The 65,329-nt window shown below is 38.6% G+C and overlaps 1 protein-coding gene, 1 non-coding gene and 1 pseudogene across 2 annotated transcripts; all 3 read left to right on the top strand.

Moving 5' to 3' along the window:
* The first annotated feature begins 23,250 nt into the window (after positions 1-23,250).
* LOC136163580 (PHD finger protein 10 pseudogene) lies at positions 23,251-24,732 on the top strand (annotated as a pseudogene).
* A 644-nt stretch (positions 24,733-25,376) lies between these two features.
* Positions 25,377-55,493, top strand: LOC136163574 (calcium-activated chloride channel regulator 4-like). The gene is made up of 14 exons (XM_065927980.1): positions 25,377-25,535; positions 30,645-30,785; positions 30,926-31,073; positions 35,358-35,466; positions 37,518-37,698; positions 38,033-38,251; positions 40,778-41,005; positions 46,845-47,022; positions 48,281-48,387; positions 49,102-49,317; positions 50,237-50,504; positions 53,409-53,583; positions 54,479-54,711; positions 55,051-55,493. Exons 1-14 carry the CDS (start codon positions 25,377-25,379, stop codon positions 55,491-55,493), a joined length of 2,805 nt encoding a protein of 934 aa, XP_065784052.1.
* A 4,139-nt stretch (positions 55,494-59,632) lies between these two features.
* Positions 59,633-59,754, top strand: LOC136156431 (small nucleolar RNA SNORA24). Its single transcript, XR_010660985.1, has one exon. It is a non-coding gene; the product is annotated as a small nucleolar RNA SNORA24 (small nucleolar RNA).
* The last annotated feature ends 5,575 nt before the right edge of the window (positions 59,755-65,329 follow it).

Raw genomic sequence — 65,329 nt, 5'->3', positions numbered from 1 at the left:
TAATCAAACATTCCAGTGCCTCCAAGGGCAAGTATTCTTGTAAAGTTGTTTCAAATTCCCAGTTTATTAGCACAATGAGTTTAATATTCGAGTGACTCTCTGAAAACAAAACATCTAGAAGATTGTTTCTACATGGACTCTAGATTTATTTCTTTATTTATAGATATTCTAAAAGGAAGATTCAAAAATTTCAAAATAGGATTTGAGGCACCTTAGAGTTGGACACAACTGAGTGACTGAACTGAACTGAACTGAAAGATACATACAATAAGTATGTTTAAAAATTAAGAAAATAAAGAAATGGAAAAAAGTGAAAGTGTTAGTCGCTCAGTTGTGTCTGACTCTTTGAGACCCCACAGACTGTAGCCCACCAGGCTCCTCTGTCCATGGGATTCCCCAGGCAAGAATACTGGAGTGGGTTACCATTCACTTCTCTAGGGGATTTTCCTGATCCAGGGCTCAAACCCAAACCTCCTGCATTGTAGGTGGGATTCTCTATGATCTGAACCACCAGGGAAGCCCAAAAGAAAGTAAATATATGATAAAAACTAGAGGAAACCTGAGGCTAGAAAAACAGTGATGTTCTAAAATTCATTACTGTTCAGTACTAAAATTCATTACTGTTCAGTACTAAAATTCAGTCCTGTTTATTGAGTACACAGCCAGGTACTTTGCCAACCAACTAGACAGAAGATCAGATTGTAGTCTTTTTCTGAAAGTTATGAAACCAAACTAGGTTGCATCCATGTCCTAGCTATTATAAACTGTGCTAAAGATACACATGGGGGTACATGTGTATCTTTCAATTCTGGTTTCCCCAGTGTGTATGCCCAGCAGTGGGATTGCTGGACTGTATGTCAGTCTATTTCCAGTTTTTTAAGGAATCTCCACACGGCTCTCCATAGTGGCTATACTAGTTTGCATTCCCACCAACAGTGTAAGAGGGTTCCCTTTTCTCTACACCCTCTCCGGCATTTATTGTTTGTAGACTTTTTGATGGCAGCCATTCTGACCAACATGAGATTGTACCTCATTGTGGTTTTGATTTGCATTTCTCTGATCAGCAGATGAATGGGTAAGGAAGTTGTGTACATATATACAATGGAATATTACTCAGCTATAAAAAAGAACACATTTGAGTCAGTTCTAATGAGGCAGATGAAACTGGAGCCTATTATACAGAGTGAAGTAAGCCAGAAAGAGAAACACCAATACAGTATACTAACACATATATATGGAATTTGGAAAGATGGTAACAATGATCCTATATGCAAGACAGCAAAAGAGACACAGATACAAAGAACAGATTTTTGGACTATGCGGGAGAGGCGAGGGTGGGACGATATGAGAGAATAGCATTGAAACATGTATATTACCATAAGTAAACTAGACGACCAGTGCAAATTTGACGCATGAAGCAGAGCACCCAAAGCTGGTGCTCTGGGACAACCCAGAGGGATGGGGTGGGGAGGGAGATGGGAGGGGGGTTCAGGATGGTGGGACACATTTACACCCCTGGCTGATTCATGTTGATATATGGCAACACCCACCATAATATCATAAAGTAATTAGTAATTAGGCTATTTAATTAGCCTTAAATTAATTAATTTTAAAAAAAAACTAGGGCACATGCTTGGCTAGAAGACCATTCACCTGCCCCATATGGACAAATGGGTGGGTCTGAGGCCCCAGTTCATCCCCATAAAATATGGCTGCCATGGGTTTAGCCTGGAGAATTTCTAGGATGTCACTCATTGAGACTGCAATTTCCCATTTGGGTGAATTTAATGGGACCTTGGGATACAGTGAGGAACTGCATAGAAATGTATGATGTTACTTCAGGGAAAGGAGGTAAATATCAGCATGCAGATAAGACAAAGCAGAGAACAGCAGAGAAAAACATTCTTATGTACCCTGGATTATAAAGCAGATCATTGCAAAATGGATCTGGATTGTCATATGTGATTTAAAAAAAAAAACCAAAATCTTGCTTTATGCCATCATTACTGCACAATGATCTTAGTTTAGTTTTTAGTTTGTGATAGGTCAATTAAGTGGGTGGGTAAATCTGATAAATATATTCTAGGCATTGGTCACCTTGGATTTTCAAATAAAGGCTGTGTTCTACCTAGACTTTCTCATCTAGAACCACGGTTTTATCTCTCTTCCTCTTCCTCCTTCACTTAACTGAGCCTAAACTCTTATTGGAAGACTTTCTTTTTTCTAGAAGAGGCTGCAACTTCTCCCAATATCCAAGTACCAGGGTTTGGCCGAGAGAAGTGTTTTCTGAGCTCCCCTCTGCAACTTCCGAGCTAGGTCATTACTCCTATGGTATCATTTTTAAGTCTCCATCCTTCACCATTGACCTATGTCATCCTTTATCCTTTATTTTTGCTGTTATCTAACAATCTCACCCAAGACACTCTTGCCCCCTTACCTCTTAAAATCATTCTGCCTGGTATCAGAATCTGTATGAAAGAGTTGATCAATATCTTAGTTTCAAAATCCCTTGATTTTCACCCCACCTCCACTAATGTTACCAAACTATTGGATTAGATCATAAATAAAAATGGAAGAACATTGCAATTCCATATGGTTTGACCTAATACTTCCAAGGCCACAATCTAAACAATATTAAGTATATTATGTGCCTGAAGCATTCATTTATCCACTTGATATATATTTTAAAGAACCTACATTGTATCTTAATCACTTTGTTAGATGACAAGTATAAACGGGTAAACAACCCAGGTATGGTTTTTAGTCTCAAGAATTTTACAGCCAGTCAGCATGTGAACAAGTAAGTAGACAATTAACATACACAGTATGTAGGCACTACTTTAGGGAAAACATCTATTTTGAGAATCCATGGTTTGGTAACTATTCCACATATAGTCTCTGACAGAGGGAGCGATGCTTCCACTCTGGTAATGTCTGGTTATAAGCATAAAATAAAGAGGGAAAACCAACAAAAGAAAAGGAAAAAAAACCAATCCTAATCAAATTTCTGTTTCTGCAAATATTACTACATATTACATCTTGGGACCTAATTCTTTTCATTTGCTCATTGATAGTTTGGTAAGATCAATGCCAGCAATAGAATTAGAGAGAGGGAATATAAACACTATGTTTTTAAAAATTATACTTAAAAAAACTACCTGAAATATGGCTTCAATGGATTACACCTGCCCCAACAATTTTAGTTTAGACTTTTGAAGAAATGCCAAAATGTTTCCAAAGAACAAGCTTTCCAAAGAGTGTTTGTTAAAATGATTCATTAAAACAAATAAAGGCTAATTGACAAAACAGAGTTCAAGAAGGTTTATAGTAAAATGTCATAGAAACAAAGATGACAATCAAAGAAAGAACTAAATAATGAGAACAGAAAACTCATTGAATTAGAAAGCCTAAGCAATGCACAGTTATCATAATTGAGAAAAATCAAAATTTTACCTAGTTCCTGGCGTCCAGTGAGAAATGAGAAACGTTAAAAAGTTCTTCTTGGTGTATTTTAACTATCATAGAGATAAATATTGTCCTAAATTTTAAAGTAATTCCAAATTCATTAGGAATAAAGACAAAAGGCATTTGAGGAACTGCAGAATGGATAGCACAATTCAAACTGCAGAGGGCACACCAAGCTCATGCACAATCTGGCAGTCACCGAACCTCAGCTTATCTAACTCACCGGGCATGGCTGTGGGACCCAAGACAGCACTTTCGGGATCCAGGCAATCAGTCTATTTAGAGCAAGGCCTTAGTATCTGGGGATTGGAAAGCAGAATACCACCACTATCACTACCAGGGGGTTAAAGAAGAGGTAGAGGTGTAGGGCAGGCAGGGGTAAGCAGGGCCTTGTCCTAGAAGAGAACGATGCTACCTTAATGACATCATTGGCGGTGCTAGTGGTAAAGAACCTGCCTGCCAACACAGGAGACACAAGACAGGAGTTCGATTCCTGGAACCAGAAGATCCCCTGGAGAAGGGCACGGCAACCCACTCCAGTATTCTTGCCTGGAGAATCCCACGGACGGAGGAGCCTGGTGGGCTTCAGCCCACAGAGTTGTGAAGAGTCGGACATGATTAAAGCGGCTAAGCACACACTGGGCCTTTCCTATGTTTCAGGCACTAAGTGTTTACTTATTCACATCCAGAACCTCCCCTAATATTTAAGAGGCCTGAGGCAAAATTAAAAGTGGAGATCAACATACCGTGTCTCTAAATATGCAAATTTAAATCAGGCTAACAAGCTATTAAATGTGTTTATCTCCTGTCTAGACAAATAACACTTTCATAATGACTTGAAAGCCCAGATTCAAATCTGCAATTATTAGACCCCTCTCAGTGTCATGCTGGTACATGGCTGCTCAAGAACAGATGGGCCACGAGGCACCCATTTTTCTTCCTATTGTCCCCAACTCCAGTCCTCACTTGAGGGACCTCATGTACATGTGTGTGGCCCCCCTCAACCCACACAACACATCAATAGCTGTCTTTTGTACTCTCAAGCCTAGAAATGCACACACCCTTGATTTGATGCAACCTGTCTTGGGGAGACCTAATTCTGGCACCCCAGTTAGTTCTAGCCAACGCAGACTGTGGAAGGAAGATCAGTTACTTATCAGGAGATTTCAGGTCCAGGCATGTGTAATGTGTTCTAGAAGGAGAAGGGGAGGGGGCTACTCACTGGATGCGCACAACCTCCTGGCCTTGTGGACTCCTTACACCATAGAAAGGACCAGCTATATAATTTGGAGAACCAAGTACAAAATGAAAATGCAGGATCCCTTGTTAAAGCAGAAGTAAAAAGTATTATTATTAAAGCTACTAAAATATAAAGCTTTTTACTTTCTTCCATAGCCTTTCTTCAGTTGTCATAGTAATTTTATTTGTAATTTAAAGCTGTTCTAAATTTGAAAAATTACAATTATAAAGTATTCATGTGACTTTTACCAATCCTCTTTACATTGTGCAATGCTAGTTCTAAATGCACATGTAAGAATATTTAACTTGTATGTAGAATACACAATTCGTATTTTATAACTCATACATGCATATGTATTTCATTCTTGCCAAAATAGTAAAAACAGTGCACAAAACTAACTTTTAAGTGTTTTTACTTCACATCTTGCCTGACAGATGCTCTCCACCTCTGGTTCACTGGTGAGTAAGGAAGGACTGAAAGGAAAAGGAACTATAGGTTGTTCTATTTTTCCTTTTCCTTCTATATCATCATTATCAATATAAGTAGTTAACTAACAAAGGAAAATGGAGAAGAAAATGGCAATCCACTCCAGTATTCTTGCCTGGAGAATCCCATGGACAGAGGAGCCTGGTGGATATAGTCCATGGGGTCAAAAAGAGTTGGACACGACTTAGTGACTGAGAAGCAACAAAGGGAAATAACATGAATAAGAAAGGATAAGATAGTTTCTTGGTTTCTTGTGTTTCTTGGAATGTCATTGCCTTCTTTCTGCATTCAAAGTTCTGGATTAAATTGAAAGTACAGCCTTTCCAGGCTGTCAGGGCACTGTCTACTTAGATAAAATATGTTTATCCTGTATTCACTTTGAGTCTCACTGAAATCCAACACTTTGTGAGCTCACCTGAATTTGTGCTCATGAACCTCATGAATGTTATATGTAAAGAAAATGGCAAGAAATGGTGGGCACATATCCATCTTCCCATCAGACTCTACTTATAAAAAATAAATTCAAAGGAAAAAAAAAAACCCTAAGGATTTTAGGACAACTACAGCAGAGCACTGAGTCAAGTGTAGGGCTTTTCTGAATCCAGGGCCATATGTGATGACTACAAAAGTCTCAGACCCATAAAGCTAGCCTGGGGGAGGCACAGCCAGCAAAGCGCAAGTGCGGGGCCCTCTAACGAGAAATGATGTTATATCAAAGGCAGTACAGACAAGCAACTAGGGCCTAAGAGTTCAGCAATCTGCCTGTAGTCTCAGTTTGTAAGTGATTTAAGTAATATTTAAGCCATAGTTAGTCAAAATCTGGACAGTAATCTCTTAAATAAGTTTACTGCACTTCCTCCTGAAAAAGAAGACCAGCTGCATAAACTGGGTCAATAGTGTACAAGCCTCAGATTTTCAGGTATTCTTTTTCCCATAGCCAAGAAGCATTTCCGGCTGAATCCTTTGGCAGGCTGATAGAAACATAACTGCATTTGTAATAATACTATTCATAAAACATTAGCCTGATGAAAAGAGAAGATGCAAGCCATTTTTCTTAGTAGTAATAATTAGAATATATAGACTAATAAGCATAACAAGAAAAATTATTATTATATAATACTAACAAAAAGAATAGCTAACATATATTTGTGTGTGTGTGTTAAAGTCGCTCAGTGATGTCCAACTCTTTGTGACCCCTTGGACTGTAACCTGCCAGGCTCCTCAGTCTATGGAATTCTCCAGGCAAGAATACTGGAGTGGGTTGCCGTTTCGTTCTCCAGGGGATCTTCCCAACCCAGGGATCAAACCCAAGTCTCCTGCATTGTAGACAGATTCTTTACCAACTAGGATACCAGGGATAGCACTTACTAAGTGTCAGGCACTGCTCTCAGAGCTTCTGCTATATTTTCTCATTTTAATTTCACAGAAAACCTTTAAGTTTGGTAATATTATTATTCATATTTTACAAATGAGAAAACTGAGGTAAAGAGATTCCAACAAATTTAGTAAGGTCACGCAACTGATTAGAGATAAGAATCGGCAGTTTGAACCCAGAATTGTTTGTTTCCTGTGTTTTTTGACTATAAAATAGGGGAAATATAAAGTTTATTCATATTCAAATTGACTACATTAATATGGTGTGGCCTTTTATTGAAGCATGGCTAATTTACAATATTGTATTAGTTTTGGGTGTATAGCAAAGTGGTTCAATTATAAATATATAACTGAATATATATATATATAAAATGGGCTGGCTAAAAAGTTTGGTTTTAAATAAAAATAAGAGACACATTTTTCATTTTCACCAAGAACTGCATTGAACAACATATTCACTAACTGAAAAAACTTTTAAGCCAAAACAATATTTAAACATATATATATATATATATATATATATGTATACACACACACACACAAATATATTTGTATTCTTTTTCAGATTCTTTCCTCAGTTCAATTCAGTTCAGTTGCTCAGTCATGCCCAACTCTTTGTGACCCCATGAACTGCAGCACTCCAGGCCTCCCTGTCCATCCCCAACTCCTGGAGTTCACCCAAACTCATGTCCATTGAGTCAGTGCTGCCATCCAACCACCTCATCCTCCGTCGTCCCCTTCTCCTCCTGCCCTCAATCTTTCCCAGCATCAGGGTCTTTTCAAACAAGTGAGCTCTTCACATAAGGTGGCCAAAGTATTGGAGTTTCAGCTTCAACATCAGTCCTTCCAATGAACACTCCAGACTGATCCCCTTTAGGGTGGACCGGTTGGATCTCCTTGCAGCCCAAGGGACTGTCAAGAGTCTTCTCCAACACCACAGTTCAAAAGCATCAATTCTTCAGTGCTCAGCTTTCTTTAGAGTTCAACTCACATCTATACATGACCACTGGAAAAGCCACAGCCTTGACTAGATGGACCTTTGTTGACAAAGTAATGTCTCTGCTTTTTAATATGCTGTCTAGGTTGGTCATAACTTTCCTTCCAAGGAGTAAGCATCTTTTAAATTCATGGCTGCAATCACCATCTGCCGTGATTTTGGACCCCCCAAAAATAAAGTCAGCCACTGTTTCCACTGTTTCCCCATCTATTTTCCATGAAGTGATGGGACTGGATGCCATGATCTTAGTTTTCTGAATGTTGAGCTTTAAGCCAACTTTTTCTATTATAGGTTATTACAAGATATTGAATATAGCTCATTGTATTGAATACAGCAGGTTTATTGTTTCTATTTTTCATATATTAGTGTGTATATGTTAATTTGAAAATCCTAATTTACCTCCTCTCCTTTGGTAACCGTAAATTTGCTATGTCTGTGAGCCTATTTTAGATTTGTAAATAAGTTCTTTTAAATAATTTTTTTTAGATTCCACACAAATGTGATATCATATGATACTTATCTTTGTCTGATTTGCTTCACATAATATGATAATCTCTAGATCCATCCAGATGGCATTACTTTATTCTTTCTTATGGCTGAGTAATATTCCATTGTATACATATACTATATCTTCTTTATCCAGTCTTTTCTCAGTGGACATTTATGTGACTTCCATATCTTGGCTATTGTAAACAGTGCTGCCATGAGCATTGAGGTGCAAATATCTTTTTGAATTATGCTTTCCTCCAAATATATGCTCAGGAGTAGGACTGCAGGATCATGCTGCTGCTGCTGCTGCTGCTGCTAAGTCACTTTAGTTGTGTCTGACTCTGTGCGACCCCATAGACGGCAGCCCACCAGGCTCCTCCGTCCCTGGGTTTCTCCAGGCAAGAACACTGGAGTGGGTTGCCATTTCCTTCTCCAATGCATGAAAGTGAAAAGTGAAAGTGAAGTCACTCAGTCGTGTCTGACTCTTCACAACCCCATGGACTGTAGCCTACCAAGCTCCTCCATCCATGGGATTTTCCAGGCAAGAGTACTGGAGTGGGGTGCCATTGCCTCCTCCAAGCAGGATCATATGGTAAGACTATTTTTAGTTTCTTAAGGAACCTCCATACTGTTCTCCATAGTGACTGTACCAATTTACATTCCCATTAACAGTGTAAGAGGGTTCCTTTTTCTCCATACTTTCTCCAGTATTTACTATTTGTAGACTTGTTGATAGCCATTCTCTCTCTCTCTACACACACACACACACACACACACACACACACACACACACATCCATCCCTATATTAATGAAGTCTACTTGCAGACAGGTAGAACTAAGCCAACTGACCAAGACAAGGTGATCAATAAATATTTTTAGAATAACAGTACAGGGAATGTTAATAGCATTTTCATTTATCAGACATAAGTAAAATCCTACATTAACTAGTTTTCTTTTTTACTTTTCAGAAAGTTTTTTTTAAGTTTCCATTTTAGATCTAGTTTTTTTCATCATGTAGGCAAGATTTCATATGCAGGAAACATTTTGTATTTAATTCAATATCCTATATACCTTCCTTATCTACACTGACAGTAAGGCCAGGAACCAGGAAATAAGGAGAAAATCCTGATGACTAACAAAATTGTTAGACGGTACAGTTCTCAACATGGCTATTAACTTCAGAATTGAACGTCAATCAAATTTGCTATCAATGTACAGAGTTTATTGCTTAACTTCCTTGTTTGTTTTAGTTTTTTTTTGTTTTAATGATGGATAGTATGTGGATCAAGTTTGCTAATATAGCATGACCTAGTTGTCTAGTTAGCTTTCTGTTTTATTACCAGATAGTATAAGATCTATGTGGAAACAGGTATCAAATATGCATACCTGGTAGTGAATCAGTAATCCTGAATAATAAACAGTGACAACGGTAACCAAGAGTAGGGTTCACTCAATTTCCTCATATGAGAACGAGGTTAGAGAAGTGCTGTGAGCAACCCCATTGATCAGCAACAAAAAAAGAATAAAATAATTGTTACTAAATTAAATATACATATATATAGTATTTATATATACATATTATTTGTAAAGTGTAATGAGGTATATACACTTATATGCCATTTCATGAACTATAAATAGGCACTGACTTTCTAGAAAGCAATTGGCAATGTCAAAAGCCATAAAAACCTCCCCTTGACACATTAGTTCACAAACAGTATCTATCATATGGAAATAAATAAACTTGCCAACAAAGTTATTCATGGCAGCATTCTCTGAAAGATACCCAAATTGGGTATCTTTGTAACATCAGTACAATATAATAGTAAATCAATGTAATAGTAAATTTTATTGTATTCTTGTGATGAAATTTTACTCATTCATTTTGGTTTAGGAAATATTGATATAAAAATGCTTTAAAAATACATATCCTCCCACTAGTTATGAAACATTGGCCAAGTTATCTCTCTGTACTAAAGCTTATTTATATGTGGTATAAAATGAAAACATCATAGGACTGATGTGAAGATTAACTGGATGACTATAAGAAGGGTGGCTAGAACAGGGTCCAGTACAGAAGAATCACTAAGTCAATATTGGTTATCTCATCAGCTACATTATCATCTTCATTCTCATTCCAAAACAGTCTTTTGGTAGAATGCTCATAGTATATCTAATTTTTAAAGGTTTACAAAATTGAAAAATTGAGAACATATATACATATGAAATGAGGAAAATGGAGAATATACAGTTCTGCTGTATATGGACAACATCTCAGCAGTGCTTTCACTTCCGGCCACTGCACACAATTCTACAGAGATTTGCAAATTTCCAAGAACCTTGTACTGGCCTCCAGAGTGGTGGCCAAAGTTGATCTACAGAATGATGGTCCTGAGTGTGCAACTAAACTAATTCTGATATGACATAGATGTCACAGAAAGGCAAGCCCAAACACACTCAAAGAGGACAAGGAAATGAGCTTTCTTCTATCCCTGGTAGCTCAGACAGTAAAGAATCCACTTGCAATGTGGGATGGATTTGAACCCTGGGTTGGGAGGATCCCCTGGAGAAGGGCATGGCAACCCATTCCAGTATTCTTGCCTAAAGAATCCCCGTGGACAGAGGAGCCTGGCGGGCTACAGTCCATGGGGTTCCAAAGAGTTGGACATGACTGAGCGACGCACACACACACAGCAAATGAGCTTTCTTCTCTCTCTTTTCCCATAACAGATTACCATATTCAGTTCAGTTCAGTTCAGTTCAGTTCAGTCGCTCAGTCGTGTCCGACTCTTTGTGATCCCATGAATGGCAGCATGCCAGGCCTCACTGTCCATCACCAGCTCCTGGAGTTTACTCACACTCATGTCCATTGAGTTGGTGATGCCACCTAACCATCTCATCCTCTGTCATCCCCTTCTCCTCCTGCCTTCAATCTTTCCCAACATCAGGGTCTTTTCAAATGAGTCAGTTCTTCACATCAGGTGGCCAAAATATTGGAGTTTCAGCTTCAACATCAGTGCTTCCAATGAACACCCAGGACTGATCTCCTTTAGGATGGAATGGTTGGATCTCCTTGCAGTCCAAGGGATTACCATATTAATTTATCTGAAATTGAATTCTAAAAAAATTTTAAATCTGGCACTTCCCTTCTGTGAAAGTATTTGTGTGCCTCAATATAAATATGTCCTGTGGATAAAGACTGGAATATATGATCCTGGTGTCCAATGGAGGGCATTCATTAAAGACTCTTAACACCTTCACTCACTCTTGTGCCCCATTACATTACTCAAGTTATCTTCAATATATTCCATTCAATATATTCTCTTTTACAAAGAAAGGCCTGAAAAGAGTTAAAATTAAGTTTTCAAACTAAATGAATTAGGCTCCAGTTATCTGGGCAGTTCAATGGCAGTATGTATTCCTGATTGATGCCAGATAATCAAGGCTTCCAGATACCCATATCAAGTAGTATCAAAGAATATCACATGAACTGAGCCTAGTTCTTCCAGAACAGCCTATATAGCAGTCTAATGCTTCAGCCAACCAGGATTTTTTCACCTTGGGACCATCTCAGACTTTAGGAAATCATCCCCCAGATATTTTCAGAATCTGACCTAGGTATACAAAGTTGTCAGCAAAACTGATTTTGTGTTGGTTCCTGGATAATGCACAGTAGGGCTGGTTTTGAGTTCTCTTCAGGCTACTTCTTTGCAGTGCTATGTGAGATGTACCTAATATCCTTCAAATGAACAAACATATAAATAGATTTAAGTAACTTATGTGAGTTGATTTTCTATCACATGCAACCACAGAGTCCTGTTTAAAATACTCATACAGTATAATTAACACTTCAGAAAACAATCTTTTCAGAGCTGAAAAAAAACATTCATTGTAACCTTTGTATAAGAACCTACTTCCTAAATTTTTGTTTCTTAACTATTGCTCTGAGTCTAACAGTGTCTAGTACCTAGAACATAATATCTGTTGACTTGAATTCATTTATTCATTGAGCACAATTTGTACTGTATAATAGTCACTGTGCTTTAGTCTGGAACTACATAGTCCCTGCTCTTCCCAGAGGTTTACGATTTAGTCAAGGAGACAAAGCAATTTCATGTGATGTGATACAGTGTCATGTAATTATAGGAGTATAAAGGAGAAAATGTAAACATTTCTGGGTATTCTAAGCTGGAAGAGGAGAGGGCAAGAAATTGAGGACTAAGAAGGTAATGAGAAAGTAGCTAAGCCACAGAGGAAGACTTTGAATAAAATGCCAAAGATCTTGGACTTTAACCTACAGGCAATGGGGAAATGCGGGGAGCCGGCCTGCTCAAGGCCCAAAAAGGCCCTGGGAAAAGCCTTGAAAGAGCCATTCCCTGTCCCGCCACCCCATGATAAAGTAGTAAAACATTTGCCAGGTCTCCTTTGTTCTTCCTTGAGAAAAACGTAGTAGTGACCTTCACTTAGTAGTTTATCTTGGAATACCAAAAACAAGATGTAAGCTTCTGCAATCACTTAAGACAAAGAATTGTATTGATGTGACAAACACCAGATGGCATTTTTTATGAACTATGTTTCCTGCTTGTACTAGTATAAAGGTAGCTGCTTTACTCAATAAAATCGCTGACTTGCCTAAAGAGCATTCAGCCCTCTCGACCCCATCCTTTACTTTCAGTTTCTTTTCCTCGGGCTTCCGTGCTGCTGCGGTCGGGACTTGTTCTCTTTGCTGGCTGGTCCCGGCAGGGAAATGATGGTTAAAAAAAACAAAAAGTCTTTATTGGAAAGACCGTGTGTGGGATACATTGGGAGGACTTGGCGTAAAGACAAGGTGTTCTGTTAGGACAGAGATTGTGTCTCTGTACTAGCAAGTTACTGTACAAAGTTATAATGAGGTAAAATAAAATCATTCAGGGCCAACTGATTTTGTCTTTTTCATTACCTGTTACAAATTTCCTACCTTTCTTACATTTTCTTTTACATGTAAATAATTTTGGAATAGTTACAAAAAATATATTGAGAAATTGAGGCACAGAAGAGTCAAATAGTTTAACCAAGTTCATCCACATAATGGTAAAACTAGGGTTTGAACTTAAACAGTACAGTTCCAAACCCTTATATTCTTGACTGCTTTGCTTATGGCTGCCCCACAAGATAAGAGCTTTAGTATCTATAGCTTGGAAAAGGAATATATGTATGCATATGGATCTGAATACCCATCTCAGTAAACTTGAGTCCCCTTAGAGTCTTAATCCACAGGTTGGAAATCACTCTCCTTTGATTTGGAAATCACTCTCCTTTACCTAGCATGGTCATTAATATGTTCAGTTCACATCTCCATATTAGAAACATTTGAAATCCTGAAATCTCAGAGTCCCACTTTTATATAGCTATAAATATAAGTGATAACTGCTCGAAAGTGAATATTCTAATTATAAAATAATTCTGAGTCATTTTAAAGAGAATCTATCAATCAATCAGAGAAAAGCACTACTATTCTTTCCACCAGAGCAAGTAAATGAGGTCTAGGTCTTTGTATTAAATTTCTAATGAAAATCACAGATACAGGCCATTTCCTACCTCTGTGATCCTGGCCTCTATTTCATACACAATTCCGATATTAAAACACTAAAATCCTATCCATTCTTTGTGACTCATGAGTCATTCCTTAACTCCATCTCTAGGACTGAATCAGAATATTTTACTCATTTTGTGCTATCTTGTGCTTTAATTAAAGTTATTATACTATAATAAAAATATTACAGTATATTTCAGATTGCATTATAGACCTTCACAGGTTAGCCTCCTTCACGGAATTATAGACTCCTTAAGAGTAAGTACTTCTTTTTTAATCTTCTGAGCTTATCAGAAAGCAAATACTCCACAAATATTCAAAGCAGTAGTCTAAATACTATATGAAGTGTCATATAGTTTTGCCCAGACAAGATTTCTCACTCTCCCCAGTCACAGAAATGTAGATCTTCTGGATTAGGAGAAGAAAACTGTAAAATACATGATAATTTGTGTTTTGCACTAGAAATTTTATCATTTGTTTTTGTATTCTCCTACAGACGGAGGGGCTGACTATGAGTTGGCTTCCTTACCAGGGGACTTTATGTATCCTTGAGGAATATAGCATAGGGGTTATGAATATGGCTTGGGAGTCAGGCCAGGGTTTCAGCTTGGTTCTGACACCTGCTGGCTGCATGAACTTGATGGTGATATTAAGGCTCAGCTTTCTCATTTGTAAAATGAAAAATGGTATCTACTCATGTGGTTCTTGTGAGGATTCAGTGATTTAGTAGATTTAAAGAATATCACATAGTGCTTGGCATATAGTAAGTGCTTAATAAATAATAGTTGAGAAATTAAGACATGCTACTCTATCTTAGAATGGGTTCACCAAAATTAAACCCTGAGACAAGACTTTACATACAAGCAATTTATTAAGGAAGTTCTCAAAGAAAAAAGTGGCAACGGAGGAAAGAAAACAAAACAAGGAAAGATTAAGTCAAGTAGGATGCTGATTACAGTCCTGTGGAGATTTTTCTAAGGTTGTTTCCACAGGGAGCTCTAATATCTAAGTTACATCTTAGAACTTGTCCCAACTTGAAGCAAAGACACTAAGATTTCACATTCCTTGCACTTGTCAGTCACTGGCTAAGGACTACCTGGGAGGATGTAAGCTACCACTGGCTGTCTGCACAAACAGATTAAGCAGCTCCCAGAGTCTGAGGACCATCCTCCAGAGAAGAGTTGCCAGTGGGAGATGGGGCACAGCACTAACAGTGTCCACCACCACAGTCCAATGTGTAACCAAACAGGCAAAATATAGCTACCCATGACATGAGGTAGAGACAAAAGACATAAGTTCAAATCCCATGTTCTTCCTTCTATGGGCTTATTATTCAGAGCATGTACTTGACATCTCTGATCTCTGTTTCACCATTTGTAGAAGGAGGAAGATAATAGGATACCTATCTCATGACTCAATTTGCTGTACAGCAGAAAATAACACAACATTTTAAATCAATTATACTACAACAAAATATTTTTAAAAAATAAAATTTAAAGTTAGTGATTATGAAAACTAAATGAGTTAATGTAAAGTAACAATAAGAGTATCTGACATGAATGCTCAATAAATATTAGTTCTCCCTGATCCTTATAGGATCCCATATATACACAAGAATGGATTATAGAGATTACTATGAATAGATGAATCTGTGAGTACTTGCTCCTGGCATAAAATTCTTTGGACAAACTTTCTGTTTAAAGCAATTTTGCTCAAAGGATTTTTTTTTCTCCTTGTGGCTTGTCCAATTCTGATTACACAATGAGAAAGTCTTTAACTTAGGAATCATATGTTACAAAATTTCTGTAGCATCTGTTAATTTTACAACTCCTAAAAAGAAACAGGTACCTTGAGTTCAGGGTACAGCTGGTGTAACAAACAGCCATAGCAGCAGCAGCCAGGGGGAGTAAGGAGGTACTGGCTCAGTGTTGGGAGCAGGAAGCCATGAGAAGAGGTCACACTGGGCAAAAGTCAGATGTTCTGGTTGGAGTTTCGTTACTAAGTCACTTTTCCTAGGACATGTGTTGTCATCCATAATATCAGTGGTTGAACTAGATGGTCTATCAGGTCTCTCAGGTCTTCCAGCACTAAAATTGTATTATGAAGCTATTCAAAACCTCAACCCCTAAATCCTGAAATTGAGAGGATTCTCTGTGTAGAAAACTGTGTTATTAATCAAAGTGTACAGAAGTTCAGAGAAGGGAAATGACAGGAGGTATTGGTCAGTGAAACCTTCATAGGAAGCAGAATTTAAGCTACATATTGAATAATTAAAAAAATGAATGTGGTCAAGGATACCATAGTGGAAAGTAAAGGTGATTTTTCACAAAATATGAGAGAGAAATATTTATTACTGGTGGTATTAAAAGACAAAATTGAAACTGTAAATTGACCAGATTCTGATATATTCTAAACAGCAAATCAAGGTTTGTGCCAATCTGAAGGTAATGATATTTTCTTGAAGAATTGGAGAAGGGAAAGATGACATTGTACGTGAGACAACTGATCTACAAGAGGGACTGGAGCCAGAAAATCTGGTGACTAAGGATTCAGTAAGAAGGCTGCCTAACTGCTTGATTATGAAATTAAAACTCTTTGAAAATAGGGTTTTACACCATATGGCTAGCACTATAAAGACTAGTTGAACAAGGTATAGTTCCTCTAACAATGAGAGAAAATGAAACCACCTCTGACTGTCTAAGGGCTTCCCTGGTGGCTCAGATGGTAAAGCATCTGCCTGCAATGTGGGAGAGGGTTTGATCGCTGCACCAGGAAGATCTCCTGGAGAAGGAAATGGCAAACCACTTCAGTACTCTTGCCTGGAAAATTCCATGGACAGAGGAGCCTGGCAAACTATAGTCCACGGTGTCGAAAAGAGTCAGACGGGACTGAGCGACTTCACTTTCACTTTCTGACTGTCTATCCCCTCATGAAGAACCTGTTGGAAAGTAGACTTCGTTTCATTTATATAAGACTATATAGCTCTTACATGGAAACCCACTCCAGTATTCTTACCTGGAGAATTCCATGGACAGAGGAGCCTGGTAAGCTACAGTTCATGGGCTTGCAAAGTGTCGGATGTGATTGAGTGAGTGACTATCACTCAGTCAGTGATGATCACTCACTCATCTTTAACATGCTTCAATGTGCAAGTTTGGGAGCAGCAGCAGGAGAGAGCTAAAGTACTACTTTGTAGAACAGAGAAAAGTATTTGCAGTTCCAGGAATTTAATGGTCCTGAAAGGAATAAGTGAGAATAAGCAGAGAATGAGAAAAGAAAGGGGAAAGCTGGTCACTAAGTAGGAAGAAGGGCCAATAGGAAACCATTATTGGTAGGATGTTCCAAGAAACTATAAATATGTGATTTTATACTGTTTCCTCTTTAATTAATACTTTGGGCTTTTAAATCACAGACACATATACAAAAACCCCAGCCATGTCCTTTTCAGAAGTTGGAACTAATTTGGAAACGAGTATAGGAGTTAGAAAACCAAAATATTGGCTAGATCAATGGCAAAACTGGACTAAGAAATATGATTTGACCTGAAGCCACAGGCCACGTCCAAGGTAAGGAGCAGTGGCTGCACTTTGCTAGAGCAGCCTTGAAGAGATACCCCACATCCAAGGTAAGGGAAAACCAAGTAAGATGGTAGGCACTGAGAGAGGGCATCAGAGGGCAGACAGACTGAAACCACAATCACAGACAACTAGCCAATCTGATCACAGGACCACAGCTTTGTCTAACTCAGTGAAACTAAGCCATGCCATGTGGGGCCACCCAAGATGGGCGAGTCATGGTGGAGAGGTCTGACAGAACGTGGTCCACTGGAGAAGGGAATGGCAAACCACTTCAGTATTCTTGGCTTGAGAACCCCATGAACAATATGAAAAGGCAAAATGATAGGACATTGAAAGATGAACTTCCCAGGTCGTTAGGTGCCCAATATGTTACTGCAGATCAGTGGAGAAATAACTCCTGAGAGAATGAAGAGATGGAGCCAAAACAAAAACAACACCAGTGGATGGGACTGGTGATAGAAGCAAAGTCCGATGCTATAAACAGCAATATTACATAGGAACCTGGAATGTTAGGTCTATGAATCAAGGCAAATTGGAAGTGGTCAAACAGGAGATGGCAAGAGTGAATGTCAACATTCTAGGAATCAGCAAACTAAGATGGACTGGAAAGGGTGAATTTAACTCAGATGACCATTATATGTACTACTGTGGGCAGGAATCCCTTAGAAGAAATGGAATAGCCATCACGGTCAACAAAAGAGTCTGAAATGCAGTAAAAGGATGTAATCTCAAAAATGAGAGAATGATCTCTGTTCATTTCCAAGGCAAACCATTCAAAATCACGGTAATCTAAGTCTATGCCCCAACCAGTAACACTGAAGAAGCTGAAGTTGAACAGTTCTATGAAGACTTACAAGACCTTCTGGAACTAACACCCAAAAAAGATGTCCTCTTCATTATAGGGGACTGAAATACAAAAGTAAGAAGTCAAGAAACACCTGGAGTAACAGGCAAATTTGGCCTTGGAGTACAGAATGAAGCAGGACAAAGGCTAATAGAGTTCTGCCAAGAGAACGCACTGGTCATAGAAAACACCCTCTTCCAACAACACAGGAGAAGACTCTACACATGGACATCACCAGATGGTCAACACTGAAATCAGATTGATTATATTCTTTGCAGCCAAAGATGGAGAAGCTCTTTTCAGTCAGCAAAAACAAGACTAGGAGCTGACTGTGGCTCCAATCATGAACTCCTTATTGCCAAATTCAGACTAAAAATGAAGAAAGTGGAGAAAACCACTAGACCATTCAGGTATGGCCTAAATCAAATCCCTTATGACTATACACTGGAAGTGAGAAATAGATTTAAGGGACTAGATCCAATAGACGGAGTGCCTGATGAACTATGGACGGAGGTTCATGACATTGCACAGGAGATAGAAATCAAGGTCATCCCCAAGAAAAAGAGATGAAGAAAAGCAAAATGGCTGTCTGAGGAGGCTTTACAAATAGCTGTGAAAAGAAGGGAAGTGAAAAGCAAAGGAGAAAAGCAAAGATATACCCATTTGAATGCAGAGTTCCAAAGAATAGCAAGGAGAGATAAGAAAGCCTTCCTCAGTGATCAATGCAAAGAAATAGAGGAAAAACAATAGAATGGGAAAGACTAGAGATGTCTTCAAGAAAATTAGAGATACCAAGGGAACATTTCATGCAAAGATGGGCTCAATAAAGGACAGAGATGGTATGGACCTAAAAGAAGCAGAAGATATTAAGAAGAGGTGGCAAGGATACACAGAACTGTACAAAAAAGATCTTCATGACCCAGATAATCACGATGGTGTGATCACTCACCTAGAGCCAGACGTCCTGGAATGTGAAGTCAAGTGGGCCTTAGGAAGCATCACTAAAAACTAAGCTATTGGAGGTGATGGAATTCCAGTTGAGCTATTTCAAATCCTGAAAGATGATGCTGTGAAAGTGCTGCATTCAATACGCCAGCAAATTTGGAAAACTCAGCAATGGCCCCAAGACTGAAAAAGGTCAGTTTTCATTCCAATCCCTAAGAAAGGCAATCCCAAAGAATGCTCAAACTACCGCACAGTTGCACTCATCTCATACCCTAGTAAAGTAATGCTCAAAATTCTCCAAGCCAGGCTTCAGTAATACGTGAATCATGAACTTCCAGATATTCAAGCTGGTTTTAGAAAAGGCAGAGGAACCAGAGGTCAAATTTCCAACATTCACCGGATTATCAAAAAAGCAAGAGAGTTCCAGAATAACATCTATTTCTGCTTTATTGACTATGCCAAAGCCTTTGACTGTGTGGATCACAATAAACTGTGGAAAATTCTGAAAGAGATGGGAATACCAGGCCTCCTGTCCTGCCGCTTGAGAAACCTGTATGCAGGTCAAGAAGCAACAGTTAGAACTGGACATGGAACAACAGACTGGTTCCAAATAGGAAAAGGAGTACGTCAAGGCTGTATATTGTCACCCTGCTTATTTAATTATATGCAGAGTACATCATGAGAAATGCTGGGCTGGAAGAAGCACAAGCTGGAATCAAGATTGCTGGGAAGACTATCAATAACCTCAGATATGCAGATGACACCACCCTTATGGCAGAAAGTGAAGAACTAAAGAGCCTCTTGATGAAAGTGAAAGAGGAGAGTGAAAAAGTTGGCTTAAAGCTTAACATTCAGAAAACTAAGATCATGGTATCCAGTCCCATCACTTCATGGTAAATAGATGGGGAAACAGTGGAAACAGTGGCTGACTTTATTTTTGGGCTCCAAAATCACTGCAGATGGTGATTGCAGCCATGAAATTTAAAGATGCTTACTCCTTGAAAGGAAAGTCATGACCAACCTAGACAGCATATTAAAAAGCAGAGACATTACCTTGCCAACAAATGTCTGTCTAGTCAAGGCTATGGTTTCTCCATTGGTCATGTATGGATGTGAGAGTTGTACTGTGAAGAAAGCTGAGTGCCGAAAAATTGATGCTTTTGAACTGTGGTGTTGGAGAAGACTCTTGAGAGTCCCTTGCACTGCAAGGAGGTCCAACCAGTCCTTTCTAAAGGACATCAGTCCTGGGTGTTCATTGGATGGACTGACTGAAACTACAATAATATTTTGGCCGCCTGCTGGGAAGAGCTGACTCATGTGAAAAGACCCTGATGTTGGGAAAGATTGAAGGCAGGAGGAGAAGGGGACGACAGAGGTTGAGATGGTTAGATATCATCACCAACTCAATGGACATGAGTTTGGGTAAACTCCGGGAGTTGGTGATGGACAGGGAGGCCTGCCGTGCTGTGGTTCATGAGGTTGCAAAGAGTCAGACATGATTGAACTACTGAACTGAACTGAACTGAAGCCACAGTTGGGGTTTCTAATGCTTCTCTCCAAGTCTAGAACTCAGACACATATTCCCTCTACTATCTCCAAAACATAGTTTGAAAAGCAGGTACTTATCTAATTAGGTACATAGGGAACCACAACCTCTCATAAATTGTGTATTAGCAGTAGAGAAAGAGAGATTGATTTCCAGATCTGGCACTAGAAGGCAGGAAAGGATTCTGACCAATGTGTGCTTAGCACAAGTAACATAGAACACAATATACACAGTGCGGATAGGAAGATCCACAAAAGGAGGAGGAAGAAACAATATAAAAGGAGGAATTCCAATCTATTTATACCTTAAATTATGTGTTATTAGTGGAGAACTCATTATCTTCAGGGAATTTTGTAAGGGGGGGTAACTCAGTTTAACAATTCAGAAAGAAACTCTTTTCATTTTTTAAAAATGAAGACATTGCAAACATCATTCCTTCAAGGAAATCAAAAGTGAAATCACAGACCGTATGCCTGCCTCAGTATTGCCAATCCAAGTCCTCTTTTCACAAGGAAAGAAACTGGCTGTTACTGTCTTACCATGTGACTGACCCATGACTTAAAAATCCCTTGATAAGATATCCTGTGTCACTATGGCAATCAGAAATCTGACTCTCCCTGGGGAATTCAGTGCTACTCACCAAAATTCCCCAAAAAGAGAAGCTGGGATGGAATGTTAAAAAGAAAAAAAGAACATAAAATTAATATCCCATTTTCTTAACTTGGCATATTGATTCCCCCTATGAGGAGTGTAAGAGACTTCTGCTGTTTTTGATAGATGTAAAATAGCAAGGAGAAGCATGTTTGTTTGTTTGCTTTATGGCTCTTGGAAAACAGTGTTACTCATTCAAATGTGAATCCACCATGATTTATGACAGCCAATAAAATGCCTACTTGGGACAGAAAGAGAGTAGAATAGGGAATTATTAACACAGTAAATGTAAGTTCTCTAAATGCTCACTCAAATGTTGATACTATACAATAGAAACTGTTACCCATTGGAATCTATTATTAATCAAATTCTACCAATTATTTTCCCTTTGGGTTATTATGTGAAAACTAAACTTAATAAAACCCTGTATTTTGAAGTTGAATAAAGTTTTTCATGCATTATAAAAGTATTATATAAAAACAATTCATAGTAATTACATTTGAAAAAACTCAAGAGAGTTTAGGGAGAGGTAGAGGGAAGTAGGAAGTGAGGTCAGTGAGGAAACTAAGAAAGACTGTCTAGTATATGTTTGTCAATACCTAGTCTAATCCCTCCAGGTAATCACAATTCACCTGCAGTGGCTAGTGTAGTGACTCCACCCTGTATCTTGCATAAAATATTAATTCTATGAATGTAAAGTTATTCCATAATATTCCTGAATGAATAGAAGGAGGGTGTGAGATGCTACCTAAGAGGTCGGAATCTGAACACATATGATAAAACTGCTATCTTGATAAAAATCTTTTGCTTGTTCAGCATCTTTTCATGTGTTTGTTAGCCATCTGTATGTCTTCTTTGGAGAAATGTCTGTTTACTTCTTTGGCCCATTTTTTGATTGGGTCATTTATTTTTCTGGAATTGAGCTTCAGGAGTTGCTTGTATATTTTTGAGATTAATCCTTTGTCTGTTGCTTCATCTGCTATTATTTTCTCCCAATCTGAGGGCTGTCTTTTCACCTTGCTTATAGTTTCCTTTGTTGTGCAAAAGCTTTTAAGTTTCATTAGGTCGCATTTGTTTATTTTTGCTTTTATTTCCAATATTCTGGGAAGTGGGTCATAGAGGATCCTGCTGTGATTCATGTCGGAGAGTGTTTTGCCTATGTTCTCCTCTAGGAGTTTTATAGTTTCTGTTCTTACATTTAGATCTTTAATCCATTTTGAGTTTATTTTTGAGTATGGTGTTAGAAAGTGTTCTAGTTTCATTCTTTTACAAGTGGTTGACCAGTTTTCCCAGCACCACTTGTTAAAGAGGTTGTCTTTTTTCCATTGTATATCCTTGCCTCATTTGTCGAAGATAAGGTGTCCATAGGTTCATGGATTTATCTCTGGGCTTTCTATTCTGTTCTATTGATCTATATTTCTGTCTTTGTTCAGAATGTAGCACAGGTATCCTCCTACTTAAGCTCTTAAAGATATTTTTTACTATTTTATTTTTAGTTCTCTTCTGAATTTCTGATGAGTCCTGGCTCCTTTTCTTTAGGACTAGATATACTTAACTCACCATTATAATTTCTATCCTGACCCCCTTTTTTCATTAAAAAATCTTATTATTTGCCTTATAAGACAATATTGCCTTTTTGTGGAGTATGATAAAACTCTGGAGTAAGAATATTGGGTTCAAATACTGACTCTGCCATTCACTAGCTATGTGATCTTGGCAAGGTACTAAAATTGTGTGCCTCAGTTTCCCCAAGCATAAAATGAAAATAATATTCATACTTATGTTACAGAGTTGCAGTAAGGAGTAAGTGAAAGAATCTCTGCCCTGGTAAGTACTGAATAAATATTAACTATTAAGATGATTCACTCTGCCTCAATAATAACCAACACATTCCATTCTTTTTTTATATACTTGATTAAAAACAAATTCTATTCATTCTTTACTGGACAGGGCTTTACAATTTACTCTAATAACTTTATTATATTTCCCTTAATTTATCAGTCTTTAAAATACTTAATTTAGGAGGCGGCGACGGCGGCGGAGGCGGCGCCGGGCGCTCGGGCTGATGGCGGCGGCGGGCGGCCCCGGGACGGCGCTGTCTCCGCGGCTGTGCGACAGCGACCCGGCCACCCCCGGAGCCCAGTCCCCAAAGGAGGATAATGAAGATAATTCAAATGATGGGACCCAGCTGTCCCAAAGGAGGCGAATGGGCTCTGGAGACAGCTCCAGGAGCTGCGACACTTCCAGCCAGGATCTTGGCTTTAGCTACTATCCAACAGAAGATTTGATAGAGTACCAGTGGCCACCTGATGAAACAGAATACTATATGCTTCAAGAACAAGTCAGCGAATGTTTGGGTGTGACCTCCTTTAAACGGAAATAGCCAGATTTAGAGCGACGAGACTCGTCTCATAAGCAGAAGCTGTACCTGAGAGAGCTGAACGTCATCACAGAGACACGGTGCAATCTAGGTCTAACAGCGTTGCGCAGCTATGAAGTACTCGATTTAATGATAAAAGAATATCCAGCCGAACATGCTGAATATTCTGTTATTCTACAGGAAAAAGAACGCCAACGAATTACAGATCACTACAAAGAGTATTCTCAAATGCAACAACAGAATACTCAGAAAGCTGAAGCCAGCAAAGTGCCTGAGTACATTAAGAAAGCTGACAAAAAAGCAGCTGAATTTAACAGCAACTTAAACCGGGAGCGAATGGAAGAGAGGAGAGCTTATTTTGACTTACAGACACACGTTATCCAGGTGCCTCAAGGGAAGTACAAAGTGCTGCCAACGGAGCGAACCAAGGTCAGTTCTTACCCGGTGGCCCTCATCCCCGGACAGTTCCAGGAATACTACAAAAGGTACTCATCGGATGAGCTGCGGTATTTGCCACTAAACACAGCGCTTTACGAGCCCCCCCACCCCGCCCCCCGCCCCTGAGCTCCCTCCTCTTGAGCGCAATGGTGACTCAGATGATGCCGAAGATGGTCGAGGTGATGAGAAAAGGAAAAACTCTGGCAACGTGTCCGAGGGGAAGGCCTTCCCGAAGGCCAGGAGGAGCCTTTGCAAGGAAGACAGAGGTCCAGGGACAAGGCTGCCCCTCCACGCAAAGATGCTTCCAAACGTTCTGTACTGTCCAAGTCAGTTCCTGGGTACAAGCCAAAGGTCACTCCAAATGCTCTGTGTGGAATTTGTCTGAAGGGTAAGGAGCCCAACAAGAGAGGGAAGGCTGAGTCACTTGTACACGGCTCCCAGTGTGACAGCAGTGGCCATCCTTCTTGCCTGGATATGACCATGGAGCTCGTTTCTGTGATTAAGACAGACCCACGGCAGTGTATGGAGTGTAAGACTTGCATTATATGTGGACAACCCCACCAAGAAGAAGAACTGATGCTCTGTGATGTGTGTGACAGAGGTTATCATGCTTTTTGTGTGGGCCTTGGTGCTATCCCATCAGGTTGCTGGATTTGTGACTGTTGTCAGTGAGAACCCCCAACACCCAGGAAAGTGAGCAGAAGGGGGAAAAACAGCAAAGAGGGATAGTTTTTTTGACCCCAATACTATAATATGCATTTCAATGAAGTATTTGGTGCCAATTTATTTACAACATTCTCATTTTTATGCCAATAAAAGATTTTGAAATTAAATAAATAAATAAATAAAATACTTAACAAAGCCATCTTACCTAATTTGGCATTATTTACATTTAGTAATCTTAACATTTTCTTCTATTATTTTTACTGTTAGTAAATAATCTAAATAATAGTTAAATCACTGTAAAATTGAATAACAAAATTAGCATTTTTGTTTCTACTAATATCATGATGAAATTTTATTTATTTTCACATTACACTCTTCGGAAAATATGAAGTATATGTCTATACTGAGAAAATTAGCCAGAATTAGAAAGCATAGAAAATACGTTCCAAAAGGAATATGTGCAATGTATTTTATAAAAAGTTCTGAACTCATCTATGATTCAGGTCCTTTTACAGTAACATACAATAAAACAATTGTGTAACCTGAAGTCAAATATTTTCCCACATATGTAACTTTGACCTTTATACAGTCAAAGTCCCATAACTATCCAACATTGACAATGTTCAGGAGTATATATATGGAGAGATTAAAGGTGAAAGAAATGCCCCTTGAACAACACTGGGGCCTGGACCAACTCAAGAGGAACAATGGGGTTATTCAGAAGTTTTGTCTTCCTCTTAATGCTATACCTGCTGCAGGGGTCCAATGCTTCCCTTGTTCAGCTGAATAACAATGGCTACGAGGGCATTATCATTGCTATAGACCCTGCTGTGCCAGAAGATGAAACACTAATTGAAAAGATACAGGTAAGAAAGTAATGGGATTTCTTCTATTTGAATTAATGAGAAAAAAAATATATATGGTAGTTAATAACTGCAATGGAAACTTCTCAGGAAACTTTTAAACTTCAGGAAGTTTAAAAGCACCAAGGTGCAGTAAAAAAAGAAAATAAAATAACGCTGGAATGGGCAGTGAAAATTGAAGGTTCCAGACAAGGTTCTACCCTGTCCCACCATAAGATCAAAGACAAGCCATGGGGCCTCCCTGATCCTCTGTTTCTCCATCTGTAAATTAGCAGCTGGACTTGTATGTTCTTTAAACAATGATTTACCAAATGCTTGCTATGGCATGACAAGAGAGAGAGCAGTAGATTTTTTAAAAACTCTTGATCTCATGAAATATATGTTTTCTTCAGATGATACAGATAATAAAAACATGTCAATGTATAGCAGGTTCATGGTAATAAGTTGCTATGCAGCAAAATAAACTGGCAGAGGGGATAGGCAGTGATGGTGGGGCTAGGATAAGGGGAGAATGTAGGTTACTGTTCATGTGGGGTAGTCAGGGAATCTCACTAGATGTAACGTCTGGGTGGAAACCTGAGATGAGTGAGGAAAGTCCACTGAAAACCTTGGAGTGGACACTAGGTGAGCAGAATGGAGATGGCAATATGCTTGATGTGACCAAGGAAACAACTGTGAATGAGCAGGAGGAAGAGTGGGGGACAGCTGAAGGTGGACAGGTGGCAGGGCCCAGACCATTGGAAAGCTTTGGACTTTCACTCTGAGTGAAATCAGAATCCATAGAAGAGGAGAGGTGTGCTCTCTTGTACTTGCTCTGGAGTCATTCTGTCTGCAGTGTTGAGGAAACACTGTAGAGGGTTTTCCCACGTCACTCATCTTGTATAAGCTCTATTAGAACTGTGGAGGGAGCTGTTAGAAGTGAGAAATGACAGTGACTATGAACAGGGATATAGTGGTATATATTAATGTGGTGTGATCTGAACGTGTTCTTTGCCATGAGCTTATCAGAGACAAGTCTGCTAATGATTTAGATGTGTGGGATAGGGGAAGGGAAGAGGGAAAAATAAAAGTCACAGAAGACTTCGAGGGTTTTGGTCTGAACACTCGGAAGGGTGAAATTATCATTGATGGGGAAGGAAAAGACTTAAGTGGAGAAAATTTGGTGGCTGGGAGATCAGAAGTTAGTTTGCAAAATTTTGAATTTGAGATACTTTTACCATTTCTTTCTTTAGGAGTCTTCCTGACCCAGGGATCTAACCTGAGTCTTTTATGTCTCCTGTATTGACAGACAGGTTCTTTACCACTAGCGCCACCTGGGAAGTCCACTAGATATCCATATGGTTGGAGATATGAATCTGAATTCAAGGAGGAAATCTAGGGAGAGATAAAAACTTGGGAGTCATCAGTGTGTAGATGAGATTTCAAGCCGTTGAGAGTAATTGAGTTCACTCGGAAGTGTGGATAGACCAGAGAAAGTTTCCAGGACTGAACCAAAGACTCATATCTATTGTTTCACCCAACTATAGCGTTCCATATAATAAAGAGACTGGTGTTACAGCCATGTAAATTAATCCTCCCTGTCACTCACCTCAACATTTACTAACTCCTTATATTTAACTCCTTCACTCTTGTTTCCTTAAGCTCTCACTTTCTGCTTTCCCCCATGGGTGTTGTTATCCATCAGAAGCTGATGGGCTTGACCTGAAAGCTGAGCGGGTGATATTGTGGCTGCCATTATAATCTTAAGCACAGCAGTATTTACGTGCTGGTACATTTTGAATTCCAGGAAAATACAAGGATTGATTTACCGATAAACACAGGCTTGAGTAGCAGTTAATATAGTTGATACTGAATGGTGGCTTTTTAGTATCCAGCTAGCTGATCAGTATCAAAACTAACTGAAGCTCAGGAAACAGTATTGGGAAGAATTGTTTGTAGGGGCAAAACGTTTGTTAAAATGGTCTTCTATTGAATGTAAAAGTTCAATGTTTAGCAGACATACCCAGATAAGAAGAATGTTTTCTGGCATTCTCTGAGTCATCTACAAAGTCCTTACATTGATATTTTCAGACAACCTTGTGAAATACTCTCATCCACATTATACAGAAGGGAAAACTGCGATTTGGAAAAGGAAATAATTTTCCCAAGGTCAAGTTAAATAGTACAATCAGAGCTGAGATCCTGTACATGGGTTTTGAAGGCTGATAGATCTGGATTTGAGATCCAGTTTATATAAGATAACAAAAATTGCTCTTTTTGTAAAGGGTGAACAGTGAATATACTCTTATTCTTGGGATACTATCTGACCATAGTAAGATATGTTGAATTGATTCATAACTTATAACCTGAATTTCAATTGTCAACTTTCCTTATTCCTTTTATTCTCGTGTCTTTTGGATTTAAGAGTACTTTTTTTTTGAAACATTAATATCTTAATCTTCTTTGATCCAACTAGGATATTATAGGAATTATGAGAAGGAATTTAGATGGAATATTATAAAATTCTGCATGGAAGTCTCTGAGAACCATTTTTAGCCACCCCAGCAGGCCCCAAGATATCACAGTCATCTGATATAGGGTATTTGAAATCTCTCCATGACTTTATAAACATACCACTACCCAAGACAGCTGTATAGTGTTACAAGACTACAAAATAAATTGAATCCCGTGGACTTGTACAATTCCCAGCCCACAAAACTGTATGCAGTGATCCTATTTTCCCAAACTGTACTACAATTCAATTTACTACATGCCATATACACTCAAAGGGACAGAGAGAGTCATCACTTTAAGCAGAAAACAACTGATTGAGATCTAAATATTCCAAAACAAAAAGAGAGGAGAGACATTCTTAGGGAAAATAATTTCATCTACTTTAGGCCAGTGACAAAGTAATCTTTGGTCTAATTTAGGAGATCTCTGAAGTCCTCTTCCAAACTCCTAGCCAGTCCTCTGGGTCTTCAGTGTTCTGTACCCTAGCTTCTGACTGATCCCTGGCTCAGAACTCGGTCTGCTTTCTGGCCATCAGCACGTGTGATCCTCTGTTTCCTATCTGTAAATTAGCAATTGGACTTGTCTGTTCTTTAAACAGTGATTTATTGAATGCTTGCTTATGGCATTCCAGGTGAGAAAGCAGTGAATTTTCTTAAAGCTTCTGATCTCTTTCAATGTATACTCTCTTCAGACGATATAGATAATAAAAAAAAAAAATCAATGTAAACAAGTCTGTAGTAGTAAGTTCCTATGCAGTAAAATAAATCAGCAAAGAGAGATAGGCAGTCATTGTAGAGCTGGGGTAGAAGAGAATGTGGGTTACTGTTTCAGGCAGGGTGGTCAGGAAATGTCTCACTAGACCTGATATCTGGGCAGAGGCCTGAGATTGGTGAGGGAAGACCCACTGAAAATCTGGGGAGGGAAGAGCAGTTGCAGTGGCATGGAGGTGACAGCATGTTTGATGTGACCAAGGAAACGGCTGTGAATGAGCAGGAAGAAGCCTGAGGAGAGCTGAAGGTGGAGAGGTAGCAGGGCCCAGACCGTTGGAAAGATCTGGGCTTTTACTTCGAGTGAGACGAAATCCACAGGAGGATCTGAGCAGAGGTCAGGTGTGCCCTATCTTGCTTATTCTGAGATCACTCTGATGGCAGTGTTGAGGACACTCTCTACAGGGCTTCCACTTAACACCTATCCGGTATAAATTGTGAGCATAGAGGTGTCAAGGGACATTAGTAGGAAGCTGCAGCAGATGAAAAGTGATGGTGAATAGGAATGGAGGTATTGTGGGAGAGACCATTAATGTGGTGTGACCCTGGACATTTTCTGAGAGTATTATGGGGAAATTTGCTGATAGTTTAGATGTGTGGGATAGAGAAGGGTTGAGGGAAAGTAGGAGTCAGAAACGTCACAGGTTTTTGCTCGAATACTTGGAAAAATATAATTATAATCAACTGAGAAGTAACCGCCAACCTGCTGTGGGAGTTCTGTAAAGCCCTTGTCGTACCAACAGCCAGTCCTCTGGTCTTCGGTTCTCTGTACTCTAGCTTCTGGCTAATCCCTGCCCTGAGCCTAATCACTTTAATGATCTCTTCAATACACTAAGAGCACACTAGACCATCTTCCAGAGAAAAGGAAAGACATCCTTGGAGTTTCTGAAGAAGAGTTATATTCTGGTCTTAGGTCAGGGAGAATTAAAAAGGAGGAGATATTTTCAAATAAAAAATACTGTAGACTGTGCTGTTTGCCAGCAACATGAAGAGGGTGACATCATCATCCAGCACCCAGTATTCCTCAATTTTTCAGTGAATTTGATCATGTAGAACAGATCACCAAAGAACCTTTCAACCATATATTTCCTCCACTAGATAATAAGCTCTTTTGAGGAACTATTTCTCCTGTTAATCCTAACATTTTTGGCTTTGAGATATTAATAATATAATATATATTATTTTCACCTTGATGGCAGAGCAAGAAGTTCTGCCTCGCCTATAAACATTTCCATCACTCCACTCCCTGTGCTCCCAACCCAACTGCCTCTCCTGAGAGGTGGTGAAAACTTCTTCTATGACCCATCCATATAAACTGTTTTTCTTGGTTTGCATCAGATAAGGCTGTTCCTTACTAGTAATAGTGATGATATCAATGAGTTTTATGACTACCTTGTGTAGAATTTTTTTTATAACTCATTTCATGTTTATGCCATCCTTAAAGATAGGTTATAAGAGTATATTAAATAGATAAGAAGGCTGAGATTCAAAGCAGTTACATAAACCAGTCAAACTTTAATAGCAAGAGGCTTAAACTAGTATTAAAACCAAGTCTAGCTGCTTCCAAAGTCCATGCCCTTTATCATATTAATCAATTCCTCATAATGCAAACATAAGTATTTGCCTTTTGATGTAGGATTACAGAAGACTGAAAGTTGTTAAATGTGCAAATTAAGTCATAATTTTGAACTGACAGATGACAGATTTTGATTTTTGAATCAGAAACCATACTCACCAGTCAGTTGCTTTTTTTATTAATGACTAAAGGTAAGAAATGCCAGTGATGAATGTCTGTTCATTTAGTCTACTCTCCCTTGGCCAGCTTAACTTCTCTTTTTTCCTATAATAACAGAACATGGTGATTGAAGCATCTACTTACCTGTTTGAAGCCACGGAAAACAGATTTTTTTTCAAAAATGTATCAATATTAATTCCAGAGAACTGGAAGAACATCACTCAATACAAGAGGCCAAAACATGAAAGCTACAAACATGTAAGAATCAAAAAGCATCTCTTAAAAACATTTTCTCTGCTGCTTCTCAAATTTGATGTTAATTAATCATTTCAGAATTTTTCACACAAATGTTATAATTTCTATTCTGATTTTTTAAACACCTTTTTAAATGTTCTCAGGCAGATGTTAGAGTTGCTCCACCTACACTCCCAGGTAGATATGAACCATATACTAAGCAATTCACAGCCTGTGAAGAAAAAGGAGAATATATTCATTTCACTCCCGACTTTGTACATGGAAACAAGCGAAATGAATTTGGACCATCAGGTAGGAATTTTGGTTAAAACAAATATTTTGCAATGATTCCAACATGCAAATTTGTATCCATGTTTAATATACAAGCCTTGTAGGCTTAAATCCCAACTCCCCTATGGTTGTGTGTGACCTTGGACAAGTGACCAAGACTTTCTGTGCTTATTTCCTTTAAAAATGGTGAATAGAGAAGCTGCTCCTGCCTTACAGAATTGTTGGAAACATTAAACTAGATAATCCTTGTAAGTGTACTCAGTATGGTCTCTACAGAAATTTGAATGTGGGACAGCCATGATAAATTTTTTGCTTTAGGAACACATTTTAGATTTTAATTTTTCAGTTCTCCATTGCTGGATATTAATCACATGCCACCTCCATGAAAGGCAGACGCAAGGCAAAATGAAAAGGGCCAAGAGAAAACACTAATAGGCTGGTAGCTGCTATTATTATTCAACCCGTTCTTTGAACCAGATGAACTTGTTTATAAGTGATCATTTTTACCTATGAAAATGACAATTTCATCTAGTTCAATCTAAGAGTTAGGATCATTGTTTGAAATAAACTAAAGCAGATTATATTTCAGATGAAGATGAAAATCATTGTCAGAGTATGTCCAACTCATCACTAATCAATAAAAAGACTTCTTAAATTGGCACTCCCCAGAAACAACTTTTCCTCTTGCACTGCCCCTTCAATGAACACTATTTAGTCTTTTATCTTTGTCAAACAAGTCAGTCCTCATCCTCAACATTTTCTGGACCTGTTCTCCACCTCAATCCTAAAGCCCCATCACCCCATCCCATCCCAGCCTTACCTCTCCCCCTCACTTTGATCTGACCATGTTTGTTGTACTTGGCACCTTTAGTCCCTTGTGCCTTTCTAGATATAGTTTCTTTTCTACTTGGCATGTCCAGTGAAGTCGGTTGTGTCACCTACTAGGTAAATAGCACAACTCCCTTACCACTTTTATCCTTATGTTTTATTCAACTGCCATTTCTCCATATTGAATTTCTAGACAGTTTCTTTTGACTTCTGTAGTATCTTTCCAAGATTGTGAAAGAAAATTATAAAACTAATTGGCATTGTTTTAAAAAACACACTTCACAAGATCAGTGAAGCTCTCAAATCTACTCAACAATGACTGGACTTGCTTCCTATCATCTCGCTCATTCCCCCTAACAGTTGTCCTAAATATCTATCACTTTTCTTAAGACCTATAACCAATCTTTTCCACCTTATAAGTTAATGAACGCCTTGATTGAGAAAGTAGAAGCCCCTACCTTCTACCTTTCTACTTCCAAACTCATGTCCATGTCATCTCCCTCCATCTCCACCTGTCTTAGAGGAGGAAGATTTTCTTCAGTTTTTAAAAACAATGCCCCCACTGGAGCTCTTATTCTTTTCCCACACTTCTCAGATTATCCCATCCCATAACTGACAGTTTCCCCCTCTTTCTTAGACAAGTATTTCTCCCATAATGTGATACATATGTTTGTGGGAAAACTCAAATTCTGGAAAACAATGCCTTAAAAACAACAGGGCTTTGGGAGGAAATAAGATTAAGAAGAAACTCTTCAAAATCTATGCAACTTGTAATAAAAATGATAACAGCAAAGCAATAGTTCCCTGGAAAGAGTTTTTGGACCCTCAAGCAGCAGCTCAGTGTGTCTGGAAGCTGCCTCCAAAGCAGATACTAGAAGTATACTGCCCCCCCCCCACACACACACATACAGTGAAATACTATTGGAAGTAAGAACAGGACTAGTAGGAACTGAGCCAATAATTGAGATAAGAATGGAATTCTAGGTCAGAGGAACTGCTTTTTAATAGCAATTATATATAATTAAGATGTATAACACAATGATTTCACATACCTGTACACAGTAAAATGATTACCATGGTTGAGCTAATTAACATATCATCTCCTCACATAGTTACCCTTTGTATATGTGGTGCCCTGGAGAAGAGATAGGTTACCCACTCCAGTATTCTTGGGCTTCCCTGCTGATTCAGACGGTAAAGAATCCACCTGCAATGTGGGAGACCTGGGTTCAATCCCTGGGTTGGGAAGATCCCCTAGAGGAAGACATGGCAACTCCAGTATTCTTTTCTGGAGAGTCCCCATGGACAGAGGAGCCTGGCGGGCTACAGTCCATGGGGTCACAAAGAGTCAGATACAACTAAGCGACTAAGCACAGCCACCACAGCACATGTGTGGTCAGAGTACCTGAATTCTATCCTCTCAACAAACTGAGGAAACCATGGGAGCCAGGCAACCAGCCATGAGCTGGAAAAAAGTCAATCTGATGTGGACTCTTCTAAAAAAGGAACCACAGATGCAGGAAGATATGCGTTTTCTTAAAATCCACCAAATTTCTATCACAGTCATTGATATGAGAGCGTTTTCCTCCCACACTGAAGGATATAAATAATTCATGCTCACTCATTGCCACCATTTGCCTAAGAAACCTAAAAACAGTGTTTTTAAACTTTAATGTGTAGAGTAGTAATTTAGGGGTCTTGACCAAATTCTGAATCGTTAGGTCTAGAGTAGGCACAACATTCTACATGTCTTGTCAGCTCCCAGGTGATCCTGACACTGCTGGTACAAGGAACACATATTGAGTAGCAAAGGTTTAAAGAAGAAACATGACTTCTTCATAATGGTGACATTTCCCCCCTATTTTCATGTCTCATGAGGTCATTATAGTTGGAGAAACACACATTGTAGTGGACCAGACTATATTTTCAAATTCTACTTCTCTATTTCAATTTCCACTAAAGTTTTTCTTAATATTGCTAAAACAAAAATGTACTTATTCTTCTTTGTGCATTTTAAGCTTCGATTTAACCTCTATGCTTCTGTTAATCCTGAAATTCTTAGGGAAAAAAAGTTTAGTTCTGACTCACTCTAGAACCTTATCCTACTCAAGGACTCTATCTTACTCATATCTATATTTCTTAGTATCTAGTACAGTGCTGAATATATATAATAAAAAATAACTGTTTTTATTTAATTAGTGCTTATATGTGCTAAGTACTATAAATTAATCTCTTCATTCAGTTCAGTTCAGTCGCTCAGTCATGTCTGATTCTTTGCAACCCCATGGACTGCAATACACCAGGCCTCACTGTCCATCTCCAGCTCCTGGAGTTTACCCAAACTCATGCCCATTGAGTCAGTGATGCCATCCAACCATCTCATCCTCTGTCGTCCCCTTCTCCTCCTGCCTTCAATCTTCCCCAGCATCAGGGTCTTTACAAATCAGTCAGCTCTTCGCAGCAGGTGGCCAAAGTATTGGAGTTTCAGCTTCAACATTAGTCCTTCCAGTGAACATTGAGGACTGATTTCCTTTAGGATGCACTGGTTGGATCTCCTTGCAGTCCAAGTGACTCTTAAGAGTCTTCTCCAACACCACAGTCCAAAAGCATCAATTCTTCGGCGCTCAGCTTTCTTTTTAGTCCAACTGTCACATCCATATATGACCACTGGAAAAACCATAGCCTTGACTAGACAGACCTTTGTTGGCAAAGTAATGTCTCTGCTTTTTAATATGCAGTCTACACTGGTCATAACTTTCCTTCCAAGGAGTAAACATCTATTAATTTCATGGCTGCAATCACCATCTGTAGTGATTCTGGAGCCTAAAAAAACCAGTCTGCCACTGTTCCCACTGTTTCTCCATCTATTTTCCATGAAGTGATGGGACTGGATGCCATGATCTTTGTTTTCTGAATGTTGAGCTTTAAGCCAACTTCTTCACTCTCCTCTTTCACTTTCATCAAGAGGCTCTTTAGTTCTTCTTCATTATCACCTCATTAGACATCTTCAAATTATATTTTGTCTACAGCAGTGTTTTTCAACCTTTTTTTCATTATCAATCCTTAACAAGCATATGTAGACATTTTTAAATTAGTTGTACCTTCATGAAATTTTGATACCATAGATGTGTTTTATATATATTTATGCTATAGTAGAAGTAACTTTTGTAGGGATAAAAGCCACGGTAATATCTAAGATTTTTTGACCCCCCAAGAATCAAAACTCAGAGTTCAAACTGTTCTGCCCACAGCATATACATAGTAAATGGTTTGTTGACTTAACAGATGTGGAATAAAAAATAATATGCTGAAACAAGATAATTAATGCAATGAAATATAATGCAATATGTGTTTTAGAAACAAAATACAAATGCTAGCAGCTATTTAAATATTCTGGACTTTAAATTTTTATTAAAATATGAGGGACAAGTTATGTCGCTTAAAATATAATCATGGATTTGAAATATTTTCCCACAGGTAGACTGCTTGTCCATGAGTGGGCCCATCTCCGCTGGGGAGTGTTTGATGAGTACAACGATGATGAGCCTTTCTACAGGGCAAAGTCAAGGAAAATTGAAGCAACAAGGCATGAATATTTACATTTTTAAATTACTGCTGGCAGTAACTTATTTTCCTTAGACTGATTTCTTTAAAAGCCTTTCTTTCATTTTTGTCCCAATGCAGGTAATGAATGCCATATCACAAAACAGAGCTTTTTGGTTTTTTTAAGAAAATATACCTGCAAGAAACTGGTTGTCCATTTAAAATACACATAGATTCAAGAGCATCTGGCGGTCAAGTTGATTTATTTTTATACCTCTCTACCATAGCTGCCAGAACTCATTTTTGCTGAAGTTAATGCTCTATGTAAAGGGTTGTACTATGTTCTAGGAGGTAAAAATTATTTACACTACAAAAGAATGAAAAAATAAGTAGTGGAGAATGCCAGTTGAGTAGGAAATCAACCAGCTTCAAAGAGTCAAGGAGAAATTTCTTGAGATTAATAAAGTTTATGTTAAAATATCTGTAAAGCATCACACTTAACAATAGACAATCCTCTCGATTATGAGATCAAGAGAACAGAATATGTGGGGTAATAAATATAAAATTGGGTGCCAGCTGCTTAATCAACCTTAGATGCCCTGCTGGGAATGGAGACTTATTAAAAAATGTACAAATTTCAGTGAAGATTCTTCCTCAGCACCATAGCAACAACTTTTAGGATGCATATTTCAAAGATTATTACATTGATAACATTTGTTTAGATCATGCATGCATGTTAAGTCTCTTCAGTTGTGTCCAACCCTTTGCCAGACTATGGACGGTAGCTTGCCAGGTTCCCCTGTCCATGGGGATTCTCCAGCGAAGAATACTGGAATGTGTTGTCCTGCCCTTATTTCTCTAGGGGATCTTCCCAATCCAGGGATAGAATCTGTGTCTCTTATGTCTCCTGCTTTGGCAGGCAGGTTCTTTACCACTAGTGCCACTTGGGAAGTTCTTTGTTTAGGTCACATTCCCCTAAAATCCTAGTCTCTGCTACAGACTATTCATCATGGTTGTTAACATGTGAAAGTAAAAGCTTCTCAGTCATGTCTGACTTGTCCACGGAATTCTCCAGAATACTGGAGTGGGTAGCCTTTCCCTTCTCCAGGGGATCTTTCCGACCCAGGGACCTAACCCAGGTCTCCCGCATTGCAGGCGGATTCTTTACCAGCTGAGCCACAAGGGAAACGCAAGAAGACTATAGTGGGTAGGCTATCCCTTCTCCAGTGGATCTTCCTGATCCAGGAATTGAACCAGGGTCTCCTGCATTGCAGGTGGATTCTTTACCAATTGAGTTATCAGTTGTTAACATAGGTAACACTATTAAGTTTGCTGAGTTTGGGGGTAATAGAGGCATAGACATATTTAGAAGACTTATGAAATTACTGAATAAAATCTAGTCTTTGTTTCTTTAATTTGGACTGGAACACACTGAAAAGATGAGCTACACTAACATTACAACATATTTGCTGCAATCACTGTCACTTGCTGCAAATTCCATGCAGTAAGACATATGTCTAAAATTCCTCTACTATTCTTTACTGGCCTTGGCAGAACCCCAGGCTTTCCTTCTAACCACATTTCACTTTGCATAAAAATGATCCTTGAATAATCAAAACACTTGTAGCTATGCAACATTTCATTCTTTTGAAGAAAATTTCTTTGAGTGAAGAATACACAAAAAGTCTTAGGCTAAAGTGGTACCAAGAGTAAATGATTTCACAAGATGCCTCTTCCAGATTCCTGCAATGTATTTACCATCACAAGGTTACTGGGAGACATGTTTGGAAAAGGGGAGCCTACAGTCACTAGTATAAGTGGGACAACAGAAGATTTAATTCCAGAGGACTCACCCTTTGCATAGATAGGGGATTCTACTTCAAATTTCCTTCAAAAATTTCTTGTAAAACAGATAAGCTACCTGGTGGGAACCCTTAAACTTTGCTTTCAAAATAGGATGTGTGTGGTATACAAATAAGGACAAAAATAATGATAAAGATCATTATTAACAACCTTGACAAGAAGACCACTTAATATTTTATAAAAATTTTAATGACTAGATGGCCTCAAAGACTAACTGTCACATATTTTCAGGTGTTCCACAGGTATTACTGGTTTAAATAGAGTGTATATGTGTCAAGGAAACAGCTGTGTAAAACATAGGGAATGCAAAACTGATTCCAAGACAAAATTGTATGAAAAAGATTGTCAATTCTTCCCTGATAAAGATCAAACTGAAAAGACATCCATAATGTTTATGCAAGGTATTGATTCTGTAAGTATAGCAATCAATCATTACTTCAGTTTGTGTTGATACATTTATAACCAGAGGACTTGTTATCATGTTTATAAGTTATCTATAGGTGACCTGAGGGATTAGATGTAATATTATAGAATTCTTTGCACACTGGCTGGCACATAGTAAGCACTCAAGTAGTGTTACCTATTATTATTGAAAATCTGTCTTACTAAAACGTTTCCTCCCTTGAATCATATTTCATTCAATAAGCATTTTTAAAGAAAAGGTTTTTAATATTTTCAGATCTGTTGGTGAGTTTTTAAATGCACCTCATATAATTTTTTTTCATTTTATAATATTAACCTTTTAGGTCACTGAATTCTGTAATGAAAAAACCCATAACCGAGAAGCTCCAAGTCTACAAAACAAAATGTGCAATTATAGAAGCACATGGGAGGTGATAAGCAATTCTGAGGATTTTAAAAACACAACGGCTATGATGGCACCACCCCCGCTACCTGTCTTCTCATTGCTAAAGATCAGTGAGAGAATTGTGTGCTTAGTCCTTGACAAGTCTGGAAGCATGGCGGTGAGTTCATGGACCCATTTTTCCTGGATGTAGGGACAGGGCAGTGACTGAATGTCTAAGAATATTCCGACTGCTACCTGCACCCGGGTTCTTCTAAAATGTATGGTGGCATAACTACTGTCACCTCCTGTGATCTTGACCTCAAGAGGTCATGAACATTATAATGAAAGAAGGATGATAATAAGAGTTAGAAGGACCTAATCAAAGAATTTGCTTTCCCAGAAAATGGAGAGTTTATTGAGGAGAACTTTTAAGTCTTTAGTAAAACTTTTGTTCCAGGATCAGAACTGGAGATTGAAATGTGTAATTATTTCCTAATCTTACTCCCTTTATCTATTGAAAATACTTGACAGGCATGAAGAAAGAGTTGATTCAGAGCTTCCAAACTATATTCCAAATCAAGGAACAAGATCAACCAGGAGGATTCTTAACATGTTTCTCTTATTTAAACTCTCTATAGGAATGACCTCCTTATGCTCAAAGACACAGACAAAAAGCATCACTATAAAGAAGATATAGCCAGATTCAGTCATTCATTCCTTCTACTATATTAAGAGAATGGTACTAGGCTGGTACTAGGCTTTAGGAATAGAGATCCATATCCTTGAAAAGTTCATAGATGAATTAAAAAAAAAATTTCACTCTCTTCCCCATCATGATTTAATCCTTAAATATATTTCAATATTTGGCATAGGTATCCACTTTGTCCAGGACATGGGCTGGTCTTCCAGGCTGGGCTAAGGGTATTTCTATAGTTCTTTCACAGGGACCTGGGTGTGTGTTTAGTCACTCAGTCATGTCTGACTCTTTGTGACCCCATGAACTGAATCCTTCGTCCATGGGATTTTCCAGGCAAGAATACTGGAGTGCCATTTTCTCCTCTAAGGGATCTTCTTGACCTAGGGATTGAACCCATGTCTCCTGTGTCTCATGCATTGCAGGCAAATTATTTACCTGCTGAATCATCAGGGTTCCCCTCATTACTATATATTACATTGAAATTACACATTTTTCTCCCATTATTCTATGGATACCTCTCAGACTTGAAAGGTCTTATCTATCTAGGACCATCTTATCTAGGAACCAGGTCTTCTAGGACTTGAAGTAGGCTTATTCATCTTTGTGTCCTTTTGTCTAGAATATGGTTTATCACATGTAGGCTTTCAACAAATAATTGTTGAAGTGAATGAACTATAAATGAGCAGCTGGAATGTGTCAAAAGGATGGCACATTTGAAACAGAATAAATCATGCTGAAGATCAGGAATAATGCATTCAACAAATGGGGTTGCTTAGTTAGTGGAAATGGCAGAGGATGATACAGCTGGCTGAAATAATCCACAGTACTACAAGGTTTCAGAAAGAACATCAGAGTGCTAGACCTCACCACAAAACAGTGTTTTAGGAAGAGTCCCTGGGGAGACATGAGATTCTTAATTCGGAGAGAAGGTGAGCAGTTTTCCCTAGATAGGATGCAGGCATAGTCAAGTTTGGAGGTAAAGCAAAATGGCAGACACAACCCTCTAAGATGGGGATGTATTATAGAAGAAGTTCCTCACTGTGATTTGTTTCTAGGCAGTTCAGAGGGAAATTTGGGCATGTGTTGGGAACAGGTGCCACAGTTCAATTGGTACTGAGGGACTGGACAAGACCAGTGCATGAAAAGGTGTACATCCCAGGGTATTCACCTAGAAAATAAGGACTTGAATCCTAATCAGTTACCAAAGAACCAATTACAGTTAATCCATTAGTGGAAATGTGGTGGGGTGTGGTTAGGTGTAGAAGCAGAAATGGGTGAGGTGGGATTTACAGTAAATTTCATCTTTTGGTTAGTCAGGTGGCCAGGGGAGAGAGAGATTTCAGTCTCTAGTTGGAGTCCATGATGGTCTGGTTTGATATTGATATTATGGGACCTGGGGAGTAGTTTCATCTTGATACAACCAGAACAGAGGATCCCAGGAGTAATCAGGCAGTCTGTAACATTTGAGTCATCACCCTCCAATTCCAACCCAACCTCCACCGTACTCTATACCTCTAATTGAGGTGCTTAGAAGTCAAGGATCAGCTCTAGTTAAAAACCCATGTTCCTTAATATACTATACATATGTATTACATAAGGCTTTCCAGGTGGCTCAGAGGGTAAAGAATCCACCTGTAATGCAGGAGATCGCCTGCAATACAAGAGATGCGGGTTCAGTCCCTGGGTTAGGAAGATCCCCTGGAGAAGGAAATGGCAAACCACTCCGGTATTCTTTCCTGGAGAATCCCATGGACAGAAGAGCCTGGCAGGCTACAGTTTATGGAGTCGCAAAAGAATTGAACACAACTTAGCAACCAAACCACCAGGTATTACACAATAAACAAAACTGTATTTTTAATTTTATCAATTAAAAAATTTGCTTTGTAAAATAACATCAATTACTATTGATAGAAAACCTTTAACAACAAAATCTGTTCACTCATTTTATGTGATCTTCTATTACTTTCTTGTCAAAAATTACTTGCTTTTGTTACCTATTTTTTTCAGACTTCTAATCGTCTAAATCGAATGAACCAAGCGGCCCAACATTTCCTGCTGCAGACTGTCGAAAATGGATCTTGGGTGGGGATGGTGCACTTTGATAGTTATGCCTCCATCAAAAGTAATCCAATCCAAATCATAAGCAACAGTGAAAGAAGAAAGCTCTTGGAAAGTTTACCTACAGCTGCTAGCGGAGGAACTTCCATCTGCAGTGGAATTAAATCAGGATTTCAGGTGAAAATCATACTTCAAATATACTTTGTTTATTATTAGAACATTTTAATGTTAAGTGATGCTCCTCATACTTGCTCTCTAATTTTAACATAACTAATTCTAAAAAGTAGAGAACTAATCACATAGAGAAATCCACTTGTCCATCTTTTCATTAAAAGAAATCAATAAGCAAAGTAATGGGTAAATAAATGACTATTACAGTTTCACTGGAGTGTAAGGCCAATGAGGTCAGAGACTTTGTCTTATAATGGCAACCCACTCCCATACTCTTGCCTGGAAAATCCCATGGACAGAGGAGCCTGGTAGGCTGCAGTCCATGGGGTGGCTAAGAGTCGGACACGACTGAGCGACTTCACTTTCACTTTTCACTTCCATGCATTGGAGAAGGAAATGGCAACCTACTCCAGTATTCTTGCCTGGAGAATCCCGCGGACGGGGGAGCCTGGTGGGCTGCCGTCTATGGGGTCGCACAGAGTCGGACACGACTGAAGTGATTTAGCAGCAGCAGCAGCAGTCAGTGCTCAAGGAATGTTAATTAAATAAGAGGGCTTGAGCAGCAAGAGTCATGCAATTTTAAGCAATGAAGCAAGTTTATGGTATGATTCTCCTTCAGAGAAATCCTCATTTTAGCTTATGTTATATATTCAGTTAGGGAAACTAATGTTTATCTGTCAAAGTTCCAGATGTAGCAGGAACTGTTAATCATACTTAGGGTAAGGAATACTGGTCATAACATGACTTGTGACATCATCAGAGTACTGGCTATACTACTTACCAGCCATGTGATCTAGGCACAGTGTTCAGCCTCCTTGGAAATTAGTCTCCAATGCCTTATGTATAAAATATAGGCAAATAAGAATGCTTAACTCGTAGGATTATTATGAGACTTAAGCAAAATGATACACGTTTGTACTTAGGACAATAGTCATTATACTACAGAGTAAACATATAATTCACATTAATTATTATTACAAATCTTATTTTCATCCAAATAGTCATCTTGAGCTCAAAATTAATATCAATTGCATCATTTTCCTGCTTAGAAAACGTGTCCCTTCACAGTCCTTAAGACAAAGTCTGAATTCCTCAGTGTGATGTTATTTAAAAGCTTTTCATTCTATGATAAACTTGCCCTCACCTCTCTTGCCAACCTTTGTTTTCAGTTCTCCCTTACCAATACTCTATGCTTCAACCAATTTACAGCACACATTGTTCTCCAAGCCCCTATGTACTAACAGCCTCCATACATGTAATTCCTGAGTCTAAAATGCTTCTTTTCTGTCTTTGCATGCCCAAATTCTATCTATTCTTCAAAATCCTTGCTCCTTCATGCAGCTTCTCCTGATACTTCCAACTCTACCGAATGTCCCTCTTTTATGAATTAATGGCATTTTAGTATAGTTTTCTAGCATGAAGTCTGGGTTCATACTCCAATGATCACTTACCAGATTTCTTACCCTAAGCATTCTTCACCTCACTAGCTTTTAATTACCTCATCAATAAAATTGAGTATGAATGTTAGTCTTTAGGGTTGTTCATGTTTAATTTATTCAATACATATTTACTGTAGGGAGTAACCATAATATATTATAATTTATTAACACATATTTATGTAAGAAGAAGATCTCACATGCTAATTTATTGGGGAACAGATAATATACAGATAAATGTATCAATAATTTTTTTAATTGAAGGTTGTAGATATAGTCTTGTGAAGTGACCAAACAAATATGATGTGATTAAGTAAGAGGGAAAAGAGGGACAAAGCCTACTTTAGAAGAGAGGTTCTATTTGAAGGGTAATGGTTAAGCTAAGATTTGAAGGATGAGAAGGAGCTAATCATTCAGGTAGAAAGAAAAGGGCAAAGTCCCTTGGGAATGAGGTGAACAAAAACTGAATTATTTAAGAAATGATAGAAGCCAGTGACACCAGAATTTGGCAAATAAGGGGAATGAAATGTAATAGCCAGGTAGAAAATGGTGATATTCTTCAAACTCTCAAATAAATATGATGAGGTTTGTATTTTAAACACAACAGAAGGGCTTTAAGCACAAAAGACAAAATTAATTCATATTTTGGGACGATGACTATGGTTCAGTTCAGTTCAGTTCAGTCACTCAGTCGTGTCTCACTCTTTGTGACCGCATGAATCGCAGCACACCAGGCCTCCCTGTCCATCATCAACTCCTAGAGTTTACTCAAACTCATGTCCATCGAGTCAGTGATGCCATCCAGCCATCTCATCCTCTGTCGTCCCCTTCTCCTCTTGCCCCCAATCCCTCCCAGCATCAGGATCTTTTCCAATGAGTCAACTCTTCGCATGAGGTAGCCAAAGTATTCAGCTTCAGCATCAGTCCTTCCAGTGAACAGCCAGGACTGATCTCCTTCAGGATGGACTGGTTGGATCTCCTTGCAGTCCAAGGTTCTCTCAGGAGTCTTCTCCAACACCACAGTTTAAAAGCATCAGTTCTTCAACGCTCAGCTTTCTTCATAGTCCAACTCTCACATCCATACTTAACCACTGGAAAAACCTTGATCAGACAGACCTTTGTTGGCAAAGTAATGTCTCTGCTTTTTAATATGCTGTCTAGGTTGGTCATAACTTTCCTTCCAAGGAGTAAGCGTCTTTTAATTTCATGGCTGCAGTCACCATCTGCAGTGATTTTGGACCCCCCAAAAATAAAGTCAGTCCCTGTTTCCACTGTTTCCCCATCTATTTACCATGAAGTGATGGGATCAGATGCTGTGATGTTAGTTTTCTGAATGTTGAGCTTAAAGCCAACTTTTTCACTCTCCTCTTTCACTTTCATCAAGAGGCTTTTTAGTTCCTCTTCACTTTCTGCCATAAGGGTGGTGTCATCTGCATATCTGAGGTTATTGATATTTCTCCCAGCAATCTTGATTCCAGCTTGTGCTTCTTCCAGCCCAGCATTTCTCATGATGTACTCTGCATATAAATTAAATAAGCAGGGTGATAATATACAGCCTTGACGGACTCCTTTTCCTATTTGGAACCAGTCTGTTGGTCCATGTCCAGTTCTAGCTGTTGCTTCCTGACCTGCATATAGGTTTCTCAAGAGGTGGGTCAGGTGGTCTGGTATTCCCACCTCTTTCAGAATTTTCCACAGTTTATTGTGACCCACACAGTCGAAGGCTTTGGCATAGTCAATAAAGCAGAAATAGATGTTATTCTGGAACTCTCTTGCTTTTTCGATGATCAGTGGATGTTGGCAATTTGATCTCTGGTTCCTCTGCCTTTTCTAAAACCAGCTTGCACATCTGGAAGTTCACGGTTCACATATTGCTGAAGCCTGGCTTGGAGAATTTTGAGCATTACTTTACTAACGTGTGAGATGAGTGCAATTGTGTGGTAGTTTGAGCATTCTTTGGGATTGGAATGAAAACTGACCTTTTCCAGTCCTGTGGCCACTGCTGAGTTTTCCAAATTTGCTGGCATATTGAGGGCCATAAAGGACATAATTAATTCATATTTTGGGAAGATGACTCTCGTTACCCTTTATCAAATAAAATTTAACGATTAAGACTGGTAGTAGAGTAGTAATCTAGAGACAGGTTGGGATTTTGGAGTTGGATTAAATTACAAAATGTGTAAAGCACATTTAACTCACAGCAAATTTCAGTAAATGGTAGCACTATAATATTATAATTTCTCTTTATTGAATATATTAGCTTCGCCTTTGCCAGTCATCTCTATATTTCCCCAGTCTCTCATCCAACTCCCAATAAATATCTTTAAGTGTAATTATTTCCATGAATACAAAATCCATGTAGTTCCTGCTGAATCCCCAGCAGTCAGTACAGTGAAAACACACTCCAAGTGTTCAGTGAATAAAATAATACAAGGGAGACATGAAAGACAGAGAACTCTGTTGCATCTTTGAATCTTCATTTGTTCCCGAATGTGTAGGGTGGATGTGATGGGGATGCTGTATAAATGCTATAATACCTGAAAGCATTTCCTAAATTTTAATTTGGTTCTAGGGTACATTGAGCCATATTTCACATATATTAAAAATATACATTGAGAAAACTAAGATCATGGCATCTAGTCCCATTGCTCCATGGCAAGTAAATAGGGAAACAATGGAAACAGTGAGAGACTTTAGATTTGGGGGCTCCAAAATCACTGCAGATGGTGACTGCAGCCATGAAATTAAAACACGCTTGCTCCTTGGAAGAAAAGCTATAACCAACCTAGACAGCATATTAAAAAGCAGAAACATTACTTTCCCAAAGAAGGTCTATCTAGTCAAAGCTATGGTTTTCCAGTAGTCATGTATGGATGAGAGAGTTGGACTATAAAGTTGAGCACTGAAGAATTGATGCTTTGAAGTCCCTTGGACTGCAAGGAGATCAAACCAGTCAATCCTAAAGGAAATCTGTCCCGAATGTTAATTGGAAGGACTGATGCTGATGCTGAAGCTCCAACACTTAGGCCACCTGATGCGAAGAACTGAAAAGACCCTGATGCTGGGAAAGATTGAAGGCGGGAGAAGGGGACGACAGAGGATGAGATGGTTGGATGATATCACCGACTCGATGGACATAAGCTCCAAGAGTTAGTGATGGACAGGGAAACCTGGTGTGCTGTAGTCCATGGGGTCAAAAAGAGTCTGACACAACTGAGCGACTGAACTGACTGAACTGAAAATTATATATAACAGTCATTCTTTGCCTCAAAACCTGCAAAAATTGAAACAAGACTGGTCACATTGTATCCTGACACCAGCATTAGTAAGACTTTTTTACATTGTAAACCCTTCTTTGTAAACCTATATACATCTCCACTACAAGTTCAGGGAAGCCACCAATAGCCTATCATTTTTTTTCCTCTTGGACTGGACTCAGTTTCTCAAAATGATGTGTCAAGAAGCCACTTCCAATAAAGCTGTCAAAGAAGATGAAATACAGTTGCCTTCCTGAGATAAACTCTCTTTATCCTTTCTTATGGGTGCCTATATTCAAAACTCTGTGATTCAAACTGTTTCGCTTTATAGGAAATTGTTCAAGCCATAAATAGGACACATTCTCAGTAAGTCATATATTCTCTTCAGTTCAGTTCAGTTCAGTCGCTCAGTCATGTCTGACTCTTTGCGACCCCATGAGTCGCAGCACACCAGGCCTCCCTGTCCATCACCAACTCCCGGAGTTTACTCAAACTCATGTCCATCGAGTCGGTGATGCCATCTAGCCATCTCACCCTCTGTCGTACCCTTCTCCTCTTGCCCCCAATCCCTCCCAGCATCAGGGTCTTTTCCAGTGAGTCAACTCTTATATTCTCTTAGCACCATTAATATGCTTAGTTATGTTCTTGTGACTATTAGAGATTAATTAAAAATTATACAACAAGATTTTTAACCTGTGTAGAATTTTCCATATCTTTTGTTTATTAGCATACTGAGGATACCCTAATTTGGAACCAACAGCTTCTTTAAAAATGTTGAGGTGAACTCTTAATACATCTAGCTGTATATAGAACCAAAGAAGCAGAAAAATATTTAATGCCATTATATGCTTGATGTCTGGTTTTCCTGAGTGCCACAGAATGTGATGTCATAGTCATTGAACTCAAGTAGGATTTTCCATACCCCTTCTCCCACACAATTTCATCTGAGCAAACATTTCCTACAGTGGGTGGACAGAAAATAAAAAGTCCTGTTTAAATTCCCCTAGCGCTGTGGATTACAGATCCTTTGATTTAAAAATGAAGCTGTCTCCTCTTTTCTGCACACTATTTTCTATGTCCATTTTATCCTAATCTCTCCCAGACCTAGTTGACCTAGGATCACCTGTAATAATGCTCTGGTTATATTTGTAGGCAATTAGAAACGCTAACTTCCAAACAGATGGATCTGAAATAGTGTTGCTGACAGACGGGGAGGATAACACTGTGAAGTCTTGTATTGAGGAAGTGAAACAGAGCGGGGCCATCATTCATTTTATTGCTCTTGGACCAGTTGCTGCACCAGAAGTCAGAGAGATGAGCGCTGCAACAGGTAAAATATGCTATACATCCTTTGATAGCAATACATAAATGTACAGGCTGACAATTCAACAAGTTCTTTTGAGCTCCTACTCTGCAAGTGCTGTGCCAGGAGCTTGGGGTCAGAGTTAACCCAGACATGATCTCAAGGTGCCAATAGTCCCGCTGACCCGAGGGACAAATAACACTGCTAATCAGAAAAGCATAGTCAGATAACACTCCTCCATACCAAGAGACATACATAGATGTCAAACACCACATGAACAGATGGAGTCATTGATTCTCTCAGCATTGATTAGAATCAGGGAAACAAGGCATGAGAGATGAGGAGCTAGACATTTATCAATTTGTTTGCTTTCTCTGGAAGAAGAAGGATGACAAAGAATATAAAGCATGTTGGGGTGACAATGCAAGCCACATTGAAGGATAGTGAGAAACACATGAGACTAGAGAATAGACTGGAAGTTAAGGGATGGGTTTAACAGAAGCTCAGGCTATAAATTTAGTAATAACAAGGTTTCTAGATTAAACGTAAAACAGCTATTATCTTACAGACAGAGACATGTAAAGAAAATGGATTACATGTGTTCAGTGCCTTCTTAAACATAGTAGAGAATACATATTTATAATGTTATAAAAATCAATTATTGTATTGAATTGACCTCTAATGTTAAAACAAACACTTGCTTTTTAATGCTTAATTGCACAAACTCCCATCATTTTGAAGTAATTTTATAGCCATTGTAAAGTATTTCTGTCCTAAATATCCCTCCAAAAGTATTGTTTTTAAACTTGTCTCTATTGCTTACCAGTTTTTTATCTGCTCATTGCCAAATTTCATCAGGATGCTTCAATATGAAATCTCTTTAACCTTTCCGATTCTGATCTACTCTGGCAGGAAAACTTGAAAGCTGATACGGTTAGAACGTATCTTAAATAATCATTAAAGTGAATAATTTTCCTAAAGGATATGTGATCCTGTGAGCTTTAGTTCATGAAGTTAGAGCATCTCCTTTCATATTCTTTAGTTAGTTGATGCATTTAAGTCAGAAAGATTTCTATTAGTGGAGTTTAAAGGTAGCTTACCTCCCCGTTATGACATTTTTAAGGTAACATTTCAGAGATAATCTTTATACCTCTCCGATTTGGGTTTGTTTTTACAATGCATACTGAAACTATGGTTTTGTTTACCCTGATGTCGTCTTAATCACTAAAATGTGAAAAGCACTTATTTTCTGAAAAGCAACCTAGTTAATGTATTTACATTTTAGGAGGAATATATGTTTATGCTTCGGATCAAGGCCAGAACAATGGCCTTATTGATGCTTTTGCGGCCCTTGCATCAGGGAACATCGATGCCTCCCAGCAGTCTCTTCAGGTCAGAGTTCCTAGTCCTTGAATATTTATGTTTGGGTTTAGACCTAACCAAGAAAAATAATCTGGTTGTTACAAGTTTTGAGTTCTATATCATCACCAGGTGGCTCAGTGGTAAAGAATCTGCCTGCCAATTTAGGAGATGCTGGGTGGATCCCTGGGTGGGGAAGATCCCCTGGAGGAGGAAATGGCAATCCATTCCAGTATTCTTGCCTGGAGAATTCCACGCACAGAGGAGCCTGCAGGGCTATAGTCCATGAGGTCACAAAGAGTCAGACACAACTGAGTAACTGAGCACTTTATTTTAAGTCATCAAGAAAATGGTAAACTGAGGGCAATACACACACATACACACACACACACACACACAGAACTAATTTCTCAGAGGTAGTTTAGCACTTTAATGCTAAATCCTAGTGTAGGTGCTCAATAAGACAACTGGGAAAAGAATCTCCCAGGGCCGTATCTCCAACTGTAAATCTCATTGTCCTGCTCTAATGCTTTTATTATACCCTGTTCTCTCCTCAGTAGCTATATTTCCACACTTTCTGACTGACAACTGTCACATCTCAACTAGCTTTCAAAGAGATTGCAAGCCTAAGGTGGTATGCCATATTTAAGTTTGTTCTCAAGGCAGAAATTTAAAAATATGTAAAACAGAAAAAAAGCATAAAATTACTCTCTTCTACAGTTATTAATTTTTTATATATTTAAACAGCTTGAAAGCAAGGGATTAAAACTCAACAGTAATGACTGGATGAATGGCACTGTAATAATTGATAGCACTGTGGGAAAGGACACATTCTTTCTCATCACGTGGAACCAGCAACTTCCCTCTATTTATCTCTTTGATCCCAGTGGAACATCAATGGGGACTTTCATAGTGAATTCAGCTTCCAAAATGGCCTATCTCAGTATTCCAGGAACTACAAAGGTAAGCAATTCATTTTTAGACCTCCCAAATTTTACAGGTGAAAATACATCATTTGATATCATAAATATGAATGCCAATACTTGTATCATTTCAAAATTAAGATAAAGTAGAATGTACTTGGTATGACTGTATGGTCCTGAAAATTTTGGTGACAGAGGGAAAAAAAAAGAACTTAAGCATTTAGAAGAAAGGAAGAGAAGGGAAAAAATTAAGTAGACTAAGGATAACTTTGAGGAGACAATGTAGTAAGTCTGTGCAGCTTGCTGTGTAGATAGCTACAGAGCTATTTCTTAGTACTACCAGATCATAGGAAAGCTTCCGTCATAGCTCAGTTGGTAAAGAATCCGCCTACAATGCAGGAGACCCCAGTCTGATTCCTGGCTCAGGAAGATCTGCTGGAGAAGGGATGGGCTACCCACTCCAGTGTTCTTAGGCTTCTCTTGTGGCTCAGCTGGTAAAGAATCCGTCTGCAATGTAGGAGACCTGGGTTTGATCCCTGGGTTGGGAAGACTCCCTAGAGAAGGGAAAGGCTACCCACTCCAATATTGTGGCCTAGAGAATTCCACAGACTACTGGCCATGGGGACACAAAGAGCCAGACATAACTGAGTGACTTTTACTTTCACTTTTCACCAGGTCATAGAGTCTGTAGACTCTGAGATCTGAGGATAAGTCCAAGATCAAGGCAAACTTTCCAAAACTTATTTTTACCAATGGAGATTTCATAAACTTTGGATACCACGCATGATAACAGGATATTCTTTCCAAACTGCCTCAACTCTTACCTCTTTACCCTCAAAACTCTTAAAGCTCTCAAAACTGTTTATTTGGTAACATACTTAATAGTTTAGAGTTAGATAATGGAAAAACAGAAAATAGCTTGCTGTTGGATACTTACTCCATTTTTATTGCATTTTTAGGTGGGTGTGTGGACTTACAACATTCAAGCAAAAGCAAGCCAAGAAACATTGACTATAACAGTAAATTCTCGGGCAGCAAACTCTTTTGTGCCTCCAATCACAGTGAATGCTAAAATGAATAAAGATACAAACAGCTATCCCAACCCACTGATTGTTTATGCAGAAATTGTACAAGGGTATTTACCCATTCTTGGAGCCAATGTGACTGCTTTCATTGAATCGAAATTTGGAGAAACAGAAGTTTTGGAACTTTTGGATAATGGTGCAGGTAAATCACAGATTTCTCTGAACTAGTCTAAATTTTCATAACTCAGGATATGTTATGAGTCCCTGAGGAAGTGTGGAGCAGAGGGACAAGCATCAGAAAATTGATGCAGATTGTGGATGCACAACTGGACCAGGGTGAAATTCCATCCAGGTTACAACTCCAAAGTGATTTGCAAGTGTCTCACACGTGGCAGAGCACTCAATGAACTCTATTTACTGTCATTATTGTTCTTTCTTTCATTTAGACAACCAATGTCTTCCAATAGATAGGAAAGTGTCATCACTGAGATTGAGGGCAGCATCAAGAATTCTGAATAAGTGATTCTTAGGGGTATATAATCAAGAAAGTCTGCCCAGAGACAGTGAAACACAAGTAGTCGTATGGAATGAAGCAGTACAATTTGGGTCCCTGGCAGGGAGGGGATGACAGTCATGAGAAATTCCCAACAGCTGGATAAAAGTTCACATAAAATCTTGGTAATTGAGACCAAAGGAAGCTGGATCTGCCATCAGAGAGAAGGGGACATCACGGGGTCATCATCAGATACCAGATCTGACTGGAAGGTATCAAAATAGAGTGTTGATCACTCTCTATCTCCTTGGTCTGTATGGGTGAGTGGTACTGTATTTTAAAACCTTTTCCCAATTCTGAATTATTCTGGGAACTAAAACTTCTTTAGAGAGGTCATTTAGTAAAGAAATGACTATCTCAGTAAACTTCTAAGTTGTCAGAATTTTCAATTAGCTTCTTTTCAGTGCAGTTAAATCAGCCAGCTTATAACCTATCATCAACTAGAGTTGGCCCTGTGAAAAGTTTAGAAGGCAAATGTCTTTGGTTTATCAGTGCCTTCATCTAATATGACAATATTTTCTTAAATTATCCTGTGGCTCTCTTTCTCCCAACCCCTTCCATGCTACATTAAAACTCCTATATCTTGTTTCATTTCTCAAGGAGAAATAAAATTTCTCAAATAAAGCTCAAATAACTTAGGACACCTTTATCTAAAAAAGCATAGGTGATTAACAATGACTTTACCTAAGAAAGCAGTGGTAATTAACAATGACTTGGAGCAGGGGTTCTCAAATTTTAACATGAAAGCAAAACTCCTGAAGAGCTTGTTTTATAACACAGAATGGGAAAGCAGGAAAAACTTTCATTCCTAATATGACCCAGAGAAATGCAGATGCTGTTGGTCTAAGGATTTCATTTTAAGAATCTCTCCCTTAGAGTCTTAACCCTCCCGAGAAATGTGTTTTCAAGTTAACAAAACTCTCTAGTAGTGGTGATATGAAGAAATATCCTTATGATACAGTATTCTTAAGCTCTCCAAAACATTTATTCTAAAAATAGATGGGGTTTTCCACTGTTAGACCAGAAAATTAATCGATCATATTATAAGAGGTAGGGATTAAAATGAAAAATGAGAGATTGAAGATAAGTTAAAATAAGTAAATTGTAGGTGATAGCAATGAGAATTAAATCTTATGCAAAGAAAATATTTCTTTAGTGGGGATCCTTTGATTCGGAGAGAGAGACAACATAATTGTGCTTAAAGCATGAGCTGCAAACAGACTATCTAGCTAATAAATGGTAAGAAGAATGCTATGATAATCTGCATATGAGTTCATAAAATGAAGGCATTAAATACACATGCATAGGTATATAATATATTATATTACATAATACATTATATTAATTAATATATTAATATTATATTAATATATTATTATATATTAATTATTATATAATATTGTGTATATTATATATTAATTAATTATTAATATATTAATGTATAATATATTATTACAAATAGAAAGGTAAAAAATGGAAACAGTGAAAGATTTTATTTTCTTGGTCTCCAAAATCACTGCAGTGATTGCAGCCATGAAATTAATAAACTCTTGCTCCTTGGAAGAAAAGCTATGACAAACCTAGGCAGCATATTAAAAAGCAGAGACATCACTTTGCCGACAAAGGTCTGAATAGTCAAAGCTATGGTTTTTCCAGTAGTCATGTACCGATGTAAAAGTTGGACCATAAAGAAGGCTGAGCGCCAAAGAATTGATGCTTTTGCACTGTGGTGCTGGAGAAGACTCTTGAGAGTCCCTTGAACAGCAAGAATATTAAACCATTCAATCCTAAAGGAAATAAACCCTGAATATTCATTGGAAGGACTGTTGCTGAAGCTCTAATACTTTGGTCACCTGATGTAAAGAGCTGATTCATTGGAAAAGACCCTGATGCTGGGAAAGACTGAAGGCAAAAGGAGAAGAGGGCTGAAGATTAGATGGTTAGATAGCACTACTGACTCAATGGACATGAATTTCGGCAAACTGGGAGATAGCAGAGGACAAGAAGGCTTGGCGTGCTGCAGTTCATGGGGTCACAAAAAGTCAAACACAACTTAGTGACTGAACAACAATCACAACAAAAATAATATACACAAACACACACACAGACACACACACGGGCTTCCCAGATGGCACCAGTGGTAAAGAGCCCACCTGCCAATGCAGGAGACATAAGAGGCTCAGGTTTGATCCCTGGGTCAGGAAGATCTCCTGGAGGAGGGCAAGGAAACCCACTCCAGTATTCTTGCCTGAAGAATCCCATAGACAGAGGACGTTGGTGGGCTACAGTCTACAGGGTTGCAGAGTCTGACATGACTAAAGCGACTTAGCATGCATGCATATGTACACACACAAACACAGTACCACAAGGATATCCATCCAACGAGATACTGGTTGGCAGAGCAAAATGGAAATATTCCCCAAGGGGTCAATCACAAAATAGGGAGATCTATAAAAGCAATATGCTTATAAAGCCCATACGCTTGACTTAGAAAATACTTAAGTTTTTCTTTTTCTTTACATTAATAATTTATTCCTTCACTTCCTTAACAAGGTGCTGATTCTTTCAAGAATGATGGGGTCTACTCTAGATACTTTACAACTTATAAAGAAAATGGCATGTATAACTTAAAAGTTCGGGCTCATGGAGGAGAAAATGCTGTCACAAGGAGCTTAAGGCATCCACCAAATAGAGCTGCATACATACCAGGCTGGGTAGTAAATGGTGAGTACTTCATAATATCTGAAACTCAATGGTGGCTTGAATAATTGTGAGTTGGTATGATTAAGGCTACAAATATTTTATAACTTCAGAGTATAGCTTCTCCCATTTCTGGAATGAATCCTCAGTCATATGACAGTTTGCCTCCAAATTAACCTAAGTTTTGGTACAGTGTTTTTGGTATAGACATTTCAATGAAAACCAGCCATTATTATATTTGTTTGGAGCATCTGACCTATATAAACAAAAATTTGCCACATTTTCAGTTCAGGGTGAAGTAAAGAGGTGAATATATTATGTACTTAACTAGAAACCAATGGTAGAATTTATCCATCTGATTACATATGCTTTTATTTGCAAAGTAAAGGAAAAATGTGTAGAGGAAAGCGATGACAAGTAATAAGAATGCATTTTTGTTAGCTTTCCTTTGTTTTGTCCCTTATGTCACCCTAATAGGGGCTTTCTGTTGCAATATAATCTGAATATTATTCACTAGCACTTGCAACAGGGAGGAAGTGTGAAACCTGACACAAGTGACTGAAAGGGAACCAGTAGAAATTCCCCCAGATTTATTCCCATCTTAAAGGTAATTTAAGAAATAAAGCAATTCCTTTATTTTTAAAGCATATATTAACTATATAACAATATTCCCTCTCAGGACAGTCTTAATTCCAAAGCAATTTATTATCCAATTCTACCCTACAATACTCTGGTCAGGATGCTAAAGAAAGAATTCTACCAACTGCATCCTTATGACCTTGTAATCAAAATTAATAAAATGAAACTGTGTATATGGGGGAGAAAAGGGGGGGAAATGTAGGATAAGAAATATAATTCAGTGAGTTCTGAAAATATTTGTGCAGATTTGTCCATTAAATATCAGGAATTTGTAATGCAGGCAGCATTGAAAAGAATCCATCAAGACCTGAAAATGATGAGGACACTCAGACAAATGTGGAGAGTTTCACCAGAACAGCAACAGGAGGTGCATTTGTGGTTTCCAATGTCCCACAGTCTCCCTCATCCCTTGACCTCTTCCCACCAAGTCAAATCACAGATCTTGAGGCCACATCACATGAGGATGAGATAAGTCTAACGTGGACAGCACCAGGAGATGATTTTGATGTTGGAAAAGGTAAGGATTATGTGTCATGCACTGTTGATTAAGGGAAAGTTGCTTGTTGCAAAAGCAAGTGTCTAAGGGTGTGTGAGAGGAAAATAATTTATAATTAATAGCTCAGCAAAGTATTAATTTTATAATCTCATGTTATGAAACATCAAATGTGGCACATTATAACCTGCCATGTATCATTTGCAGAGTTTAAAAATCAGAATTCAGCTTTTATGGGAAAATAAATAAGGCTCTGGATGTGAGCATAACTTTGGCATGACTAACAGCATTTCAGAGGAGAGTGAAAAAAGATTTCATATGGTATGCTCTAGTTTCTAAACTACATATAACTTTTTTTCTTAGTTCAAGAATATATCATAAGAATAAGTGAAAGCATCCTGGATTTAAGGGATAATTTTGATGATGCTCTGCAAGTAAACACTACTGCTCTGTTACCAAATGAGGCCAACTCCAAGGAAACCTTCACATTCAAACCAGGAAATATCTCAGAAGAAAATGAAACCCACATTTTCATTGCCATTCAAAGTGTGGATAAAAGCAATTTGACATCAAAAGTATCCAACATTGTGCAAGTAGCTTTGTTTGTTCCTCAAGAAGATTACATTCCTGATGAAACTGATCCAGATCCTAGTCCTGATAAAAATTCCCCTAAGTCCGGACTCAGTATTTCTGCCTTGGTGTTGTTAGTGGTTGGCTCTGTGGTAATTGTTAGTCTGATTTTAAGCATCACCATTTATATCTTAAACAAGAGAAGAAATCCTAGCAGACCTAGAACAGGGTTTTAAGAATATATCAACAACAAAATTAAGGGATGTTTCAGAATTTTTAAATTTATCATGTGTGAAAATAATTTTAAGTTTTACAAGGGACCCTTTGACTAAATATAAACATGCAGAGATATTTGAAAAATTATAAATCAATATTAAGCAATTTTTATATATTAATTTATCAAAAGGTGATAAAGATATTTTTCATATTCATACCTGGTTACATATTATCTGACACAAAAGTTCTCTACAAAAACTCAAATTTCATCGAGAAGTTAAAACTGTCTACTGCAGTGGTCAAAATACAAATGTAAGGAGGCAAATAAATAATATTTTCAAGAAATAATTTGGTCTCAGTTTTTTTTGGTAAAAATTGATTTTATTGTATTCACTGAAGGTCTTTAATTATATACTTGTATCAGTTCAGTTCAGTTGCTCAGTCATGTCTGACTCTTTGCGACCCCATGGACTGCAACAAGCCAGGTCTCCCTGTCCATCACCAACTCCTGGAGTTTACTCAAACTCAGGTCCATTCAGTCGGTGATGCCATCCAACCATCTCAGCCTCTGCCGTCCCCTTCTCCTCCCACCTCCAGTCTTTCCCAACATCAGGGTCTTTTCAAATGAATCAGTCCTTTGCATCAGTGGCCAAAGTACTGGAGTTTCAACTTCAGCATCAGTCCTCCCAGTGAATATTCAGGACTGGTTTCCTTTAAGATGGACTGATTGGATCTCCTTGAAGTCCAAGGGACTTTCAACAGTCTTCTCCAACAATATACTAGTATATACAATATAAATAAGGGCATGTTTACTGTACTTCATTGATATGTAAGATAACATTAAAGAAGCCAGGGGAAAGGAAATAAGTGGGGGATACCTGATAACTAGAAATGTTGGTTTTACTCTTATAACATTCATTGGAAAACAAGCTGTGTAGTAGGGCATTTAGGGACTGTGCTATTGAGGTAGAAGGTCTATCAGCACATTTAATTCCTCTGGTGGGCTGGCACCTACTCAAGCATTGCTGAAAGCTATATACAGAGAGGTGGACATGGAGAAAATGTAGGAAAGGGGTTGAAAGTGAAAGTGTTAGTTGCTCAGTCATATCCAACTCTTTGCGACCCCATGAACTATAGTAGTCCACCAGGCTCCTCTGTCCATGGGATTCTCCAGACAAAAATACTGGAGTGGGTTGCCTTTTCCTTCTCCAAAGGGGCTAGTGTAAGACAACTGACTTTTTACCAGGAGGGGAATAAAAGCCTGAAATTTTGGGGCTTTAGTTACAGAATAATGTTATAGAATAATAGTTACAGAAATAATGTGAAATAGCCAGACTTTCCCTATGTCCTTCCAACCTATCAACCCAATATCCCTGGAGGCAAAGCCTACCAGCCTGGTTAGTACTCTTCCTGATTCTCTGGGGCAACAGCTTTGCTCTTAAGTGCCTCAGTTGAAGACTCTCCACTTTCAGGTCAGGCTTTGATTTAGATCTATTTCCAGAACTACATCAGTAACTGAATATGAATTGGTAAGAATCAGAAAAATAACAGAATGATTACCATTTTTATATTCTGAATAAGTTACAAAATTTATAAGACTCAGTAAAAAATGAAAATGAAGAGCTCCTGCTTGATAATTTATAAAGATTTCAAGATGGTAACAGCAAAGCATTAAACCAAGTACTTGGACCTTCTAAGCATGAGACACCATGCAAATGTACAAGTCTTACCCCACAAAGCTAGCCCTGACTATAGTACAGGATAACCTAGTGAGAAAATCTGCAGTATAAAGGCTCTACATGGGATTTCCATTACATTCCTATAGCATTGTTATGATCTAGTCATTTATTTATAAAATGTACCAGGTATAGAAATGAAACCTTGGGGCCATCACCATCTAGTAGGAAATCTAGCTGCAGGAAAAAATTCTAAGCTATCCCAGTAAAGGAAGAGAGGCAGCAAGTAGCCCATTACCAATCACAAAGGTTCAAATGACTACAGGATTCCTGAAGAGAAAAACCACCCCAGCAGCCATCCAACTGGCTGCTGTCCCTAAAGATGGGCAGCTGGCAGTGTCACAAGCTAATGACCCACCTGGAGAGGTCAGTCCAAGCTATAGGACCAAGAGAGGGTATCCATTTACCATCTCAGCTGAGGGAACCACTTTCCCATGTTATAATGCATGCTACTTGGTGTTGGCTGATGTTACAGGTCAGAGTGACCTAATACAGCATGGGTAAATGGCCAGACCCAAACCACAGTGTCTGATGACACTAACATAAAATGGAACTAGAATAGCACAGCTCAAAGTAACTATGAAGTGAGTCAGGACTGCCATAGATTTAACAGTAAAGTATGGTTGCTAGTCTCCAAAAGGATTTCCAAAGAGCCATAGCACCTATTGTTCATGGCCTTAGGTAGTTGCCTCCCACATTAGGGTATAGGATGGCCCCAATGACTTATTTAAAAATTAGAAAGCAGCAGAAATGATGGACACAACATTTTTGTGTTCTTGATAACTCTGTCATTTACAACATTCAGTTATAGCGACAGAGATCACTACAGAGGTTCCAAGACTATACAGAGAATGAAAGAGACCTAACTATCCCTGCTTCCCAGTCATACCTCAAGATTATTCTATTTGCAGTCATTGGACTTCAAGCATAACTAGCAAAAGAATCTCCTCTTTAAGATCAGTAAGCCAACACAATTATGGAGGAGATAAATAGGTAGTTGTTTTAGCCACCAAGTTTTCAACTAGTTTGGTCCATAAATCTAAATTACTGAAACAACCAATAACAGTATTAGTCGGTGTTCCATCTGGGTATCAGAACCACTGTTAACATTATGGAATTGAGAATTTATTATAGGGGTTAACTGGGACACTAAAGAACTGAACAAAAACTGTAGAATCAGAAAAAAAAACTTAATATAAATATTAATAACAAACCTCCCTGAAACCCTGGAGTTAGCTCTTGGCATTGGGTGTTGGAAGTTAAGCAAGGCCAGGAACTAGCGTGAAACTGTAGAAGTTTGCTGTTTGCTGTAGAAGTCTATTGCCTCTGCTCCTCTACCACCTCTGTAAGACAGTTCCCAAGTATCTCATTGTGGGTCTGGGATCATGATAGGTCAGCAAAGCCAGCATTAAAGAAGAGGAGTTGCACATGGAGTAGGGAAAAGAGTAAGGACACTAGTCCATTTCCATCTTTCTTATTGCCTCCGATCACCCCAGCTTCAGATAGTTATGGCAGCTCTTTTAGACCTTTGAACTTTCAAGCAAATGTCTCTTGTCACCAACTCTAACCCAAACCATACAGTTTCTGTGAAATGTACTTTTATTTTCTCCAAGTTGCCTCAGCAAAACAAATTCAAACAGGGAAGTATGTAATGATGATCTGTAGCACAGCAAGGAATTTCCTTACGTGGTAGTAAGTGGACCCTGTCCTTAATGTAATAAGAAAACGGAAGGAAACAGGAAGCTCTGAGCTCCTGTGACCTGGTAGATTACTCCCTTCAAAACGGCTTCATGGACTGCAGAACTTCTGGCCCACTCCCATGAGGAACTGTGGAGGCATGTTGTACTGAGCCCACTTATCTGTTTACGTCCATATTCTGTAAACCTTTTGTATTGCTTCTTTGCAAATTCAGTAAAAAACCTTGTTATTCAGTAATAAACAATTAAGAAATATTATCAATTGCCAAATGACACAAATAGTTTTGATATTGAATAGAAAAGCATAAACTGCATGGGGGGGGGTAGAAAGAGCTTATGAATACAATTGAGAAACTCAAGTGTGTGAGATGAAGAAAAGATAAGAATGATTCAAGAAGGAAGAAGCATTCAAGCACTTCTGATTAATGCTAAAATGTGGCCAGTGAATATAACAACACAGTTATTAGTGACCTTAATAAGAGAAATCTTGCTTAGGAAAAACAGGAAGTGAATAAATCCAGAAACTGTATGCACACAATTCTTTCAAGATTTTAACTTGGAAGTAGAGCAGAGAAAAGGAGTAGAAATTGGGAAAAGTAATATGTGGTCCAAAGAGATTTAATCTGTACTACAACTGTAAGTTTTTTTTTTTAATGTTTCAGAGCTATTTGATATTTTAAACTCTCTCTACATAATTAAATGATAAAAAATAAAACTTTAAAACAGTTCTTTGTACCTGTCGGCTGTGGCAGTCTCCCTTCCTAGCCATGGAAGAGCATATTCTTGTTTATTGGCAAAGCTGTCACCATTTAATTGGTATCAGATTCTGACTTGCACAAGTAACATTCTTCACTTTAAAAACCTGCAGTGTGCTGGGTTATTGGGCAAACATTAAACTACTGTTCAAATGTTTCTTAAAAAAAAAAAACAACAGTTCCTTGTAATTAGAGATTGATATAAAAGCAACAGAAACTATGCTTTAATTTTCTCGTCTGTAAAAATCTGTGAAAATACTAATATCCACCCTCAGAAAAGTGAAAGGGAAAGTCGCTGAGTCATGCCCAACTCTTTGCAACCCCATGGACTATAACCTGCCAGGTTCCTCTGTCCATGGAATTCTCCAGGCCAGAATACTGGAATGGGTGGTCGTTCCCTTCTCCAAGGGATCTTCCCAACCCACTGATCAAACCCAGGTCTCCCGCAAGTGTTGTATAAATCTCAAGATAATGGCAGTCCTCGGCCTCATTTCTGCACATACTTAGGGTTCAATTCATAGCAGCTCTCATGCTAAGCAGGTTTGTACTGCCATACTCTAAATTCAGGTATCTCAGCACTGAGGGCAAATTGCTCGTCAGTCAGTCAGCCAGGATATTAAATTCCTATTTATCAACACTTTGCAGCTAAATGTTGTGAGTAGAATGGTGAATGAAAATACTACCCTAAGTCTTCATGGAGTTTAGAGTCTCACAGAAAGACAGATATTAAACAAATCACAAGACACAAATAATTATAAGTTTTCAAAGTGGTCTGAGGTTTCATCAGTAATTGTATCCCTCATGATACTTATCAAGACTCCAAGGAAGTAAAATCCTCACTATTGACACCACTGACCTTCCATTCATATTCAGATTTCTAGGAGCACAAGGTTTTGCCCACAATATGACCTTTACTATAAGAACAAGGGAGTATTTACTACCCATCAGGATATCATTTCCAAAAATCAACTATGCAGGCCCAAAACAGAGAACAAAATTTATCAACGTATACCAGATTACAAACTTAGAATACTGCAAGCCACATCTCCTTACAGAAAGTGAGAGGTACTAAGTCAGCCAAACATGACAATCACCCACTAATTCTACTGCTCTAAACACTGCCCAATACAAGAAGATAAGGAAGAGAGAAAGAGGTTGTCCTTCTGGAGAATGCAGTGTTCTGAAAAGACACTCCTGAATGAAGTGTAAATCTCAGGACGCCACATAAGTCAGGAGGGTAATCCACTAACATCAACCTTGCTGAGCCTCTGGAAGGGCAGAGTTCCTGACGCTGCTGACATGGAAGAAATGAACAGGAGAGAGAAAGTGGAAGGCATCAAGTATTTTGTGCATGTTTGATACATCAAGGAGTATAGAGTTTCTTAGAGTAGAATTGTAGATTGTGACTGGGCTTAATCCACTTGGGATCTCCCATGTCAAGAGACTGTATGAAGAGAAGAGCTTTATAGGACCCATCAAAGAAACTGCTAGGGAACGTTTGGAACACCTACCACTGAGTGACATCTGAAACTACACAATAGTCGGACAGGCTCATGAGGAGGCCTCTCCTATTCATCCTCACCAAGATCCAAGCAGAATATCTCTAGGAAAAGGGAGAAGATATAGAGACTGTGGTATTATACTCCATCCTCCCCTACTTTAAGTCATAGCCATAAGTCTGGCTTGAATTAGAGGAAGAGAAAGAGGAAAGCTGCAATTCAAGTATGAAGTGCTAGTCACTCAGTTATGTCCGACTGTTTGTGACCCCATGGACTGTAGCCCGCCAGGCTCTTCTGTCCATGGAATTCTCCAGGCAAGAATAAAGGATTGGGTTACCATTCCCTTCTCCAGGGAATCTTATTGACCCAGGGATCGAACCCAGGTATCCTGCATTGCAGGCAGATTCTTTACAATCTGAGCTACCGGGGAAATCCAACTCAAGTGTACGCATATCTGAATAGGATTGGGATTTAACCATCAAACTAAACATAAGAGCCAAAATTGATAATACTAATGGAATTTGGTCTTCCCTGATATCTCAGACAGTATAGAATCTGCCCGGAATGAGGGAGACCAGGGTTCAATCAGTGGGTCAGGAAGATCCCCTGGAGAAGGGAATGGCTACCTACTCCAGTATTTTTGCCTGGAGAATTTCATGGACAGAGAAGCCTGGCAGGCTATAGTCCATGGAGTTGCAAAGAGTTGGATACAACTGAGCGACTAACACACACACACACACACACACTTGCACACACACACATGCACACACGCATACAATGGAATTGGAGTGTCTTGTAAGTAAGTAAGAGACATTGGTACCCAATCAAATAGGAGAGCTCTGGAGCACAGTTCATTATAGACATGGAAGGACAATATTCTTCCAGGCTTATACACCAAAGAGATATGGTTCAGATGGTAAAGAGATAATATTACTCAATAAATTGATTTCATAGTGATCACAGTTAACAATATTGTTGCACAAAATTATGGTGACAAAGCAATTGATATACAGACAATTTCCTGGACACCAAACTCCTACTGTCTTCCACTTCCTTCCCCCCCTGTAGATAAGATTTGTGTTCTCCTCATCATCATCCATTCTTCCTTCTGCAGGCATAGGTCCAGTCATTTTCCATGCTGGATTTCCTGACAAGTCCTTGTCTTCATTTCCAGTGAGCCCTCCTAGCATTGCCCACTACTTCTGGTGCTGAGCATGGCTTCATCCCTTGGATTGGCTCCATTTCCCTCCATTTCTGTCTTCTGTTTCCTTATAATCTCAATTCTTATCTAGGACCATCACATATATGACTCCAAAGGGATCCATTTAAATCATATATTAATGGTATTACTGGAGTTTAGCAAAGCACAATCTCAGGGTTGTCATGTGGTGGCCTTGTTCACCACATAGGACTGACACATGAAAAATATACATATTTTTGTATATTTGTGAAAGGGTGTAAATGCACCATTAAGCGGTCTTATAGCTTTAGTACTACAATAGCCCATTATACCTCAATTCAAGTAACACTTTTTGCAAAACAACTATATGAATTATGATCCCAGTGCTCTATGTTCTTTTAAAAACTATGTGATGACCCACACATTAATTTGTGGTATGTCTGACCTCAAGGGGAATATAAGCAAAGTGCTAAACACTATGCTTCCTGCTATCTGTCCTCACACAGTATAAGAAATAAAGGAGGGCATTTACACAAAATTGTGACAGAGGCATATGAGAAACTGAAAAGTAACAATGTTGTGATATGGAAGTAGCGCTATCACTCATTCCATAATTTGAATAGCAGATTGGACTTAGAAGTAGCAACGATCAAAATCTGGTGCTTTTCTCCAAATGTAAATTCATACACAGCAGTTTCTCACATATATTTTGAACTTTAATCACACTTTTTTTCCTAGGAAGGAAAACAGGGCTCTCCAGATTCCAGAGAATTTAAAGTCAAGGAATAAGGCCATCAGAGGAAATCCTGCTGTTGAATGCCAATTCCATCTCCAACTTTTGCTCCCACACCATGAACGTCACACATACACACATACTCACAAACACACATTTTAAGACAACATTTAAAATGTGGGTAGTTTAGAGAGCCTTTTGGATAAAGGTTTGTCAATTTTGATAAGGAAATGAAACAATTCCATAAAACTTAAATATTATCTTCACCCACACCTCCATCTGAACTTCTTTTTCTCAGAGAAAGAAATATCTTACCACCCAGGCATTCAAATTGGAGACCAGGAAGCCAAACCTTGACCTGCCAATTTCCTCACATGTTGCCTCCCATCAGTTAACAAGTCCTGTCACAGACATCTCCCCATCTCACCTTTGTCTCTCCCCATCTCACCATCAGTGATGCTGCCTCAGTTCAGCATCCATCATCATCTCCTGGGTGCAGATGCTCCCTACCTTGCCTCTATCTTTTTCAATTTAATTTTGTACTAGACTGTCAGGCAATGTTTAACAGGAGGATTCCTGTGTGCTGTTTCCTCTCTCTCTTGAGCCCTCTGTTCCTTATTAGTCCCTGTCAGGGGCGAGAGGAGCAGGCAAGCTGCTCCCAGGATGCAGATCAAAGAGATGGGATGATTGCATAGAATTTCCTTCATTAGCTTTTCCGTTTGGTGAAAGGGATTATTTGGGACCCTCTTTTTATATGGATCGCCTTTTGGCCTTATGGCCTCTATTGCTCCTTGCTTCCTTGGTAACTTGTAAAGTCTGGTCTCCTGATCTTTATCCGAAGAAGCTACCTTGTTTTACAGTATATATACTCTTACAGAATTCAGTAAGGCACCCTTGCTCCACCAGAGATTTGGGTCCCCGTGTCCTTCTCTCTCTCTCTCTTTCTCTCTCTCTCTCTCTCTCTCACTATCTCTCTATTTCTGGCTGATACCCTGGAACGTGAAGGCTGGCTGTCTAACCCAGGGAATATTAGCCTCCTTCCTTCTTTCATTTTCTTATCGTGAACTCCAGACCACCAGGTTCCAGTCCATTAAAGGACCCCAATACTGTACCATAACGGATTTACAATATTGTGTTAGTTCCAAGCATACAGAAAAATGATTCAGTTACACATTTTACATGCATCTATTCTTTTTCAATCTTTTCCCATTTAGGTTATTACAGAATATTGTGCAGAATTCCCTGTGCTATAGAGTGTCCTTGTTGGTTTTCTATTTTAAATACAGTAGTGTATACGTGTCAATCCCAAACTCCCAATCTCTCTCTCTCCTCAACTCATCCTTAACCCTGGCAATCATAAATTCCTTTTTTAAACTCTGTGAGTCTGTTTCTGTTTTGTAAGTAATTTCATTTGCATCAGATTTTCAGATTTCACATATAAGCTATATCATATATTTATCTTTCTCTTACTTACCACATTTAGGATGATACTCTCTAGGTCTACCCATGTTGCTGTAAATGGCATTATTTCACTCTTTTTAGTGCTTGAGAAATATTTCATTGTATATATGTATCACATCTTTTTTATCCATACATCTCTCAGGGGACATGTAGGTAAGTTATTTCCATGTCTTGACTATTGCAAACAGCACTACAATGAAACCTGGAGTACATGGAATCTTTTGAACCATCTTTTTCTCTGGATAAATTCTAAGGAGTAGATTGATAGATTATATGATAGCTTTATTTTTAGTTTTTTAAGGAATCTCCATACCTTGGAGATTCCCCTTGGTGGCTATACCACTTCACATTTCACCAAAAGGGAACACCCTCTCCAGAATTTATTGTTTGTAGATTTTTTGATGATGGCCACTCTGGTTGGTGTGAGGTAATATCTTATTTGACAATGTGTTTGATATTACATTTGACTTGCATTTCTCTAGTAATTAGCAATGTTAAGAATCTTTAGATGTGCCTCTTGGCTATCTTTATGTCTTCTTTGGAGAAATGTCTATAGGTCTTCTGTCTATTTTTAGTTGGGTTGTTTGTGTTTTTTTATATTGAGCCTCATGATCCATTTGTAAATTTTACAGATTAAACCCTTGTCAGTCTCATCATTTGCAAATATTTTCTCCCCTTCTGTGGGATTTCTTTTCAATCTGTTTATGGTTCCTTCACTGGGCAAAAGTTTTTGAGTTTAATTAGGTCTCATTTGTCTATTTTTATTTCCATTACAGGAGGAGACTGCTCCTAAAA

The sequence above is a fragment of the Muntiacus reevesi genome, chromosome 1 (assembly GCF_963930625.1).
Source record: "Muntiacus reevesi chromosome 1, mMunRee1.1, whole genome shotgun sequence".
Taxonomy (NCBI): domain Eukaryota; kingdom Metazoa; phylum Chordata; class Mammalia; order Artiodactyla; family Cervidae; genus Muntiacus; species Muntiacus reevesi.
The sequence above is the reverse complement of the archived record's forward strand: the minus strand, read 5'-3'. Positions and strand labels throughout refer to the sequence as shown.

Coding starts and splice junctions, on each gene's coding strand:
- LOC136163574 (XM_065927980.1), top strand. CDS start 25,377: ATGGGGTTATTCAGAAGTTTTGTCTTCCTCTTAATGCTATACCTGCTG. Junction 31,074..35,357: donor AAATGAATTTGGACCATCAG/GTAGGAATTTTG, acceptor ATTTTCCCACAG/GTAGACTGCTTGTCCATGAG. Junction 35,467..37,517: donor AGGAAAATTGAAGCAACAAG/GCATGAATATTT, acceptor ACATATTTTCAG/GTGTTCCACAGGTATTACTG.